Source organism: Indicator indicator, chromosome 21 (assembly GCF_027791375.1).
Source record: "Indicator indicator isolate 239-I01 chromosome 21, UM_Iind_1.1, whole genome shotgun sequence".
NCBI classification, from domain to species: Eukaryota; Metazoa; Chordata; class Aves; order Piciformes; family Indicatoridae; genus Indicator; species Indicator indicator.
In genome coordinates, this window is record NC_072030.1 from 7,477,353 (window position 1) to 7,549,441 (window position 72,089).

The 72,089-nt window shown below is 39.3% G+C and overlaps 2 protein-coding genes across 2 annotated transcripts in view; one reads left to right on the forward strand and one right to left on the reverse strand.

Annotated features, from left to right (window-relative positions):
* Positions 1-2,493: 2,493 nt before the first annotated feature.
* Positions 2,494-58,666, forward strand: KIAA1549L (KIAA1549 like). The gene is made up of 20 exons (XM_054390587.1): positions 2,494-2,824; positions 5,651-6,265; positions 7,620-7,732; positions 9,235-9,454; positions 10,308-10,441; positions 11,771-11,933; positions 14,599-14,658; positions 16,183-16,334; positions 17,809-17,980; positions 20,599-20,762; positions 26,274-26,464; positions 29,669-29,796; positions 39,455-39,633; positions 40,575-40,789; positions 45,920-46,049; positions 49,958-50,305; positions 53,288-53,385; positions 54,509-54,654; positions 54,942-55,093; positions 58,385-58,666. Exons 1-20 carry the CDS (start codon positions 2,614-2,616, stop codon positions 58,664-58,666), a joined length of 3,873 nt encoding a protein of 1,290 aa, XP_054246562.1. The 5' UTR covers positions 2,494-2,613.
* Positions 58,667-70,435: 11,769 nt separating this feature from the next.
* Positions 70,436-72,089, reverse strand: part of C21H11orf91 (chromosome 21 C11orf91 homolog) — a 2,183-nt gene continuing 529 nt past the window's right edge. Inside the window, exon 2 of the mRNA XM_054390749.1 lies at positions 70,436-70,506. Coding sequence (XP_054246724.1) covers positions 70,436-70,506 — 71 coding nt within the window. The remainder of the gene's footprint in view (positions 70,507-72,089) is intronic.

Genomic DNA, 72,089 nt, shown 5'->3' on the forward strand with positions numbered 1-72,089 from the left:
AGTATATGGACTTTGGTTTAAACTCCCTGTATTGAGAGGATAACTTTGCCTTTTGCATGTTGCATCCATCAATTCAGTGCTATTTCAGGTTTATGTTGTCTCACTACTCATAAAACCAAAGTGTGAAGAAATTTGTGAGGAGTCGTGCAGACTGTGTATGGATTGATGTAGATAGATTTTGCTGTTCTAGAAAGCAAGAAATTACTGACTTGTTAGCTCCCATTTAGCACTTAGCAAACTCAAGTCCTAGCAGTCCCACATGAAGGATTTGTGCTCACTTTTCAGTATGGCCTTTCAGTTCAGAGGTAAAACAAGACAGCTGGAAGTTTAGCAGATGAAGAAATGTTGACTTCAGCAGCTGAGATGGCCTCACAGAAATTTAAACTGCATGTTGCTTAAGGCCTGATTTTGCAAAGCACATCTTTTAGTTCTTAATTTCAAGCATATGCTACAATCCATTCTAGTTGAGCACGATACAGGTCTTATTTCCTACCTTCTGTTAAAAAGCCACCTGACTGTAACAGGGAAGAAAAAGCAACCAAAGCACAGTCTAAATCACAGTGTGCTTCCCAACATATGGTAGAACATGTAGAGTATCACACATTGGGCCACATCAGCCATTTCATCCCCCAATGACATAGCAGCAGCTATGCTGCAAATACGAAAGCCATTACGTTTCTGCTGCAAACCTCTCCTGGTGGGGATCAGGTTCCCTGGGGAAATCTGCAGTCTCCTGTCCAGCTTGCTGATCTTCTGGTGCAGTTTGATAAAGGCTGATTGGGCTTTCCATTAGCCTGTTTATCTCCTCTTGCTATAGGTTGCCCTGTGTGTGTCTACCTTTGCTTTTCTCTAAAATGTTGGTGTGCAAGTTAGTTTGTATTAGGTGAAAGGTCTGGGGACTTTTTTTGGTTGCTAGGAAGGCACAGCTCTGTTCTGTTATCCATCCTAGAGCTGGCTGCTCCCCTTAAAAAAAGCCCTGCTTTTGGATTCTATATTCATACTTCCGTTTCAGTGGGAGAAAGATAATAATGACCATTCTTCATCATGACTTAAGAAAGTCTTTAAATACAGGGATAAAAGGGGAAATCATTAGTCTGCTCGTGGTCTTTTTTTTTAATTATTTTTTTGTGTGTGACAATGCTGTACTGAACATAATTCCAACATATTCCTGTTGAATGCACACAGGAGCCTGAAGGAGCTAATCTAAGTGTCTGCTTTGGCCTGTACGTATGGATGATGGGCAGTGTAGCACAAGGATATCAAAAGAAACTTTGCTTTAAATAGGTGCAGCGTGACCCACTTTCCTTTATTGCACTGTCTGGTGTTCTGCTGCTGGTTCCTGTCGATGTGGGCTGCTCACCTTTATGCCATTTGCTCTGTTGACCCTTGAGTTCATTGGTGGCTGGTACTAATGTCCAGCCCATTGTGTAATCGTGTATCTCAGGGTTTGCCTCTGCTAACTTTTCCATGCCATTACACTGGAGGTATTCATAGGAGTATGGAGGAGGTTAGCATCCTCTGCCTGCTCCAGATATACTGCATCTGGAGGGCAGGGGTTAGCTATGTATTGTGCTTCTATTTAGCTATGCAAGGGGACACAGCTTGGTGTGGTAGCAAGTGCCAGTACTGAGTTTTGACCTATTATCTTGTTGGAGGGGAAGGGAAAAAAAAAACCCCTTAAATTTTACTCTTGAGTGAATCTTAATCTTTAAATTAGTAAGAATGTGAGAGTTCCCATGCTACAATTTTAGAATAACTGTAATCATTTGAGGAAAATAAAGCCTAGGGACATCGTGGTGTTGAATGTAGAATAAACCAGTGTTTGAAATGGTGCATTGCACATCTGCACATATCAAAAAGTTTAATTTCCTAATTTGTCTTGGATCTTGCCCTCCTTCCATCATGCTCATCCCTGTTTTATTTTCTTCCTTTTGTGTCTATAATTGCATGCATTATTAGAACTGGCAAGAAGAGCACCTCCAGATGCATCCTACAGGAACTGAGCCAATGCTGACTCTATTCCCATGTCAGACTGCATGCCAAGTCAGTGAAGCTTGGTTGTCAGAATCTATTCCCTTTCTATGCTGCTCCTAAACCCATCTTCTTACATAATATTTTGACCAGGGTGACTGATGATAACCTCAAGAACTGTCCTAAGCTTCAGAAAATGTCTTTTAGTACGTTGAACCATCCTAGTTAAAAGCATGTTTTGAAATAGTATGGTTTAGGAAGCTTTTCTTATTCTTCTGTCAGCTGAAATGACTTTATAATCTGCTGAGGACTTTATAATCTGCCACATTGTACCTTTTACTGGTTTTGGGGTTCTTTCAGCATTCCCTGGATCTTTATCCTCTTTGAATAAAAAAAAAAAAAAAGTTAACTAATTTTACTGAACAAAGCAACACATTGTGTATTGTGATTTGTCACAATGAGACAACAACTCCTCGTCCTTCTGGGAAAGAATGCACTCATTTTATTCATTACTTTACAGGTATCAGGCAACAGCCTATCAATGTTGCTCCATCTGCAGGATATTTTCCTAACTGGAGATCTATACTATCACCAACACAGCCTTCCTCAGAAGCTAAGACTTCTTCAATAGCTGACATTTCTATGGAACAAACTTTGGAGAATGCGAACTTGCTTCAAATGATTAAAACAGCACTGACTGGCACACGTACCAGGACTTTGGATGAAACTCATCTATTGCCCACTCTTTATCAAGGCAGTGGAAACAGTGCATCTCAGGAACCTGCTGAAGTTTCAGCTGAGTCACCTCTAAGGTCATCATCTCAAGATGCAGATGAAACAGCTGCTGTATCAGGTTTGCCTGTACTTGGTAGGTTTGCCACATTGTCCACTACACCATCAGTGAAACATCTGAGTACAGTTGTGCCATTCCAGCTAATACCATTAGAAACACCTTTCATTTCAAAGGAAAGCACATCAGGATCAGACATGCTTGCTGCTGTTCCATCACCATCATTCTCTTCATTGGTAATTCAGTCACCTCATACCATTAACTTTTCTAAACCAGCTGTACTGCCCATCAAAGTGCCTTTGTCTGCAGATCCTGAAGGTTTCTTCAGCACAGATTCAGCCAGCTCACAGGTTAGTGAAAGCAGACCTAGCCCTCTGAACATGGTCACTGTAGTACATCCCAGTGCAGTGAATCACAGCAAGGGTCCCGAGTTGTTCATGGGTACCATTCCTGTCCGTTTCTTTGGACTGACAACAGTGCATTACACAGGGAAAAGGTCTCCTTTTGTGTCTCTGTACTCTGGTACATCAATGTCAAAAACATCTCAGTCTTCCCTGTCAGTAACTCCCAGAAGCCAGTCATGGTTTCCTAATGAGAGTATGTACAATGTGTCTTCTACTGGAGTAAAACCAACCAGCCAGCCATTTAAGGCAGTGCTGCCTGACAGAAACAGTCATAACACTCTTCTGTCATCACCAGTTTTTCAGGTTAAAGCAGAGGTTCCTACATCAGTCTTCCATTCTGTGGGTACTCCACATCTAATACCCCAAATGAGTCATCCTCAGTCTTCAACAGCACTGACTAATTGTGCTACAAGTTGTACCAGTGTGCCTTTTGTGTCATCAGCTTCTGAGAGCCTGGCTGAGGTCTCCAGCTCAACAGAGAGCATGGCTTCCCTTTCACTGCCAAAATCACTTATTCCAGATGCAAAGCACACTCACAATGCAGTGCTGCCAGAACAAGCATTTAGGAGTAAAACAGATTTTCTGTCTAGAAATGCAAAGCACCCCTTTTCAACAAGCACAAGGTCTCCCTTCCTAACAGAGCCAAATGACACCTTTATTAGGATAGGACACACAAACAGTCCCAGTGCAGCAGCAGCTGAAGAGGATATTTTGCAAATCCCTTTGACTGTTTCCTCTCAATACTTGGTGGGGGCTCTGAATCAAACTTTTGCAGAAGACCTGACTGATGGACCTAATCATGTGAACCCCACTCAGTTGCCAATTGCTTCTGCAGAAACTCTCCCAACCTCTGATGGCATTCCTGTGGCAAGATCAGCAAAACTGCCTTTCAGAAGAGGTGTGACAGCAAGCATATCTATGAACTTTCATGCTAGTAGTGTTTTGCCTTATAAAGCTCAGCTTTCCAAAGTTTCTCCAGATATCCAAATCAATAGCATCCCCAGAAGATCAAAGATACTAGCCACTGTTTTGAAAACAGCCACACCTAGTCCTGATCTAGCTGCAGTTCCCTCAGTTACTTCCAATACAGGCCTTTCAAAACCTGAATCTGCTACCACAAATACATCTGCTACTAGTATCTTTGTGACTGCACATCTTTCACCTGGAGGTGCAGAAAGCCCAGATGTAACTGCAAATGAAGACAGAAATAGGAGGGTATCCACTGTTGTGATCCCGCATGCAGAATATTCATCTCCTAGACCTTTACATCATTTAACCTCTGATCAGACTTTGCATTCACTTGATGGGAAGCCACTTGCTTCTGTCATGCCTCTAGTGTGGGGTCTGCTGCCACCAGTCATTTCCATGACAACGGTGATGGACAGGCACAGCTCCAGCTTTTCTGGGAATTTGGATGCAGACTCTGAAAGCAATTTAGACCCTGTCAAGCCTCCTGAAGTTGCAACTTTGGCTTCTACATGGACTGATACAGAGCTGCTGCCTTCAGCTGGCATTACTATTCCTTCGGTAAATGCTTCAGTCAAAACATCAGTAAGAGAAGTCCTTCCAAGTACTTTTCCATTGGAAACTGAGTACCATGCACCACACTCAGTAGTTTTAAGTCTGCAAAAGAAAATTAATACAAATAAGCAACCACTTCTCACCACCCCTTCAGCAAACCATACATATGCAAACTCTAGTCAGAACGTTTCAGATTCACACTTGGCTGGAACAAAGATGAATAGTTTTCCAAAATTTGATGCAGATGCGTTTGCACTGAAAACATCTCCTGTTCAGCATTCATCCCTTGCTACCACTCTGACAGTGCCAGACCCCCTGCAAAAAAAGCATGGAAGCACAGCTGAAAACATTGCTAATTTCTATACTAATGGAGACATTAATAGCAGTACACAGTATGAAGCACCTCTTCATTTCCATGTGCCTTCTGTTAATGATACAGGTGCTTTCCCTCGCTCTCTAGAATCACAAACAACTGGTGCTGGAAAGATTACATTACTGACAAAAACCTTAGGCACATCACCAGCGCTGCCTTTTCATCTCAACAACAACTTGACAGTTGCAGCCAGCAATGAAAGCATCTACAGTGTACGGCCAACTGAGTCCCCCTCTCCTGTCACCACCAAGCCTTCTAGTTCAAGGCTCTTCCAGAGTTTTGTTACAGAAGATGACACCGGTTCTGGGAATTGGCCAGAATTTGCAGATAACCAATTAGAGTCCTCTGGTTATTTGCTTATGGCTGACAAGAATCCAGCTATATTTAGTGAGGAGGAGTGGGACACAAGTGCTACAAAACATAGCCTAGTTCCCAGTAATATATCTAATAAAGATACTGAGGGCATCCCATTGCAAACCCCTACCACCAGTGCTCTGCAGTCAGTCATCATAACTTCTGTCCATGCATCACCAACACAGCTAACTTCTCCTTTTTTAACAACAACCAACTTTACCCATTCTGTCATTACAGTGTTATCTGACGTATCTTCTGGTGCAATACCTACGGTAGGAACTTCAGAAGCAAAACCACTAACAAGAAAAACATCTCCAGCTTCACCAGTGCCAGCTTCTTCCTTCTTTTTTCTAGGCACTGAAAACACGTCTTTGCCATCTGTGATGGCTTTAAGCACACCCATACTGACACTAATGAAAAATAACACTGCCACAAAACTGGCACCAGACATAAGCTCAGTAGGAACACATACAGAGTTTCCTTTTGCAACAAGAAACACAACTGCATCACCTGTGGACATGACAGCTATGCTCATAACCCCTAAAAGCAGCACAGTCACTTCTTCTACGCTTGCACCCACAGCACACATACCAAGGCAGATAGAAACAACAGCCACTGACACTCAGAAGTTCCCAAGCTCAGAAATGACCAAAACGTCAACCCCGTACCCACTGACAATTACAGCAGCTTTGACATCTATTACAGCATCAGCGAAAACAACTAGGCTAAGCCCTGCTCCCGTGGAAAGCACCTCTGCTCCTCCCGAAACCACGGCAGCAGCCGCTTTCGCTAACATGACAGCAGCCCCTCCCCTGGACTGCCGGCTCTCCAGGAACCTTATGGTTAAAACAGGTACGTAGGGTTGCTGAATTTGCTGGGAGGACCTTGCTTGTCTAGGGGGGGCAACTGGTGACGAGTGGGAAATGCACTCAAGTGTCAAGGAACATGGGAACTTTGCTGATTAATCTGGGGACAAGGCTGCTGCACTGACAAACCAGACAAGTAAAAGCAGGGGTGCTAGAGAGCAATGACATTGTCTTCATTCCAAGCTCGGATGTTGTAGTGAGTATGTCAAGTGAAATGGTGAGATCAGGTGCTCTGAGGTTCAGTGAGTCAATGCAGGGATCTAGTAAGACCACCTATGTGGAGGGACAAGCCCGTTTGACATGGCCTTTCCTTTGCATCAAGGAGTCTGTGTCACTAAAAAGGCATTGCAGCAATCTGCCTGTCTTTGGCTGTTTACATACGAGTACTTTATTCTGCTTTTCTATGAGCACCTAATTCTGTCATTAAAGATTCATTTGAAAATAATGCTTAGTATTTAGAGTTGTAGGTTTCAAAAGGGGAGGATTTGGAGCTTCCTCTGTGACCAGTCCCACTTCTGGCTCTAGCTATTCTTTTCAGAGACAGCTTTTCCTTAGCTATGAGCGCTCTAAGCTAAAGGGGTCTGGAAAGGTCTCTTACCCAGGCTTCATATGGACTCCATATGGTAGCAGAGCACAGCTTCAGGAGATGTGTCTGTCTTGGAGATACCAGCAAAGAAAAACAGCTACATAAATGGGTTTATAACCTTGTATAGACCTGAATGATCTGAAATGAGCAGCCTTTGGACCTATTATGTGTTTAGCGGCTTCTAAATACATCAGTATCACAATGGGTACAACGACTGTTTCTAAAGACAAAAATAGTTTGTATACAGTATGCAACATAAACATTTTGCAAATTCTAAGAAAAAAAGTGAATGATAATGTTGATAAAGAAACCATATGGACACTTCTTCAGTGGAAAAGAGTTGTAACAGTGGAGTAACAAATTTGATTATTTTAGTCTGGCCATGAAGTTGTGAAGCGCATGTCCTTTATGTAGGGCTGCCTGTGCAGCACCAGCTCAGTTCTGTGGGGATGTCTGTACACTCTCAGTGGAGTGGTGTCATATCTCACTCAGAACTGCAGCTTGGCAAGACTTGTTCTTGCTATAGATGTTTTATGTGTTAGACCTTGCTCTGGAAGTGATGGGCTATTGTCATGGGATGAATAGGGAACTTGGGATACCACTGAGCCCCTGCAGCTCTTGCTGCCTTTGGAGATGCTGCAAATGATAACTGCTTTCATGGTCTCCACCCAGCTAGCCCAATGTGAAAACTGAAAAAAGCAGACAGTAGCATTGTGAAGTCTCAAACCAATATGTAGCTCTTGTTGCTCCACAGTTCTGTTTCTGACCACAAGGAGGATGCTGATTGGCAATCTCTTCAAGGAGAGCGTGAGAAAAGGACTCAACCAAGTGCTGAGACAAGCTTTCAACCAAAACGTCAGTGCACAGGTAAGCATGCTTGGCTTGCCTGCATGATCTCGCCAAATGCTCTCCCACCCAGAGAACTGCAGCTGACTGCAGCTCCAGTGGTGTCTCTGAATGCAGGGGGATCATGCAGAGGAGCACTGAGCTTTTCCTATGGAAAGCAGGCAAAGGCAACACCCACTCTGGGCTCTAAAAATATAACTGTTCCCAAGCTTTTACTGCTTTATCTGATGCAGTCGAAGGGAGAAAACGAAAATTCTTCTTGATTTTCTGGGCAACAGCTGTTGACAGCAGTTTGCTCCAGCTGAGGAATGACTCGGTTTACAGTCAGCCAAGTGCTCAATCTGGATCAATTGTGAGAGTAGGGTTGGTAAACAGGGTATCACTGCTGTCAATCTGCTCCCTGGTATGAAAACCTGGTGCCTGACAAGTGCAATTCCACAGGGACCAAAATCTTGAGCAGAGAGAGAGCAAGCTTTGTTGAAAATAAATGAGGGAGATGTGTCCATCACATTGCAGCTAAGTTGCACAAACCACCGTGTTGCTGTGTGTAAGTGCAGACTTCAGTGGGTTGCTGGGGCACTCTTCTCTGCCACACTGAGATTCAGCACAAACCCCTGCCTAATGCTGATATGAGTTATACTCACCAAGCCACTGGGAACAAAAAAGTAATTTTACTCAAAACAGAGGGAATCAGATTGACTTCTGTCCCTATAGTCTATTGCTGAAAGTTTGGATGGTGTTAGTTGATTTGGGAGTTGTGTATTACTGAGTCTCAGCAGCAGCAATGAAAACTGTCACAGAATTGCTCTCCCACCTTCTTGTAAATCTGAGAGAAGCATTTTCTAACAGAAGAAACCAGCTAAAATATAGTGTGGTAGACCAGTTCCAGATCTTAAACTTTTTGTAAAATACAAGATTTTGAGGTAAAGATCAACTTACGTTTTGGCTCACAGTGTGTTTATTGTGGTTTGTCATTTCTACTTGTATAGAATCATACAGTGATTTGGTTAGAAGGGACCTTTAAAGATTATCTAGTCCAACCCCATATCTTAGTCACGTGAGAGAGTATAGAAAAAATAGTATAAAAGAGGTAGCTGAGGTTGAAGACTCAAATATTGGAAACTTTCAAAAATTTGTCTCCAAACCTGCAGTGATAGACACATGCACAAAGTCAGCAAGCTTCAAGAATGAGGTAGGAGCTGGGTGTTCTCAGGATTCTCTGGATTTTGACGTTGATGAGTAAAATGTCTCAGTACATACACATGAATGAAGCCCCAGTCTACATTAGAGGGATGTGAGCTGTGGTAGCTGTACTGCGTTTTGCTTCAATTTAGAGCAAATTTCACATAGGCTCAGTCTAAAGCTCCCTGCTAATACTGTCTGATATGACACTAACAGTTCCTGTTGGGTTTATAGGGGATTACAGAAGAAAACCCTCCAAGAGAGCTATATCTGTTTGTGGTTCAACCACAAACAAAATAAAATAAAATTTAAAAAGAAACATTTTCCTGTGTCTTTTTTAGATTGAAATCCTGGAGCAATCAAATAACGTAACAGTTGGCTACTACGTTACGCAAGGGAGACTGGTCTTTATGCCAGCTGCTGTAATTGAAAGGCTGCTTGCATATGGCATTAGCAATGCCACAGCAGACATAAAGCAGCATGTGCCACATCTTCAGTCTGTGGCAGCCCTGGCCCTGCCGTGGAAGCCTCTTCCTGCATACCACTTCCAGCTGAAAACAGGTGAGCGAGGTGCTGCCTGCCTGTGCCCAAGTTGTGTGTGTGTCACAGGGACCATGCCTCTCCTTCTCTGCCGTCCTGCCTCAGATCCCTCCAGTGCAGCAGCAGTACAGTCTCTGCTTTGGTGGTGTTTGTTGCTGTGGCACAAATAGGACAGCTGATGTGTGCATCCCTGGCCTGTGCAGTGGCCTGCTGTCACTGTGGAAATAGTGTTATGATTGGACCCTTGGATTTGACCTAGGTCCCAGCCATCTGATTTAGGGGCACTGTGTAATCCCTCTGTATTGTAGCAAGAATCAGTGCACAGCAGCTGCAGTGCAGTAGAGTAATAGGAGGTACAAGAAGGCAGAATGCTGTAAACCAATATATTCAGCTGTAAAAAGGTTTCTTATATGTGTTTTCACGTTTGCAAACACATACTTACTGCAATTTCCCAGTTAAGTACCCTATTTCTAGCACACACAGAATGAGAATCAATATTATGATTGATTATGTCCTGCAAAAGCAAATATCCTGCAAGATTTAAGAGTATAATTTGTGTTTTAGAATGATTTCACTTACTGCCTGTCTCTGAGTAAGTATATGTACAGTGAACTTGTTTTACCATCCTATAAATCGCTGCAGAAACAGTCTCCATTTGTTTGTAGAGAGAATCAGCTCTAATAATGCAACTTAATTCTTACATTTTGTCTTAATTAAGGCTAGCTTAGTGCGGTGCTTGAATGACATAAACTGATCTTATGTGGCATTATTTTCACCTACTTAATTTGTAAATTGCGCATTTTGCTGTGAGGCATTACAGGAGTTATGCAACCAAGAATATTTTGTCCACATACAAATACCATTTCTTTTCCAGAGCTGCAGTTTGTGGGTCAGACAGACAATATACAGTCATGCAAATTTATTCAGACCATGGAGCAACGGTTACAGAGAGCATTCCAGGATGCTGAAAGAAAAGTCTTAAACACCAGCAACAACTTAACAGTTCAGGTATAAGGTTGTGTGCTTTGCCAGTGCCTATTGTGAGACTCTCTGGGCTATTGTTTGCTGGGTGTATGCTTGTATTTCAATGTAAACTTACTTCTATAGTGGCATTATGCTTCCATCTGAAATAAGATTGTTTCAGGTTTTGCAGGAAAACTTACAAATGCATGATTTATAGAAGACTGCTACCGTTACTTTAATGAAATTGAGTTTTGCTTTTTGCAGTTAAATCATTTCAGTGAAATTCAAATATAGATAAATATATTAAAATATTCTTCCAAATCTCTATTTTTACTGAATATGTTATTTTGAGATATTAGCTGCTTTCAGTGAGGCTATTCAGGTGTAGAGATAGTGACATGCATAGCTGTTTGTAAGATCCGGACTAATGGAATGCATTTCTTTCTTTTTTTTGTGTGCATTTCAGTTCCATACTTGCAGACCTAAATTCACTGTTAAGGGCCTGGATTTTGCTGACTTTTATAAAATGGGCCAACACTCTTATGCTTTGTGCCATGCTTCAGGAATAAAGAAATTGTCCTCTCTGTGATATCATGATATGCATGTTAGTCTGACCTTGAACTCTTCTGATGCTTTTGTTGTACTATGTTTTTACTCAGTGATCCAAATCATAAAAATGGTGAATTTAAGTAATATTCATGAAAGCTAAGTGCTGTTGGCCCTACCTAAAAAAAGTAGCCAAAAACAACCACTCTTGTCCTAGGGCATGATTTTTCTGAGCAAATGATTTTTTTCAAATGCTTCTCTCATTCCTGCATAAAACTGGTGTTTGAGGATCTGATCCAGTACTTGTGAAACAGAATTGGTCCTTAAATGCAGTCATCAGATTTGGGCTCAGGAAGAGACTAGCTGGTAATTGTATGTTGCTAGGAATGGAAGAGACATCACAGCCCTTTATTTTTTATGGAAAAGATACAGGCCTAGATAACTGGACTAGGAAGGCAGCAAAGAGAGCAAGGCATACAGGCCTCTGCTTCAGTGTTGGGGGTTTTTTTGTTGGTTTTTTTTTGTGGTGTTTTGTTTTGTTTTTAGATAAGCATCTTTCCCCTCATTTTAAATTTCCTGGTAAAAACAAGGAAAAGTATGTTCAGTCCTCACTCCACCTTTCTGCCTACTGCTGTCCTCCAGTGTCCTACATGTACTAAAGTAGGAATTTAAAGTATCACACAAAGTTTTGCACAGCCATGTTGAGTAAGCTGTGTCTAATCCATTGTTCAAGTTAATATTCCCCAGTTTATTTACACTAGTTTGGCTGGAATTTATTTTAACTGAGCTGACCCACAACTGCACATTTTTTCTTTACCTCTGTTTCAGATTTTGAACACCTCCAATGTCTCCCAAGCTGTCACTCTCTTTTATGTAGTGAACAATCGAAGCACAACTTTAAATGGCACTGTCTCCAGCAACCTTCTTAATCAGCTGTCTGCTGAGCTGGTGGGTTTCTACCTAACCTACCCACCCCTCACCATTGCAGAATGTAAGTATACTCTTCCTAGCACACAGCTTCTTAAGATTAGTCAGTGTTGAGCTTCTTTGCAAGCACCATAAGCTTTCTTACCAAGCTCACAGATAGTAGGTGTTTTTGCTGACTACTTTCTAAACTACTTTTATGTTTAAAAAAAAACCAACAAAACAACAAATGAGGGAAAGTTTGACGGGGGAGTTTCTAGGTCCAGCATTTACTCCAGCTGCTGCAAACACTAGTAGATAATTAAGAAAAACATACATATGCTGTCTTTAACAAAAAAACAAATAAATGCCTGTGCCAGGTCCCAAACAAAAGAAAAATGCATAATATCCCAAATTCTCCATTTCAGGATAAATTTACACAGCACATGAAGTTCATCTTCAGCATAACTCATTGCTTTGGTGGGAGACTCAGTTCTCAGTGTTTGCTCCAGTGGAAGGGCCCCAGGGGTAGCATGCTCTGAGGGTGTGTTTAGGCTGTGGGTGAGGTCTGTCTATACATCTTCATTAAAAATCTTGCTGGTGTATTTGCTGAACTTCATCCTCAGTTTAAAATGTGTTCTAAGCACTTTAGCATCAATAACTGCTTGCATTTCAGTTGTTATGAAGAGCCAGCAGTACAGAGAGTGAGCATGTTGTATGCCTGGGCAGCCTACATGCCCTCTGACTCTGCACAAATAAAGGGACATGACATTTGATTATGGGCATTTCTGTTTATTCTGTTTGTTCAACCTGGTATGTGAACCTAAGCTCAATATAGGGACAGGTTATCTGCTCACTGGTGGAGATCAGTGTTCTCTGGAAGTGAGAGGAGACAGGAATGTGCTGGGTATGTTAATGTACTCTGGTTAAGGAAATTCTCACTGTGTGTAAATCTTCAGGAGATGCCTGTTAAATTTGAAATAAGGTTTTCAAATACCAGTAAAGATCTAGTTAAGCTTCTGGTAGCTATCAAACTCACTGGTAAGGCTAAACGTGATGGAGTAGCTTGTAATTTTTTCATTTCACAAGTGTTGGAACAATTGATGACATAAGGGAAGAGCCAAGTAGGTTTTTATGATATGAACACTGGACTGAGTTAATTCATAGCTTTAGGTAAAATTATTGAGGTGCTTGTTCATTTTCTGGGGAGATGGAGGGAGAATGTTGACAAATAGTATGCTTGGACACCTAGGAAGGGGATTTAGGGCAGGGCCTGTCCTCTTCCTTTGGTGACTGGTGGTTGAGACTGTTCAAAGAGTGCTCTGTGTTCAGGACTTGTGTTCATAAGGCATCCAGGAGCACAAGGAAAAAGCCTAAGGAAATTTTGATGGTGGCTGCACTCTGGTCAAGTGCTTGGCCTCTGGAATAGGCCTGTGCATATGGGAAGGATCGGGATGCTTCTCACAAAGGCAATACAGGTGCCTTGGTAGGTGGAAGCTGGGACAGCCATTTGTCATAGACCGAGTGTCTTGTGGTATTGCAGCTCTGTGCTGATCCCTGCACACGATGAACCAATCCAGTAGTCTTTAGCTAGTGTTCCTTTAACAGCTCACAGCTTATTTCATTTTGGAGCTTTATTCCCAGTGCAGCAGATACATTGCAAACTCATTGACTTAATATGCACGTGGTGTTTATGGCTTCATACTGATAGCATGTCTTGTGAAAATACTTTGAAAAGTGTTTGATGCTTATTCAGGTGGCAGTGTAGTTGTTTCAGTTTATCAAACAAATACTGCAGCTATTCTCAGTGTGTTATTTCCCAGTAGACTCTGGCAGCTCCTCCAGAGCCTTGGCAGTCTGTGGTGGAAATGCACAGCTCAGGACCCGCCATGAATCCCTCAAAAGCTGTTACTGCATGTAATCAGATCCTTTACAATGTTTACTATTTCAAACCACTTTGGAGTTTAAAAATCAAGGTAACTCAATAGCAGTGTATCAACATGCAAGGCATAGGTATTTTCTGAATTAAGTTCCAAGTATTAATGTTCTCCACGTTGCATTCATCTATTGAATCAAAATATTGCGTCGTATAATGAATTAGCAGCATATTGAACTTTACAGCCAAATGCACTTTGGAAATGGCAAAGCTAACAAAAGGCATCAGACCAGCAAACATCAGTTTCTCACAGATGTAAACACATATGGTTGTCATACCTTAAATGGTATTAATAGACACACACTCTCAGGTATGTTCATTTGTTATTCTCATTTGTAATTCTTCTGGAACTGCACTCCGTGACTGGTGAAATCTAATCCTGGTTTAATGTTAATACTATTTTTGGTTAGAACTGTGGACTGGGTTAAGTAAGGATGAAATCATGGTATCACCATGGAGTGCCATCTCGTTTTCCCCAGGGAGAAAGCAGCAGAAATATATATAACATTGGCACATGCATATTAACTGTCGTTTTCAGTAATGGGCAATCCTGGGCTATGCCTCAGAGAGTGTAACAGCCAATATTCTGGCAACAGCAGAGACATGTTCTACTTTGTAGGGCAGCAGTTGCACTGTTTACACTTGATGTCCTTTTTCAGACAGAAGAGAAATTGTAACCCAGAAAATTATGCCTCTAGACTCCTTCCTGGGCCATAGTTCAGTTTTTTTTATCACTTTCTGGTTAACCAGTTTTGGGAACATATAATGAGTCGAATGCTGGAATGTTATGATGTAATTTCAACTTTTATTTTTAAAGCTTTGGAGTATCCAAACCTTGATGTCTCAGAGTCAACAAGAGACTACTGGGTGATAACAGGTACTTTTTAATTTTCTTCCCTCCTTCATACACTTCAGATAATTTTTAGTGCTCCTTTATGTAAAAACAGTGGTGCAGTAATTTTACTCCAAAATAAGTGGCTGCCAACTGAACCGTCCTGTTGCATTCAACTGAGCAAATATATTTACAGTTTCTCAGGGGCATAACTGTGATTTATCAGCTTGAGCAGAGACTTCTCCTGCATTCCATACTGCCTCAGAATTTACACCACTTTGACTTAAGCGCTTCAGGAGTGCAGCATTATCTTCTCAGAGTTCTAAAACATAAATAGACTTTTTTATTTTTCTTTTTTTCCCTGGGACTTGGATTTACATCTGAAATCAAAAGAGGCTTGTAGAGACAACCCAGGAAGAAAGGTGATCTGTTAAAACAAGGAGCTTGTTGTGATTTCCTGACCGAGTCCAGGAATTTCAGTATCTTTCACCTGAAGCATTAAGCACAACTTTGTGGAGAAAAAGAAGGTGCAGACAATACTATTAGGCTTCAAAATACTTGTTTTTTCATTGGTATTGCATTCACAATGCTTTTGACTTTTGAAGTGATGACTGGGAAAGAAAGAGACCCTTTCCCCCAGACATCTTTGCCTTTATAATACCAAGAATACCAAGGCCTTTCTAATTGGTGTGTCTGTATCTGGTATTGTTTAATGCTCAGGAGAGCAAGAGAAAAAGACCCTGAAACAGATTAAATTCTATACTCTGCGTCCAGAAGCCAGTGTGATTTGGCACCTGTTCCATCGATTCATAATTTTGAGATAAATTTTTGCAGAGATGATGATCTTCTGAAGAGTGGTACAACTCTTCCCCATTTGGACCCTGTGAGCCTGATACTCCATTTTTGCCTTTGTGCACTTACTGCAGTGGAGTATTATGATTATTACAATGGAACACGTTTTTTTAAAAAAATCATGGTGGTCCCAAAAGATTTTTGAAATAATATTGAAAAATCATACATATGTATGAATTAAATTACCATGGCATACCACTTTTTTTAACTTTATGTAAATTCAGTGTCTTTTTAATTGTACACGCATTTATACATAGAAAAACATCATTCAGTTGTCAGTGCTCTCAAGCATGATACTTTCTTTCAAACAAATTTTGTTTGTATAAATTTGTAACTTCAGATTTCAAAACTGCTGGATGAAAACCTGGTTTAGTTAACAGGAGCATCTGGCAATAAGCATAAAACCAGGTGACTCTCAAATAGGTTTTAAGTTCTTACACTGAAGATCATAGATTTTGGTGAATTGAAGGCTTCAAGTTTTTGGAGGATTTTATTTTATTCTCTGACACACTGCTGACACTATCAGAGAAGAGCAGTGAAGGCTCTGAAACAGGAGCTCATTATATCCTCATAGGATTTTCTGAGGGGGTGTAACAGTGTCCAGCTCTTTTTCTTCTAATCTAGGTAGAGCATCTCTGTTCTAAAATACTCTACAGGCCACATGCTTTCTCTGTCCATGGAAGATGTGCTGTATGTTATTTTTCTGTATTCCCACAGTTATTCAAGGAGTTGATATTGCATTACTTGGACTGAACAACCAGAGCTTTGCAAGATTAATGGAGCAGCGTTTGGCCCCACTGTTTATGATGTCCCATCAGCAAGGAAGACGATTCAAACGTGCCACTACTGTGGGCAGCTACACTGTGCAGGTGACCAACACAGCATCACTTGCACCTAGATATATGTTGAAAAAAGAGCTTTGTTTGCATGTGTCCTGCCTCAATTTGTGTAAAAAACCCACCCAACCAAAAAAACCCAACCAACCAACCAAAAACCCCCCAAAAGTTTAATTGGGTTGAGATTTTTCTGCCTTTTCTCACGAATAGCAAAGCAGCAAGTGCTGAATGGCTGACATGACTAATGGTGGTGTTTTTCTCCAGTGTGCTATGTTTGCATGCCTGTCATCTTCTAGAAATTGTCATTGGTTAACCACTGCTAATAAATATTTTCTCTTTGGTTGCTATGAGGATTGGTACAAAGTACCTATTTTTAGTGTAAAGTCTTGTATTCAGCACAATGAAGGGTTTCAGGCTTTTGTTCAGTAAAAAAAGTTTCCCAGGTCTTCATTTCCTAGGTAACTCAATAAAACTAAAAATTGTTTTTGTTGGAAAAAAAAATACATGAAGCAATATTTATACAGATTTAGTCATCAAATCATGTGGCTACAGATCACATTATGAAGTAGAGATTTCCATCCCAAATAATTTACTAATTATCTTTCTCTTATTTAGCAACATTTCCCATTAACTATTTTGAAATGATCATATTTAGTTTTCTCACTAGTTTAGCCACCTGGTGCTAGTTGTGGGGGATTCAAAGAGCATCAGTCTTCAAAATGACAAGTATTGCTTTTCAATTACATGATGTTTTTCAAGAGTTGTTGTTGTAAGTAAAAAAAATCGCTGCTTCTCATTTGCCCAAAATTCTGTGCTTTCCCACTGACAGAATCTAAAAGAAGGAACGTGTTTTTACTTGCCAAAAATGTGAACCTTTGGAAAATGACATGCTAACACATAATGTCCATAACATAATGGAGAGGAATCACAAAACTTCCCTTTTCTCTCATTATTAGAGATGTTTGGCACTTCCTCCACTCTCAGGAAAGATAGAATTCCAACATGAAAATTCTGCTGCTGTTATGCAGAATAAAATAGAAATAGCATGGTTCTCTTTATTGTGAGCTTAGGATCAAAACCAATGAGTATAGGAGTAACATGTGAGGAAATTTTTCAACTGCAACATGCTAGTAAAATATAATTTCCAGTATTAGGACAGATTTTAAGAACTCCCTCTTTAGAGAGGACCGCAATGTCCAAACATTTGATCCTTTCCTCCTTTTTACTTCACTCTCTTCTTAGTATAGGGTTTTACCTTAGGGTTCTGATTAAAATTTTTTAAGAAGGCAGACAGTCCTCACCAATTTGAACAGCCTAGGCTATGAAAGGGAGAAGCTCTGATCCTGTGAGAATACTTGGATGGATTTTATGCTTATATGGGATCTTAAAGGAGTTCCTTGTGTGAATTGCCTTCAAATAGCTCCTGGCAGCTCTTGCAGTGATGTGATACAAACACATTTTATTTCTCTTTCTCACATTTTCTTTGTTATTTTGTTTTTCCTGAAAGATGGTAAAAATCCAACGTATTCCAGGACCCAAGGAGCCAGCTGAACTGACTTACTATACTTTATACAATGGGAAACCCTTGCTGGGCACTGCAGCTGCCAAAATTTTGAGCACCGTTGACTCCCAGCGGATGGCCTTGACACTGGGTTATGTTATTCAAGTTCAAGCTGATCGTAAGAGTTCTTTTTAAAATTCTCTGGTTTAGTCCTTTGTTTTTGTGGGTTTTGTTTATTTGTTTGGTTTTATTTATTTATTTGTGGAAACACCTGTGTAGGTATGAGGAGCCTTCATTGATCACACAGAAGTTGGGCTGGTCTTTTTCCTGTGGAAAACTGACTAATCTTTTATCATAGTAAATCAGAGTTTTACTAAATAACTAACTTATTTAGCCAACCACTGCAAAATCTACTGTACAACTAATATTAAACACATTTAGTTCTATGAACTGAACAACTTAATGTTGGGGTTTTTTTTTTGTGTGTAATAACAGCTTAATGTGTGAATTGATGCTTTTTTAGCTAACTGAAATTCTCCACATTGCCAAGGTCATCAATCCAGATGTCATTAAAATTGTATAGTGGACTGCAGCACTGGATCTCCTTAGTGGCTGAACAGTATATAAATTGGAAATCCCTGGTGCCATTATTTCTTCCTGAAGGAGACCTAATATTGAAATAATTGTGTGTAATGGTGATAGGAAAAGAAGAGACCACTGTAAGTGATGTGTCATCCAGAGGCATGTGATTGAGGTAGACTGAAGTGTGATATAATTTCCAGAGAATACACCATATACTGTACCTGATCCTTGATTTGATCATTGTCTGTTACTGAAACCAGGATGTCCATTCCTGCTTCCATAAAGTCTAGTATTTATTTTCTACATTACTTTTTGTTTTCCATGAGAGTATTTCTTTACCATCTTTTTTTAGTAAGGCAGCTGTAGGGAATCCATAGCAGAATCATAGCCCTTTGTTCAATGTTGTGATTTATTTGGATATTTAGGTAATTGTGACATCTGCTGCTTATCATCTAACTTTGTGCTTCCATGGTCTGATAAGTCAGCCTTGTTCATCTGTAGGTTTTCATACAAGTTAAATATGCACAAAGTACCATATGAAGAGAATATACAGGAATTGAAATTATGACCCCAGGTAACTGAGATTCTGAAGCTAGAGCATTCGAAATGAGGGAGGCAGTTATATCTTTATACCTTATTATGAAAAAAAAAGAATCCATTTCTTTCATTTTAGATATGGTATTTGCAGTCTGTCTTTGTACTCCCAAAGAAAATACTTTGTGTGCACTTCGTTTTTACTCATTATAATTTCTATTATAGCAGAATGAAAAGTTCTGTACCAAAAAAGCAGTAAAAAAAAGACATCTACCCTCAGGACCTCATAGTCTGGTTAGACAAGATAGATGAATAACAAAAAGTATGGATGTTCCTGTTTTATAAGTGAGTTACAGCAAAAATAAAATGCTTGCTTCAAGATCCACTGAAGTCTTACTGCATTGAACGAACTGTGGATTGACATACTAAAGGTCACATTGGAAGCTGGTAACTGAATTAAAGATGTAAACCAGGATTCCTAAATATCTATCCTGTTAGGATAAGATCATTGTTTCCTTTCCATTGCCTAGAAAGAAGTATAGATTTTCAACAATTGTTTGCTGCTCCTACAGTAGTAATCTATAATTGAAGTTACTGCTATCTGATAGAATTCATATTCAGTTTCCTTTCCCACAACCCCAAACTAAATGTCAAAGTTGATAATTCAGAATTATGCAGGTCTCTTGAAAAGTGAACCTTGAAAGGCTTCAAGCTCCCATTTTGGGAAGTCCTTAAGCAGGCGGTAACTGTCGCACTGCACACAAGATATGTACCTGATGGTGCTATTTCTGCATCACTCTATGAGCAGAATGTTGCAGATCTACAAAGAAAATAGGCTCAAGCTTCACATGGATGCATTTGAAGTTTGAATCTGTAAGATGCTGAGTGCCTCTGACAGCTAATAAGGTCAATGACATTTGAAAGCACTAGTCCCCTAGGAAATAGGGAAGGCTGCTTTCCACTGGTGTTCTCACAATTGCCTGTCCATGTCAGCAACCAGTGGCACAGGAAAATAACTAGAGATAGCATGATGAAATACACCCCTTTCACTGATACCATTATTAATGTATCTGCAAGTAGCTCTTTCCAAACCTCATCATTTTCCCTCCTTCAGAAATGATGGATTCATTTTGGCCTTAACTATGATAAAGTATTTCTAGAGCACAAGAGAAGAATTTTCTTATTGCCTGTTGGTATCAGCAAGAGCTGTTAGCGTGCTTAGCTTCCCTGTTTTTCAAAAAGCAGTGCCAGTTTGCTGTTGCTGAGTCTTTGAGCCCAGGTATGGACTCCATGTTTATACTTCTAACACACATGCTACCTTACTCTGAGCTGGTTTTCTGTTTGAAAAATAATTAAGGATGTATTGCTTACACTTTTTGTTGTTGTTTATTCTGTAAATGAACCATTGGAGTGATGCCTAATATGGCATCTAACTTGACTTTGGGGGTTGATGGCTGCTTTTGCAGCAGCTGGCTGTAAATAAAAGAAGAGATCCCAGGGATTTGTGAACTGAACAGTGGTGCTGATTTTTTTTACTTAGGGAATACAAAAGTATAGCTGGATTGCTCACAATCATTTTGTATTTATTTTATGGGGACTGTTGAAGACTGTTTTGGAAGCAGTTTAAATCATGTGTGTGCACAATGAAGCTTATAAATGTTGATTTGCAATTTCCTGTAGCCGTGGTGAAGAACCCCCCAAACAACCTGTGGATCATTGCAGCGGTGCTGGCTCCCATTGCTGTGGTTACAGTTATCATTATTATCATCACAGCAGTTCTCTGCAGAAAGAACAAGAATGACTTCAAACCAGACACCATGATGAACCTGCCTCAGAGAGCTAAAGTGAGTGAACAACGTCTAAATCCAGGATGTCCGTGTGCTTTCTGAGGTTTTAGCTGTGTTTCTCTGCTAGATGTAATTGAAGGATGTTTGGGATTGAGATGGTTGTTAGTCATGAGTTGAATCTTTGCACTTCTCTGCAGTTACCCTTCTGTTTTACTTGGGAGTCATTAACTTCCAGCTTGCCCCCTGCTGCGTAAGTAGCAGTGATGGAGTAACTTACACAGCGATGTAAGGCTCTGAGCTATTGGTGCATAGTGAGCAGGGCAGAAATGGAATATTGTGCTTAGGCCTGAGCAGCAGCATGTATCGTGTGGGACCTCAATCCCACACACATCACCTGAGTTACTCCTACCTACTGGAGGTAGCAATGGGAAGGTCTGGGCTTTGGCAGCAGATCAGATCTAGTCCTAACCAGAAGTTTTCCACCGAACTGCTAATCCAGAAAATACATTTTTATTTGATTTTTTTTCCCAGAAAATTTCTTCCACTGCTAGATATTTTGATCTTTCTAATTTATTTGTGGATATTGGTTGAGTTCAAACAATTGTTTTCCTTAAAATTACTAACCCATATCCATTAGAAGTTGTATTTTTCCAGATCAAATGTGTTTCCAGTTTGATTTGCTGTCTCTAACAGAAAATGTCATAGAATACTGATTTGGTTCCATAATGAAAAAAAGTCTGCCTGCTCAATCCTGTCCTTAAGTGGCTCATAAATAGGGCCACCTGAAGGTAGGATGTTTTAGCCTGTGATATGTAAGTTATACTTTGCTCTTCTATCTGGCTTTGCAATTCTCCATTGGCATGGTTTTTTTCTTTGGTTTCTTAATGCTACAGACAGCAGGATTATTGTGATTTCAGCTCACTTGCTTCTGCTGAAAAATGTGGATTGGAGGGAGAGTGGAAAGAAGGCATGATGCATATGACAGATCTTTTTTCCTCATCCTAGGTTAGTTGCAGATGGGTGCAGCTGATGCCAGTTGGAAAAAAGACATTTGTATCAAAAATGATGTGAAAATGACATTTCCATTTTCGTTCCGGTGTGCTCATCCTGTTTATCCAGTGTTATCAGACTAGTGCTATGGCTAGATCTGTGAAACAAGCAATATCACAAACACAAGCAAAAATTAATACCACTGCAGTGATATCATATAACGTCCCACTGAAACCTCTAAAATGCAAATCATGCTTTATTTGGGGCTGCTGCAAATACTATGCACGGCTCAATTTTTCTTATATGTAATCTTAGTCTCAGCTGAAGGACAAAATGAGACTAAATGTTTAAGTTGTTTTGACCTAGCCATCATTATGGGATGCTTTACAGCTGAAAAAGTTGCTATTAAAAAAAAAAAAACATTGCTGGTTGAAGCCACAGCACAGAAAAAAATGTGAAAGTGTTTTAATTTTTTAATCCATAGTTGTAATTCCAAAAGAATGAGAAAACTGGATTTTTACTTTTCCTGAGAATTCAGTTTTAATCAGGCTATAAAATACTGGGTTTGGTTAAAACATATTTAGTCAGGTTGCAGCTGCATCAGCAGTCAATGTTATCAGACAGGAATTGCATCTGCAGAACAAAATAATTGGTGCTGAGCTCCCAGCATCCACACTACACTTGGTTCAGGAGATGTTCCTGCAGCTGGAGTGCAGGAGGTCCACTTGTAGAGCACATTTCCCCATTCTGGAATATGTTGATATAGAAAGTCATGCATTTCAAAATAAAAGGTCGGTGGCTTCCTGTTTAGTTTCACAATGGTGACTCTATCAAAAAGGTTTGGCCAAGTCTATTTTTGAGTGTAGGCCATGGAAGATAAATTCTGCAGTGAGATTGGCAGTGGACTGTTTTTGTCATTCCTGATTTCAGCATCTGTACTTAAAATAAGGCTAATAAGGCTGTATTTTGGGAAAATGATGAAATAAGGTCATTTGAAAAGAACAGTTTTAGTTTATTCTTTTAATTCCAGTATTAGGGATATCAGGAACAGTAGTAATTAGATGAATTCCAATTGCCACATTTCATGTAGTATGGCAATAGAAGCAGCTGATGAGCCCATATCAGTACCACACTGAAAATGGATATGTTATATCTCATGGCTTAGAAAAGTACCTGAGACTGCTTGATTAATGCTGAAGCCACAGCAGACTGATTTTTAGTTAAAGAAGCAGCTTCAATGTTTTGCTTCTGTGCCTTGGACTTGCTGTTAAATCACTGGAGGAGTTTTGTGTTACCTTTTGAATATCCAGCAAACTGTATAGAGAGGAAAAGAGAGCATTATGGGATACCCACAGCCTTGGATTTCAGACGGTTTTGTTTACAGTGGTGCCATCTTATGTGCTTGGATTCCAAAAGTCCTGTTCCAAGGGGACTGGCAGCGCGGAGCTGCCTGTTCGTTGCTGCAGTCCTTTGCTGCTGGGAACAGCGGAGGCTGCAGGTCTGTGCAGAGCAGAGCTGCCTGCTACGTCTCTCCAGAAGCTCCGTCCCGTGAAGTGGGATAGGATGCACGAATGCAGCTCTGAGGGGTAATGAAATGTTTAGCCTTAAATATCCTTCTGTGCGGGGAATGTCATGTAACTGAACAGCAGCATTGCTGCCTGTGCCTGGTAATTAAGGAAGGACTCTTTTCTTGTAGCAGACTGAAGGTTAAGTAAATGAAGTTTAAAAAATGACCTCTTATATGTAATGCAGTTTATAGTGGCTGCCTTAGGAATTGTGTTGCTGTTCTGCATTGCCTTAGCAGTCAGGGACATCTGGACTAAGTTGCAGGGAAAAGGAACTACTACCATTCTTTTTAATTGGTTTTCCAGATGGAAAGAAGCGTAAATTCCAATCAGTGAAATTCTGATGGGAATTAATTTTGATCTTCTTTCAATGCTGTTTTTATTTTGAGCAATTGTTTTTGCTTTGAGGCTTTGGATAGTTGTTAACTTTTCCCTCCCTGGCTTTCTAATTCACAGCACATTTGTTTCAAGGTTGTAATCTGATTTGTCGCCTTTCCTTTCTTTTTGAGCATGAAAGAATAAGCTTGCAGGTAAACAGATAAGATCTGCAATCTGAGACCCACAAGCAAAAGTAAATACTGCATGACATGAGAAAGCAACCACTATCAATTTGATAAAGGGCATGGTAAAAAAGATCAGAAAAACTGTCTGTGTGCAGGGGAGGGCCTAATCATGCCTTTCCCTCTCTTCCCCCCCCCCCCCCCCTTTTTTTTTCCCTAAATATCAATGGTTTTTTAAATGATCATTATAAGGAAAAAAAAGTCCCAGAAACAATTCCCTATATTCAGTCTGCCCTTTGCCCAGGCAATGTAATGTGATGGGCTTGTAATTAATTTGTTATTCCAAAAGCAATATTTAAATCCCAGCCCTTCAGTCTTTCTCACTATTTTTGCCATACTGGATATCTACTCTTGCAGTGCTTCAGCAGTGCCTGATTGTGATTTAGTCTTGCCAGTTCCCTTCAGGGGTGGTAAAGCCATCTGCTCCTGTGGGCTTTTACAGAACAGGGTTCCAAGATCAAATTTTATTTAACACAATATGTCCACTGATGAGGATGGCTTTTTCAGCTCTTCCTTTATTGCAGTTTGAGACTAGACATGGTGGTAAGTAGAACTCAGATTAAAATAATCCTTCATCTTCTTCCTTTGTCCGATCTGCAGAGTTCTTTAGTAATTCCCGTGTTCTGCTGCTTCTGGTTTGGTTTTGTTATTTTTTTTTAAATATAAAGTATAAGTTGTAACTTCTGCTCTTTCAAAGGCAGGGAGGGAGAAATAACTGACTTAGCTCTTCTGCTACCTTTTTGCAGAATATCTAGGAGGGTCTTGACTGACAGTTAATATTGGTAATAAGGTTAAAAACATTATTTTGTTCAAAAACAATCTAGAATGCTGTGCAATAGTTCTTCTTAGCTGTCCTTCACTCAGCTTCTGCTTCCCCTTTCATCATTCCTTCCCTTTTTTTCATTTCCTCCCTTAAGCTAATTTGGTGGCTGCTTTGGTGGTACCCTGCCTTCAAAGGGGGAAAACAGAAGGCACTGTCAGGGGCAATGCTGTCATGACTTGCCATGAGGTGCTGATGGTGAATTGACATTTCTCTGATACATTGCAAGTTCCATTGTGGCACTGTACAGAGATGTTTGCTCTCCCAAATCAGCATTAGCCCAGTGAGTGCCTCCTTAGTGCACTGGAGGTACTATTCAGAGGAATACTGATGTAGGTCATTAGAAATCATCAGCCTCAGCTCAAACAGGAGACTGGGAATGAGGTGCAGATACCCATAACGAAAAAGCATGTTTTGTTTTAAAAAATAGAAAACAGCTCCATTATTTTCAGACTGCAATCACCTATGATGTTTATTTGTGTTTAAGCTATAGCCCAGATTTAATAAGGCACAGAACAAGAGAAAATGTTTTTTTTCAGAGCTGATCCTTTTTCGGTATGATCAGCAATTTTTTTATCCAGCTGATAAAATATTCAATGTCAATGTGAGAGGAACCTGAGAGACACTATTCAGTTAACTGTTTGATTCTGATGTGTTTGTCAAAGGAGGGTTGAAATCACCAGTGTTCACCTTTTGAAGTGTTTTATGGTACTTTTTTAGTATTCTGCCAATAGTCTTTGTACTTCAAGAAGAGTATGCTTGCAGTCTTTGATAAATTCATTCAATTTAGTATGGCAAGAATATTGTGTTCCATTTTTTTTCCCAAATGTAATCAGGAATTTATCTGAGTAATTTCTTTTTCTATTTTTTTTTCTTTTCTATTTTTGCAATAAAAAGTGCAATTTGGAAAGTTAAGGTTTGCTTAAATGCTTTAATTTTTCCATTAAGAGAATCTACCTTTTGGTGGCTGCTTTGCCCAGAAGGCATGTATACATTCTACTTGTTCCTTGCAGAGGCAGCAGGGAAAGCCTGGCTGGGCTTTGGGGTGGGAGAGGCTGGGCACAGGGCCCTCAGCTGCCTTGCTGCTAGGCTCTTGCAAATCCTGCTTCCTGAGAGAAACAAGTGAATTCAATAACAACCTTCCCAGTAGGCAACTGGCAAGGCAGAAGAAATATAATTTCACTAATGTGAAAGAGATCCTTTTGTGAAACTTTATGTGCCTTTTTTGCTTTGTCTTGATTTTGGCATCAATTACTCCCACCCTCTTAGGAAGCACAAAGGTTTTTGTCAGAGAAAGTTTTCTGTTTTCTGTATGGTCTTATTCTTCTCCCTCGTGTTTTTTTCCTCTGTACACTCATTATTCCACTGTCTGTTAAAGGAGTTTCCGGGGGTGTTACAGCAGGGTAAAGAAAGGTTAGCCAAGATCAGTTTTATACTAACTAATCATGTTTAAAAACAATAAATTGGACATTCTTATGGCAATCTACGTATTTTCACATTTCTGTTCTGTCACATAATTAAAGAAGTTAAGGGGTGTTGGAAAAACTTATAATGAAGTGGGAATTTTATGTTAAGGTATGATGCATGCTGGAAATGTATGTTTTCTACTCCTCCCCAACTTTTTTTTTTGCAGCCAGTACAAGGCTTTGACTATGCCAAGCAACACTTAGGTCAGCAGGGAGCTGAAGATGAGGTTCTCCCTGTAACTCAGGAGACTGTCGTACTTCCACTTCCCGTTAGAGATGCTCCTTCCTCTCAGGAGAGAGAAGCTACTCAGGATGGGAGCACCATCAAAACTGCCAAATCCAATGGAACAAGGAAAAGGTATGGACCAGCAAGTTTCTGCAGAGGAGTGGAATAAGGTTTTACTTCCTGTCTACCCTTAATCGTCATCAGAATAGCTGAAGGTCTTTATTTCTTCTCTCGGTCACCTTAGACAAGGAGAGCAGATTATCCCTTTATCCCAGCTGTTTTGCATGCTTCAAGTCCATTTTCCCTTGACCTGCTCTACTTGAAATTAACTTAGAGTAGATGGTTATCAGCTTTTTATTGCTGAAGAATGATACCGAAAGGAAGAGAGGAAAATAAAATTGTGAGCTAAAGAGCCTACAGACTAGAGGTAACAGTTGTTGTCTAGTTCACTGGCATTACACAGTCCTTGCCTTTTGAAGGGACTTGATAACTTAAAATAGTAGTATCTGCCTAGTGCAGAGAAATCCTATAGAACATCAGATCTTCACAGCTGAGTCACCTCATCTTGTATTTGCCAATGCACAATGGTGTTTGCCTCTCTGGAGTAGTGGAAAAGCGTAGAAAACTTGGCAAAATATTGCGGTATCCATCAGCATCAGGCCACACAGCACAGGGCTGGAGGACCTGGTGCTGCTGACCTTCCCATTAGTTGTAAGATGAGGTTTTCCTTACAAAAAGTGGAAGCAGAAGGATACTAAGCTGGTATCTGGTATGGCAAACGTCTGTGGTTGTATAGTAAACCACCTGGAATATGGAGAGAGCTGTCTGCAAGGAGCACCAATTGAGAAGAGCATGCCAGCTGAGAACTCACCTGGTTCCTGTGACTGCTTCACTGGATTTGGATGTAAACTGTTATTCTGCCCTTTAATGTCAGTGGTGTGTTGATCGTACCATAAATCACTCTAACCATGGCAGTCCATGTGAACCAAACAGCAATTGTTACTTTTGAATTCTTCTGTTCTCTGATGAAATGACAAATGGAAGACGACTGTGACACCAGCTGTGGTTGCTGGTGCTGGACCTTTACAGGTTAAGTAATTACTGAAACTGTTCTGTAAAATGTTTCGAAGCCTCTCTATTGCCTTGTGTAAATACAGACACAAAATGTAAACCAGCACTACTAATTAGTCCTCTAACAAAAGTGATTAATCACTTTGCTCTGTCCTTTGAATGAGCACAGAAAACCTCCTCTCCTTAACCTGCAGAATTTTAAACAAACTTTGTTAAGTAAACTTAATCCAGGAATTCACAGGGAAGTTATTGTCATTATAAAATATGTTGAACCTCGGTGCCTTTCTAAGCAAATAACCAAGATCTAGTCTAACCTGCTTCAGAGTGATGACTTGAGTAAGTGAGAACATACAGAATTTCAGACTTTTTCCATTCCCAGGAGCTGTGTCTGTGGATGGAATATAATACTTGCTGAGGATGAAGAAATATTTCTTGACCTTTATGTGTTTGCTCTTTCATCCAGGCTCCTTTGCAGCCTGGAAAGGTCCATTTAAATCAGACTGCCATGAAATGCCTGGTAACTGATCAGAATAGCTTCTGTGATATTACCTCTGAAGGAAATTTCACAGCTAATAATACAATGGCCACTTAAAAAGAATGAATATTCAGATTAGTGGCAACAGAAATCACCATGCAAGCTGTCTGTGTTCACTTCTCTTCCTTGTTCCCAAGTGGAGCAAATTTTCTTCAGGTGTTGGTCTGTCCCTGGATGAATATTTTTCCTGAAATATATTAGTGGCGACAAGAGAGGTTTATAGGGTAGAAATGCTACTTTTCAAGAAAATTAATTCTCAGTAGAAATTCACAAGAAAATTCTGAGGGTGGGCTGAGCTGGGTTATGTGCGGAGTTCTCCTAAAGCTCTGTAGCTGCAAAGAGCCTGTCTCAAATTTGATATATTTCCACCTAGGCTGCCTTTAAAAGAGAGTCCCTAAGAATTACTTTTTTCATACTTGTCCCTTCCTGTCCTGTCCTTGAGCACAGTAAATGCTCACTGCTTACACCAGATAGGGCACTCAGAACTAGAGGTAAATGAGTGTTTCAAGCTGGCAGTCTAGTGTTGACAATAATTTACAGGGTGGTATTTATAGTTGGTTTGCTTTAATGCCATTTTCTGGACATAAAGCCATTATGACAGCAATAGAACTTGAATTGACTTTTTTTCAGTGTAAATGAAAGTCCTTGTTATTAAGTCAATTTTTCTTTGCATTATCCTGTTGTTGGCTGTGACAACTCAGTGACAGATCAGAGAGGTGCATGAGGACCTCTGTGAGTCATAGAATCATAGAATCAACCAGGTTGGAAGAGACTTCCAAGATCATGCAGTCTAACCTATCACCTAGCCCTATCCAATCAACTAGACCATGGCACTAAGTGCCTCATCCAGTCTTCTTTTGAACATCTCCAATCCTGCATATAGTTTTCCCCATTGTGGCAATTTTCATGTGTAGGAACAATATGACACCTTGTCTAGGTGTGGAGTAATATCTGATTTAATATTTTCTACTTTGGCCTGCTTTTCCCAATTTGTGCATTACGATTTGAGTAATTTGCCCACCCTGAAAGGAAGAGAATTTCTGCTGAAAGCTTGCTCTCAGTGCAGTTCTGATGTTCATTTCTGTTCTTGTTCCTTGTTGGGGCTGAATGCTCAAAGTGGTTCTGCTCTACCCTACCTCCTCACCCTCTGCAGGGACCAGTTTCAGGGAAAGGATACAAAACAGCTCAGTAAAGGAAGCATTTTTCTCAGGAGCTTTAGTAAAAAATGGTACTGACTAAGCCATGTTATGTGGAAAAAAGAATTTTCAATGTGTGTGTATGTGTAAAGTGTGGGAATTTTACATTGTGGCTGACAGAACAGTTGAGCATAAATGCAGGCTAAATAACAAAGGGATTAGTTTAGCTATATATATATATATAAACAAAAGGCTGCTTTATTTTAGCTGCATAAATGACACTGAATTGATAACAGAATTTTTCTGTCCTCTGCAGTACTGTTTCTGTCATTGTGGGGGCTGTGCATGAGAAGTGTTTACTTTTGATGCCACTAAGACGCTCATCAGCCCTGAGCTAATGGAGAAGTTGTTTTCTCCTGCGTTGCTCTGCTCCTGCCTTTACTGTTTTTCTGGGTGCAGTTTATGTTCTGTCTCCTTTTGGTATAAAATCAAACTTGAAAACTCAGTGATGCAAACTGTGCAAATGAAATAACCTTGAAATGAGGTTTATAAAGAAGAACTTACATCCTCCCTTGTTGCTATGGTTACTTGCAGCCGGTCCCCAAGTCAGAATGGTTCCATCCTCAGCAATGGGTCAGGAAAGCCCAGCTCCAGCCGGAGCTCCCTCCAGAAAGTAATGGCACCGCAAAAAGTGGCGAAGGATGAAGGAAGGAAGAGAAACGGTGAGAAGTGGTTCTTGCTGAACCTTCAGCAGTACTTAGGCCGTTTCTGTTTGGAGCTGTTTTGGTTTATGGGGTTTTTTTGTTTTCGCCTTTACCACTCTGTTTCTCACCGTCATCTGAACCAGTATGGTGTTTGCTCTGTGTGGGGCTTTGCAAGTTTTATTTATTTTGCTTTTTTTTTTCCTTTTTCTTTTTTTCTCTTTTGCTTTTTTCTCTTTTCCTTTTTCTTTTCCTTCTTTTTCTTTTTCTTTTTCTTTTTCTTTTTCTTTTTCTTTTTCTTTTTCTTTTTCTTTTTCTTTTTCTTTTTCTTTTTCTTTTTCTTTTTCTTTTTCTTTTTCTTTTTCTTTTTCTTTTTCTTTTTCTTTTTCTTTTTCTTTTTCTTTTTCTTTTTCTTTTTCTTTTTCTTTTTCTTTTCCTTTTCCTTTTCCTTTTCCTTTTTCTTTTTTCTTTTACTTTTTCTTTTTCTTTCTCTTTTTCTCTTTTCCTTTTCCCTTTCATTTTTCTTTTTGTCTTTAAACCCCAATAATAGCAAAGATGTGATGCTACTTAGTAGGTGGACAGGTTGTACAGCTTTTTTTCCTAAGGTATTAGTTTCCATTACTGTTGTTGCTAAGCTGGCCCAGATCTGATGAAGAGATTTAACTGGGTAAAAAAGAATTTGATAAAGTGAGATCTTCAGAGCTTTAACTTCCGATCTCTTACCATCTTTCTCATACCTTTTTGTTGTTATTAACAGTCAGCTTTTCCTGATGCACCTTGGATGTTACACCGTGTTTTTCCAATGTCCTTGGTTGATGGTGGTGACCTTGTGACTTGAGTTATATCAGGAACATCTGATGAGAGATTTTCTTTTGTGTCTCTCTGCTTATTTCTCCTGAGTTATAGTTTTGCTTCCACAGCTGTATTTTCCATAGGAATAGAAATACTGTGGCTGAACCAAGTGATCACTTCCTTTTAAAAGGAGGGAATTGAACTGGATGTGATCACATCAGTTGCTGTCAAGAACATAAGTTCATCATTCTTCTTTTAAAAATGTGTGGATAGAAGGACGCAGATAAAGAGAGAATCTTAATGTAGATCTTTTCTCCTTTCTCCAATAAGTCATCTGAATAACTTTTGTGGAGCATTCTAATGGAAACCCTGGTATCATATCATATTATCTCTTGATGATAATTACGCCTAATGCTTAAGTGCCACACAAAGGCTTTGCTGCTTTAGCAGGAATACAGCATGATGCATAGACAGGTACAAAGCACCAGAGAAGGCCTCTGCTCCATGCAGAAAAATCATACTGAGAATTTGTGTCCTCTGCTCTTTCCATTCATGTACCAGGGAGCATTGCACCTTGTGGGGACTGTATGATTGATGTAAGTGCAGTACTCTGTATTTAAATCAGCTTCACTAAGGTTTATCACACAGAGAACTGCATTTGTTAATTTGTTATGTGTTTGTCACCAGTACTGCTTTCTTCTGACAGACTTGTCACTTCCCTGATCACTCCAGACCTGTAATGATAAGTATTCTGACTGGTCTTTCTCAAAGAGGTCTGTTGGTTTCTTTCTCCTTTCATAGACAGCATAACAATATTTCCATAGTTCAATGTTTCAGGGGTCATAATTATTTTCTCAGCCATTCAAGTGTAGCTCATTTTACGAGACAACAATATTTATGGCTTTCAGAGCTAAAAGCTGTAATTTATACTGTTGGTTTTTTCCTTCTCTACCCAGGAACCCTCTTCAAATACAGTGTCAAGTGATATTTACATGTGTAGGCAAAATAATTGAGTGAAAGTGGTTTTTGGTTTGTTTCATTGGGCTTTAAATCTTTAAAGAAAATTGATAAGAACTTACAGTTATTTGTTAAAGGATTGACTAACACCTAACATCCATTCTTGTGATCTGAACTGCTTAAAGAAACGTATCAATGCACTATAATGGAATACTGATCCTTTATTTCAAATCTTAAAATCATTATAATTTCAGCTTCTGGCCCGTTTAAAAACTACTAGTACAGAGTTTACACAAAATATGAAACAGGCAGGCTGTTTCTGTCTGAGTGTTCTGACTTTGAAGGAACCTGTGCTTGAAACACCTTAGCTGCAGAGCTCTCCTGATAGAGACTTCAACTGCTTTTAGAGGAATTTCTTTCTTTCGCTCAGCTGCTGTGGCCCTACAAAGTTTCCAGGCACAGATATGGAGAGGGATAAATACATTGTTCCCTGGTAAAGAGACAGGGACTGTTTCACTGTGGGCATATCTTTTAGATATGTTTAGGAGAGTTTCCTGAAATGACAATGTCAGAACAACTTCTGAGAAGGAAGATGTTGTCACAGGAGATGAAATGGCCTGCCCCTTACCACAGCTGGTACCATATTTATTCTCATATCTATCTGCAGATATGTTTTTGACTTACATGATCCCAAATATCTATTGAAATTAAAAAATAAAAATCAAAGCACTCATTACTGTTCATTGTGGAGCTCACACTTTGTTCCCGGTGCTATGATTACAAACACTGTTGTCATCTCGTATTTTGTTCTTTTTTTCAGGGTTTTATCTTTATCCAGGGTGATTAGCATCAACAGAATATGTTGGCTGTTCTTCCTTCCAGTTTAAGAAAGAAGCTGCTTTTCTCCTACTTGTTTGTCTGAAGCTGCTGCAGCTCTCTAGCTTGGTTGTAGGCTGACAACTCTGACGCGCATGTCAGCAAAAGCAGCAGCATGTTTTCTTCTTTGAAAAACAGCATCTTAAAACTGGAATGAATCCCTTGATGGTCACATGTTTGATTTGGGGACTCCAAGTTAGAATGGCTCATTAGTTGCCATAGTTACAGACCAATTTTAGATTCTATTTCTTGCTGACATTTAGTTACACAGAAAAATGACAGCACTGGTTGTTACCTCAGTAGATAAACTCTATGTGGCTTATATCAGAATTGACTCCAAACGGAGCGTGTCAGGGCTGAGAGTGTACAATGTGAAACCAGCACAGACTGACAGGCTTGGCTTAAGGACCTAATGGTTTGGAGGATCAGGAGAACCTTCCAATTGAGCCTTATTTCTAAGGAAAATATGAAATATCTTTTTGTATTACAATGTGATAAAACATTGTAATACAATTTTTTTTCCCTTCTGTTTTTCTTGGGAAACAGTGGTATTTATTAGAAAGTTTGCTTTCTAAAAGTTGATGAACTGAAATTCCATTTATTTGAGCACTTAAAAAAAAAAAATCACATATATTAGAGGACTGTAAGATAAATGAATCAGCCAACAGAGATATTGGCAGTTTCCGAGATGGGTTTGTAAGAGAGCGTGGACGGAGCAACAGGATATTAGCACTTTCACCTATTGCTTTATCAGGCCAAACATCATTCAGGGAGAAGCAAAAAGCTGAACTCACAAGAACTATGGCAGCCTACAGTAAATCCTTTCCTTTCACCATCTCCTCACAAAATGAAGCCAGTAAAAGTTCCATAACTTGTTTTTCCAGTCTTTAAAGTGCTTGATCTTGCAGCCTTCCCCTTAGCATCTTCAGGAGGGCATGACTGTTTCTTTGTTTAGAGAAACCCAAAAACTTCACTTGTGCTTCATCAAGAACTGCTAGCAATGACTCCACACCTTTTGGGCTGAGAACTTATGTAGTTGAGCCAAGTTTTGTACTGGAAACTCATCATCACAAAAGGTCACACATCACAGTTAGAGATGCACAAGCAGCATTCCCAAAGAGCCAAACTTCTGTGTGCAAAAAACCTTCCTTTCCTTCTCCTAGGAATCCCAGCTGCAAAACCTATGGTCATCTTCCAAGGATTTGAACTTTGTCTTTAAAAACAGATGTGACAGTTGTTAAGTCAAGGGCATCACTCCTTTTTAAAATACCAGTCTCTAAGACTATCAATTTCTCTGTCCAGGAGGAAGCTGGCATATACATTTCTAATTCTCTTTTCTTTCTGTTCTTTGTGGAGATCTCTGAAAAATGGATGTCTGCAGGGACAAAAAGTACTAGGGAGGAAATCTTGGCTGTGTTACTGGCTTAGCTAAAATCAAAGGGATTTTCGGGTGTAATTCAGCCAGGCTATAATACACTGCCTCCTTTATTCTACAGAAGTGTGGGCCACCAGCTTTCACAGTGTCCAGTGTGGTAGCTCAGCATCTGAGCCAGCTTTTCTGAATTTGAGCAGTTGTCTGTAGTGACTCAAATGAAAATGTAATATGGAACAGCAATTGAATCTAGTAGCAGTCTGCTTCGACAGAGTTAGCTGGAGCATCGGGTGTATCCCAGCAAACATCCAGCAGCCTTCATCTGACCTTTCTGTGCTGGGTGGGGTGAAGTACAAATTAGGGTGGAAAGGTGGGGATCTCAATCTAACTCTTCACCCCTTCACAGTAAAAACTCCTAGGCTTCCTGGAGTAATTTCCTGACATTTGACAAAATCCATTTGCTCAGCTGGAATCTCTGTGCTGGCACCAGTTACTATTGTCCTGGAGCCTCCCACAAGCATAAAACACTGATTTCTGCACACACCCCTCCCCCCCCTAATATTTCTTCAAAATGTTTGCAATTTTTCCATTACCTTTTCTTTTGTTGTTGTTGTCTGTGTTGTTTTAAATATAGAGAGCACTGTGACCCTGCAAGCATCCTGCTAGTGACAGTGACCCCTTTCTTTTTTTCAGATGTAGCCAGTGCCATTTCCTGCTGCTCTCTCCACTTGGTTTCCAAGAAGCAGCCAAAGGGTTGTAGCCTTTTCTGTGAACTGCTGACCCATGTTTCTAAATCTCTTCACACTCCTACAAAAGCAAAAGGTGTCAGTGCTCCAGTCTCTTTTCTTGGAGAGAGTGTGGGAGAAAAACATCCCCTCCAAGCTGTCCATACCACATGAGTTGGGCTGCCCATGTGCTGTGTTCACAGACATGGTAGAATTTACATAGAAAACTGGAAAATACATTTTTGGCCTGCCTTTTTTTTTTTTTTTGAGCCAGACTTTTTGATTGCTTTTTTCATGGCAAGAAAATACCTTATCCTGTGTTGCTAAGGTGCTTGTTGGAGCAGAACTCCAAAGGAACTGAGATCTGCAGGTGGCTGTGCAATTAAGTATTTCTTAATTTATTTCTGCCTTCCCCTCCGGATGAGCTTTATTCTGTCACTTAATTGAGTCTGATAGTAGTTTTCCTCCAAGCAACAGTGCAAAGAGTATGTAGATGTTCATGCCACAAGATCCAGTGGTAGTGTGGATAGTTGTCAGCATCAAAGAAGTCATATTTAGAGTTTTGTGAAAACAGAAGGGTTTTGTGTGAAAACAGAAAATTATTTCTGCAAAGGTTTTTAAAGCTCAGAGAGCACTGCTTTCTTGAAGAGCACTATGTTCACATGCCTTTCCTATCTTCTTTCTATAGTCATCATCCTTGTCAGTTAAATAATTGTTTTTTAATTATTAAACATGCCCAGGATGGTGTTACAGAAGTGCCAACCAAGAAAAGAGTCTGATGGACTCTGTACAAACGTTATGAAATACTTGGTCTCTCTTTGAAAGACTTTGATAAATAGACGAGGCAGATGATGATGTAACCACGGGGAAAAATGTCTTTGCTTCTGCTTGTAAAGACAAGAAATGTTCATAGAAAGTGAATGAAACAAGTAGCTGATAGAAGAGTAGGCATCTCATGTACACAGTTTCATAAAAACTGTCAATGTCAGTTTAGAGATCTCCAGTGACCTCAGGTAACTCCTATTTCAGGATGCCAAGCAAATCAGGGACTGCAACACCTCAGACACCTGGCCTGGCATTTAGCAGACTTTGCATATGAGAAAATAATATCCTAGAGGAATCACGAGCTTCTTCCATTGGTCTGTAAGCTGTCTGCTTCTCTGAAAATATATTTGTGCTTTTCATGAAGGGCTTAGAGTTGTACTGTCGTACTGCTGGGTGTATTTTGGAAAGGAAGGGTGTGCACTCAAGCTTTTCTGTTGTACTGCAGTATCTTGTAGAGAGCTATTTCAGTCCTGAATAAGTTCAGATGCTGTTGTTGTTTTACTTGTATTTACTTTACAGGCTGATAAACTCTTTGAGAAGCATCTGCTTCTTTATTGCTAAGGGTTCTTTTTCATACCTTTCTGGAGAAAGTCAGCTGAGAAACAAAATGATTTAGATGATGTGCAAAAATTCTAATTATATATATATATATATATGCACACACACACATACGTATTCTCGGAACCAAAAATTACTTCCCCATTAGGAATTTACATTCAGGAGCTAGGATTTCTGTTTGAAATACTGATAGAGAGGCTCTTTCCTAAGGAGATAGTGTTTATTTTGCTCTTTGTCAAAATGTAGCTTTATATTATAGGTGTGGTTACAGTGTTTGCATTCCATTCATACAAAATACATCTTTGGAAATTTGTAATGCTTCGTGGAAAGACCTAAGAAAAGGCAGAGCACATCTACCTGGTTGGGAGTGTTTCCAGGTTTTGGCTTTAGGAGTTTTTCCTGATCAATACCATTCTTTTCCTGATGACTTCCCAAACTGGACAAACAGTTACTTCTCAGCAGGACAGCACGTATCTTTGTTTCTACTGTTTTGCTGTAAGGCTGCTTCATCCTCAGGTAACTTAAATTTCCTTATGTTTTTTTACAACTCAATATTTCAGTCCTTTTCTGCCTTCTAACAAACATTTATCTGTGAGAGAGGAGGAAAGGCAAGGTGGAACGAATAGGGACCCTCATATTAAAATCTTAAAATGACAAAAATAAAACTTTCAAAAAATTTTACTATAAATTAGTAAGTAGATAAGGCCAGAATAGTCCACCTGGCTAACAGTTTCCTCATGGTTCAGATCCGCAGCTCCAGAGCCCCTTTCCCTCAGCCAGGGGACTGCTGGCACGAGTGTGTAGCTCCACCTGCTGGCATTGCCAGCTGGAAACAGTGCTGGCTGTGCCCAAACTGGAGCATAGCAGCCCTGCCGCAGCTCTAACCTAGCAAATCCGATATAGTGATTGCTGCAGTGATGTGGAGACAAAGCTTCGATGGTGGTCCTGCTCTTCAAAACACCAGTGCTACACTGATCTTCACTGAAACTGGCTCTCAACATGAGTGAACACTCCAGGACTCCAACCCTCTCTGAGCTCCCTTTGGTTATGAATGCTTGCTGTAAATCTCTCAAAAGGGGAGGATGGGGCTAAGATAAACATTCCCATAGTACTTGCTTATGGTTTGCTGCCAGTGCCAGTAACTGCCCATCACAGACTCATTATTACTCTTTGGTGAAAAGAAGGGCAATAAAAAAAAGCTGCTTTTATATTATAAATGCCAATTAATGAACAAATGCTAATCTAATGTGGAATATACTCCCAGTTTCTAGTCCCATTTGGCTATTATTTTCATGCCAATCTTACTGCAGTAGATGCAGGAGATGTGCTCACCGATGAGAAGGCTGATCCTGAGGGTGCTCTTCGGTGTTAACATACCACATCAGAAGTAGCTGTTTCCTGTGGTTCCTGATTCTCTTTACCCTTTATTTTTCTTTCCTTTAGTGAGTCTGAGCCAGAGGAATTCTGTTTAATTAAGTAAAACTCTTGGTTTCTGATCTTAAAATGAGGTTTGAGGAACGCATCTAGCTAGCCATGCTCTCTGTGGGTGGCTGGAGATTGCTGCTGAGATCTCAGCAAGCACAGTCCTGAGACACCAGAGTAGAAATATATCTGCACATCTTAGTGCTTTCTCCGTGAAGTAGGGTACACATAGGACACTTGGAAAGAATTCTTTTTTGCAGGTTGATGCTTCACTGGGCTTTTTGGGCATATCTACCTTGGGCAGATGCTGAGATAGGCAGTTCAGGAGAAGGGATTCTGCAACTTCTTGGTACTTAGACTGCTGATGATATACTACCCAGACTCACCTAAGTTATGATCATCATGAGAGACCATCTGTGTTGATGAAATTCAGACAACCTTTTTCTCTCTTAGAGACAGCTTTGTCACAAAGGAGATACCTTGTTAGTGTAGTACAGAAGTTTCAGCAGTGAATTACAGACAAGGCACCAGAACATATCTGGTGACTTACATGAGGCCTGAACTGATTCAAGATGCCCTCAGGAAAGAACATCAATGCTTCAGTTTTATGCTTATTATAAAGTAAATGCCTTTGTGTTCAAGAACAGTGTGTGACAGGCAAGTATATCTTCCTTCATCTAATTTTGCTGGTGTGGTGTCCAGGCATCATGGTCCTCAGTGGAAGTTTGGCAGTTAATTTCAGTGAGCCAGGCTTATGATCTGCATGGTCCAGTGAGCATACAAATTCAGAGTGTTTGAACAGCCCCGGGAGGGATGAGAGGATTTCAGACCTACTAAAGACACTGTTGTATTTGGACAGTTCCATGAAGCCAGTGGGACAATATTTAATGACAGTGATTTAACAGATATATTTCTCAAAAGCTCAAGTAGTGTCAACTCCAGTCCACACCAAGTACAGACAAAGGTAATGCGCTCACTCAGTGGGTTCATATTTTATGTTACCAATGTCAAATAATTTTTTATCAAAATCTTTGGCTGTTTGAACTGCTGTGTTTATACAAGTCCATTGTGCAGTGATTAAATATTAAACCAGAGTGTATTTTCAGAGGAAATAAATTTAGAACATACCACTTTGTTCTTTAGCAGAGGATCTCTGCTCCTGTCAGTTAGGATATGGAGCAAACATTCTTCTCTCTAATTGCATAATTATTCAAAAATATTTGCAAGGATGTCTTTGTGGAATTTGTGCTCATGTTTTAGAGTCATTCTTTTATTTCAAAATAAGGATAAAAGACTTAAGATTCAAAAGCTGACAAGGTGATGCAGTTTTACAAACAAAATTTGGAGGAGAAAAGGCCCAAATGTATGAGAGAGTTATCCGTTTATATAGAAATCAAAACCTAAAAATTCTTCATCATACATTCAATTTTAAGGATTTTCAGAAGCCTTCTCTCATTTCTTAAGCAATGCTAATGGTTTAACTTGCAGCTACCTGAGGTACTGCTTTGCAAAGCAGAAAAAAATAACATAAACTTGGACACCATCGGTTTCTTAAGCATCTTTTAACACACACACACACACACACACACACACACACACACACACACTCACACGCACGCACGCGTACAGTGTAATGCTTTCATTTTACCAGATGGCATTTTTTAGCATTAGTAACTTTTGCTGAAATCAGTAGCAAAATTTTTCAGATTTTGAGAATGCCTGTGGCCCTTGCAGTGTAAGACAAAAACTCAGCTGAACTGTGTTAGATCAGGTGTAACTTCTGGTGCCTTGACATGTAGAGATGTGTGTGTCTGTATGCGTGCATGTAATGTCTTTTCCATGTCTTTTTTCATTTGACTTTGTCATTTCACACAATTTTCTGTGTCATTCTTTTTGTCTTTTTTTTTTCCCCATCTTGATAGTGAAGATTGGAAAGCAACATTCTTAAAGGGAGTGCCAAATAATTCTTTGAGTAGATAATGTTATCTGTACTATAAGGGGATTTTTTTCCAATGTCAAAGTCTCCTAGGTCTACTCCTTGAGTGTACTGAAACACATCATTAATCTAAAAGCATGGGCTCACTGAATTTCACCTTGAACATGCAGCAAAAATGTCCGTGTCTTTATGCTGAATAAGTGTGATGTGCTTTAGTGCCCCTAAGTGATGAAGAGGAAGGAGGCATTCTCTTTGATAATGTTGCCAAGTCTGCCGTTGACCCCTTCGACACCTCTTCTGGATCCGTGCAGCTGATCGCCATCAAACCTGTGGCACTGCCTGCTGTTCATGCTGCATCAGATAGGAGCCAGGAGTCTGCTATCATTAATGGAGAGGTAAGAACTGTCTGACAATGTCTACAGCTGTTTCTTTGGCTGCATCCACAGGTGGAAGAGGACTGGTAGGAGCTTTTCACCGTGGTACCGTATAAAGTTCCATTAGCATGGTGGGCTCAGGTCTAAGAATTTAAGATCTGCTCTTTCACAATGCACTGTGAATACATGAAACCTTGGAAAAAAGAAAACTTTCTATGTTCCTACTTCCCCAGCATCCTTCTGTCATAATTATCTTAACAAAATGAGTAATGACAGCAGAGAACAGAATAAGATCTTTGTCTACATGAATTCTGTGGCTGAGCATGGAAATGTGTATAGATCATCTGAGTGCCAGACTGATCTTATTCAGAACAAGAAGCAATGCAGCAGGGCCATGGCTTTACTCTGTCTGCACTCTAGCCTGTTCCTGGAGGGTACATTTGTTTCCTGGGAACAAAGTGGGATAGCACAAGTGTCTGCTTCAGGTGCTTGCCAAAAGCCATGCTTTGGTTCCAAGACTTGCATGATATCTCCCTGGAATTCTTCCCCAGCCATGAGAGACTTGTTGAAGGTTTTGCGTAGTCAGGGGTGATGTCTCTGTGCTTAACAGGGCCCTATAAAAATTTTCATTGGTGAGTTCTCCTCATGGTGCCCAAAAAACAAGCATGTTGTTAGGTCACAACAGTTGGCTAACATCATGAGTGTTTTTCTTCAGTGGGTGTATCTGAGTCACTGTTGTAATGGTACAGAGTTTTTTAGGCTAAAATTATTTAACCATCTGCCAAGCCGTAAAAATGCAGCGACTCTGTTCACTTGCAGCTCCTCACTGCTTACAGATGGCACGGTGTAGTACAAAATTCGTCCTGTAGAATGACAGCTGCAGTGCATCAAACGCACTCTGACAATATCATTTGGAAATAGCCAGCCCAGCACCATCCTTTAACCATCTTTCTGATGTTTAGGTGAACAAGGCTTTAAAGCAGAAGTCCGATATAGAACATTACCGCAACAAGCTGCGTTTGAAAGCCAAGAGGAAGGGGTACTATGATTTCCCACAGGTTGATAACAAGGGACTGACAGACCGAAAAAGGATGTATGAAAAAAATCAGAAAGAACTTGACCACATTTTGGATCCAGATGCAGATGTCTCATCTCCGTTCGCTGAGCCTAAGAACAGGTGAGACATTTTATGTGCAGTTATTCATCTGGGAGGAAAGTTGATGTCCAGGGGTTGTAGAGAATCAAAGGGGCTTTTTTTTTAGTGAGCCAACTCTTTGGTTTATGGTCAACTGGTCCCTTTTACTTTATGAAGAGAATTCATGTAACCCATGATTATTTATGTATCATCTGATAAAACTGCAATGTGGTGGAAAAAAAAAATAGGAAGACAGAAAATTAAGGAAAAGCACTGTTGTAAGTTCTTGCAATCTTCCAAGTAAGGTAAATAGAAAAAGAGGGTTTTTTTGATGATACTGAGAGTGGACTTAAGCCAGGAATTTAGCATCTGAATTAGTTCATTTCCAAAATTCAGTGGTGTTACTATTTTGCCTCTATTTTTATCTGAATATAACTATTGCAGTAGGCATAAGATAACACAACCAGTACGTGATCCATGTGTTTTATCAAGTCCTGCAGGGATGGTGTCTGTGATCTTGTGTGCATACCTGTGTTTGGTGATCTTCCTGTGCCTTTAACAGAGAAACTCAGAATTTGCTTATCTGTGACGTGAAGCTGGCATATTGTGTTACAGTACTAACGTTTGATTAACACTTTGCTGTCTCTTGAGGATGGTACACCAGGAATATTCATCTCCTCATTTTAGAAATGAGGAAGGAGTGTACATGGTGATTCTGCCTTAGTCCACTGTGGATGGGTGGTCCTGCTCTGTTGCTCTGTGAAACACAAATTGGCACACTGACAAGAGCAGATCATACCAGTCCTTCCCCAGAAATGGCAGAGTATGCAGATTCCTCTTCCTTTAGGGACAGTGAAAGTATGAAGGATCTCTCATACCATGAGGGCTTTGTTTTTTACTGTAATCAGGGACCATCAGCAGATGATTCATGGGAGAAAAAGAGATGCTGAAGTCCATTTCCTCTGGAAATAGCTCTCTTACTTAGAGATGAAGTCTTGCATCCCATCTCCTGGGAAGTTCAGACCAAAGTTTTCCTAGGAGTATTTGGTCAGGTACTGGAATAGGCTGCTCAGTGAAGTGTAGAATCATTGTCCCTGGACGTGTTCAACAAACATGTAGACATGGCGGCCTGGGACATGGATAAACGGCCATGGTGGTGTTGGGTTGATGGTTGGACTTGATGATCTTAGAGGTCTTTTCCAACCAAAACCAGTCTATGATTCTATAATTACAATCAAAGCATCAGTGGTGACAGTCTACACACAGTTCAACTTCAGCAATTAACTTGGGGCACAGGGATGAAAAAGACTGAAATGGGAAATATAAAGGTAATGTTGCCTCAGAACATGGCAAAAGCTGTAATCAAATGAACTTCTATAGGTCTAGAGTTAAGTGACTGAGAAATACTGTAACTGATGGGCCGTTTTCCAGGGTTGCACTGGTCAATGAAGACAAGTGATACTGACTTAACTGTATGTTATGTCCTTGCTGGAGGGTCTGGGGCATCATTTCCTTGTGCAGTTTTTCAGTGAGGGAGGAATAAATTGCTCCAAATGCACTGAGAAGATACTGAACCTGCAGTACACAGGAGTCTGTCCCGAAGTTATAGATGGAACAGTAGGAACATTGGTATGAACGTGCTATACATATAGTGAAGGACTGAAGCATTACTTTGGATGTTTATTAAGTGTCACATGGCATGTAGGAAATGTTTAAAACATTACACATGAAGCTTTAATGCTAACCATCTGCTTTTTGTTAGATATGCTGATGTTTGTTTGGTCAGCTGCCAGTGTGCTGAAAAGTCCCAGAATACGTTTTTTTCCTGTGTGTTTTCTAATGTGTTGTGTAAACCTGTCATCATCTATTTGAGATGGTGATCACTGACATGATATATAAACTGCTTGGAGGCAGGTATACAATGATCTCATGGTGTGGCTGAACCAAGCAAGTCTGACTCCTGGATTTACTTTTTAGATATACTGTCTATATGCCTATATAAGAAGAGAGAAGAACCATTTCTGATGCACTTTGTGTAAAGACACAAAGTATTTAATTGAGAAGAGAAGACTGAGAGGGGATCTGATCAATGTCTATAAATATCAGAGGGGTGGGTGTCAAGTGGAGGGGGCCAGGCTCTTTTCAGTGATGTGAAGTAGTAAGAGAAGGAACAATGGATACAAACTTGAACATAGAAGGTTTCACCTCAGCATGAGGAGAAACTTCTTTATAGTGAGGGTGATGGAGCACTGGAGCAGGCTGCCCAGGGAGTTTGTGGAGTCTCCTTCCCTGAAGACTTTCAAAACCTGCCTGAGTGCATTCCTTTGTGGACTACCCTAGGTGAGGCTGCTTTTGGCAGGGGGGTTGGACCTGATGATCTCTGTGGGTCCCTTCCAACCTCTAATCCATGATTCTGTGTTTCTGTAATCTTCACAGATGCTGCAGATGTCTGCCAAAGAGCTGATTCCAAAGTCTATGCTGAAATTTTCATGCTAAGACCTGGAACTGAACATGAAATGCTGCAACACACATGACAGCATAATTTTCTTCATTATTCTAATGAAGAAAAGATTTATTTCTAATTTCTGCTTTGTTTATATCATTATAGTTACAGCAATTAAAACCTAAAACATTGCATTATTTTTTAAAATTTACATGACATCACTTAGAAGTGGGTCAAAGATTTGAAAGTTTCTAGGAAAAAAGTCTGTTCCCCTCTTTTTCTGTTTTGTATGTATTGCATTAATGAAATCGCATATTACAGTATTTCCAATATGCATCAGAAAATAGAGATGCAGCTGATTAGATTACTCAAGATCACCTCTACATATTTGTTTTGTTTTAAATTGTATTTAAAAGTGATTTACAAAACATTGTTACTAACAATGTTCAGGAACAAACAGCTTTTTGCACTTAGTACCTTGGAGCCTTCTGTACCATAAAATTCATGTTTTAAGATGTTCCAGTGGTGTTCCCAGAAGGCACTTGCTAACCCATTTGAATGCCAGTTGTTAGCATTCATACCTCCTTTCTCATTAGCAAAACTTTCTTAAATGAGCTAATTGGTAATCTCAAGGCAATTTTAAAGAGCCTGCTGATGATACGCACTATTCTGGGATTTTCTTTAATAGTTTGTAATCAGGTCAAGAATCTGCATGTATTAGAGAGGCTGTGTATTTGAATCCCTCAGAAAATATATCACAACTGCACCACGTAAGTGTTTATGGACCTACTGTAAAACAGGTATGAAATTTTAGAGACCTTTAATGTAGGGACATAAAGATTGTCACATCTGATTAGCCTGAGTGTAACCTAGTTCCCTGTGTTTGCTGGTAATACTGACAGTCCTGGAAGAAACAAGACAAGGTACTTTAATTTATTCAGTATTATTTTTGTAGGGCAAATTTATTCCAAAACTTTTGCTTGTCTTCTGCTTTGGCAGTGCTTTTGGGACTTTCAAACATGCATATAGAGATTTGTGATTAAACATCACACAGAAGTTTTCAAAAGTTGCCTTAAAATGTATTTGCCTGAGTACTTAGTTTAATCAGAAGTGTGAAATTGTTTTTGGTTTTTTTGTCCTACCTTTTAATCCTGAGCAAAATAATGCTGTGGACCCATATCATTGCTATAACTTGAGTAAGTACTAGCTACTCAAGACAGCCATGGGAAAACAAGGAACAAATGTGCATTTCCAGTCAGTCTTGAGAACTGCTGGCTCCAAGTGCCGGAGGAAGGGACAGTACATCCTGGCAGGTGGATGGCTGTCTGTCTGCCCTACTGAAGAAGCAAATCACTTCAAAATCTGTGTTGTTATACCTTTGCACTATCTCTTACTATTGGCTGCTGAGCATAGCGACCAGGGCTGCTCCAGTAGGCCCCAGCTTGTTTTGGGGTTCCATGTGGTAGCACAATGCAAGTATTCAGGTGCAAATCTACTGTGCAAATGGAGACTGAAAGTGTGAACTCGGACGTAACAGTGCAGCTTCTCTTACTTCACTATGAACATTGTCAGGTCCCCTGTGCAAAACAAGCACACAGACGTGTTAGACAACCCGATCCACTTTTAATGTTTTCAGTGGAATAAGTGCACAAAGCAGAAAAGCACCACGACTAGGTAAAGCTAATTTCATATTCAGCTCTCACAACAGTGTAATGACTGTGTTGATAAACGAAGTTGTCATGCCATTATTTGATCCACTACTGGTCTAAGAGGGAGAAGATCTTCTCTGGGATATGCAAAAAAATTACTAATGGCCAGATACACTGAGAACATCATCTCCAGAACTTTTCTGGTTTATATGTAGCCTTTTTAAAGGATGCAGCTTAATGAAGCATGAAGTTCCTATATCACGATTTGGCAACCACTCCTGAAGAGTTCATGTGCAGAAATATTCTGTGTCTCAGAGAGGAATGCTATATTTACTTTTGTATGACCAGTAACAAGGGAAGAAATGGCTGTGTTGGAAAGATTACAGGATGTTTTGGGTATTGGGTTATATGATGTCTTCTAGTCTTTTTGCTTCCCCCTTGTTTCTGAGCGTGCAGTGTTGGAAGCTCAGTGCCTAGGGATGCCTTTGCCCAGTGCTGCTCAGAGCCATGCTGGAAGTGGTCTAAGTATACATCTCTCTGATAAACTTGTGGCCAGTTACCAAACTGGCTATTTAAAAACAGCATCTTGCAAGCAGTTCCCTCCCACTCCCATCTCTCTTCCCATTCACTTTGCTGGGTGTTTGTTTCAGTGGAGCGTTATTCACTTCTCTCTCATTTCTCAGGATCAGGAACCAAAATTTCTGCTCCCTGTCTGAGTATGTGTGAGCTCCTATTATTTTTTGATAATGCCTATTTATTTTCTGTGCATTTGAATCATATCAGCTGAGGTTAAAAGGGCTTAAAAGGGATGTTTTCCTGGGCCACATTTCATTTGATGAGGTCCCACACACGATATTCATGTTTTTTATGTTGCTTTATTTTCTCTAACAGCAAACAGAATTAACGAACTCTTAATAATGTTACTGATTTCTAGCATGTCCATATACATAGCAAGAATACCCTATAATGATGTGGCATTTTTATGAACCTCACCAATTTAGAATTAAGGTAAGCACTGAATAGTGCTGCCTGCCATTTTTCTGTTTTCATGTCACCGTTTTCTTGTTTCATTCTTTCTAGGCAACCAATGAAGAACTCAGTATACAGAAGCAGGCAGTCTTTGAACAGTCCTAGCCCAGGAGAAACAGAGATGGATCTTCTTGTGACTCGAGAAAGACCTAGGCGTGGAATCCGTAACAGTGGATATGATGTAAGTTTATCAGATATATGCAGTGAAATTTGATCAACAAAGTAATAATTTACTCCTAAACACAGGAAACTATTGATAAGCTACAAGCCAGAGTGCCACTGGGTATTTAATGTTACAGTTCTCTATGTGCACTCAGCATCCTGACAAAAGCTCAGGAGCACGGACCTTTTCACCTGCTTTATAGTAGTACATAATTTTACAGTCTGAAATGCAAACAAAAGATTTGCCCTGAAACTGATTATTTGCCAAAGTAGTGCATTTTGAATTTAGATACTTCTAAGTATGAGAAGGACTAACTTGATACTGAGCCTTTTTTCACTGCAATTTAAATCCTCTGTTCATTCTGTATCCCTTGATGTTGCTGTTTTGATTCAGAAGAACAAACAACCATTTTCTGGGAATTTCACTTGAGTCCAGATGTCAATGTGTTATGGAAGTCCCCTAGGAGCAGGTATTTTCTTTTAACTACATAAGAACTGGGAGAGTTTTGCATAGGAAAATGTCAAAAACAGCCAGAGGAGCTGCTGGTTTATGGTTCAAGGAACTCATGCAGCCAAAACAAGGCAGATGCAGTCTGAAGATACATTGAATGCAAGCTGACACTGTGTGCATCCAGAATGAGGACAATAATAGGCTAATATAGAATATTTCAGTCCTTCATCACATGTACAAAATGCTTTAGCTCAGCCATCCCTGAAGATCAGTCCCTAGAAAAGGTCTAAACCATTGTGTAAAATAAGGGAGTTCATCTGGTGGTTGTTCATCCTGTAAACTCTGTAGATGAGAAGCATTATGTGTGGAGCTTAGTTGTCAACTCTTGGCTGCCAGGGGTGTGGTGGCAAGGTGAAGGAATGTACCAGGGCCAGGGAAAGTGCCAAGGTCAGGGCATGTATTCAGGGAGGTTTAAACCTTTCACAGAATTTTTTGAGCTGTGTTGTAGGTGTCAGATTTCTTAAATGATTTTCTGCACTTAGACACTTCCTATCAGGTTGCATGAGTCATGTTGTGCCCCGTGTAAGTGGGATGAGTGCTTTACTGCTTTCTGAGGCATTAGACTACATCTCTGTAGGGTGGAAAAATAAAAGTATAACCTGTTGAAATAAGTTTTATATTTTGCAAAAAAAGAAGATTCCCTCCCATAAATGTTTCCTTTAATTTTGGAGCTTTCTTAGATAAAAACAGCAGACCAGCCTTCTCTCAGTATCTTGAAGATCATGCTTTTCAAGAAAGCAAGGTGTTTTTTTTTTAATATGCTAATAAAAGATATTTTTTCATAGATGATATTTGCCTGAAATGAATATTGAAAACATTCTGGGAGCAGACATGACCTCCTACTATTAGTTCAGAATTAATAAGTAGCTAACAGATTTTAAATATATACTTTAATATATTGCATATATACATATATATATTTTTTTTTTTTTTTAATTGTTCAAAACCTTGAAAGTAGATCAATGAGCTTATGCAGATTCTGGAAAGTTCTAAGAGTAATGGTAAACTCTGTGCTTATCATACAGAAGTTTGCTTTTGCCTGTCTTTTAATGTTGCAGTTGGGTGAGCTGTCTGTGACAGCCTTTTTTACCAGTAAGTTACATAAAATTCTTTTTGCCCAATGTGCTGCAGATTGACTGCAGTGCACCTCTTTTAACTCTGAACACATTGCCTGTCTGAAAGCAGAAAAATGCCAGGGGAAAATGGGACAGGATATTGAAATTTAGTTCCCAAGCCTCAGTCTGCAGCGTGGGCTGGTTTCCCTCACTCCTGTTTGAGGTTCCTCAGAGCTGTGCTGAGCTTCTGATAGGCTTGGTCTCCCAGGATACCCATGGGCATGCACTTATATTTATGCATGGAATTCATATGGATCTCACCAGTGGTGTACCTAAAACACTTCTGTAAATCTAATCTCTGAAAATCGGTGAAAAGGGGCTGGTTTGTATGCTAAATCCTGTGTCCTTTTCTTTATCTAGCTAACATCTGGTACAATTTTTTGACATCCACTTTGTCATTCTAAAGGTTCCAGCCTTCTTGGACTCGAGCTAACCTCTTTTTGCCAGTATGTTATTTACCAGCAATCCTACTAAACAGTAGTGAAATTCATGCTTTATGAGCAGTTCCAAATAATTAAACTCATGAATCAAATAGCTTGTATTATCTTCAGGTCATGAGATTTTTTTTACAGATTAACAAATTGTCTTTTTTTCCCTTTTTTTCCCTTATCTGTTACAAGTATGCACAGATTATGTGTTGAGGTTTATCTTTCCAACAATGGTAAATGGGTGTTTTGTTGTCGAGAATGGGATTTATTTCAGCCCTGGATACTAATAGGTCTCTTGTGGGGTTCCATTCACTTACACTTTTACAGGCATGAGGAAATGGAAGAATCATGGTTAATAATTTGCTTGAACTTATACAAGCTAATTATACCATTGATGATATTGTCAGGCTTCTAAAATTTATCTTCTTTCTTTCTTTTTTTTTTTTACTCTGACAACACAAATGGCAGTGGAATCAAAATGCAGGAATAAGGGAAACTAGCTGAAGATTTCCTGCAAAGTTACTCAGTTTTGATAACTGTGCAGTTAAATTGTTCCTTCCTCAATCTGATGTATGTACCACTGAGGAAGCCTGAAGTTGGGTTTGTGGTTTTCAATTTGGAAGTATAATTATAACTACGTAAATTATGGTTAAATTCTAATATGCAAATGATTAATTATTGGTTTAATTTTCCTTTTTTATTGCTGCATTTTCATTGAGTACAAAATATAGCTGTACTTAAAATGGCTAAAAGAGAAAACAAATTAGAGCTTTTATTGAAATTTATTAACAGTTTTTAGGCCAACCATATAACACTTCTGGGTGACTGATAACAGAAAGTCAGTTTGATATTCTCCTTTGCAAATAAAGAAATATGTACCATGTTTGTCCTGTAGTATATATGACCACACATAGCTTGCAGAAGGTTAGGGGCACAGTTGCTTATCTAGTCAGGTACAGAAAAGCACTATTACATGGGAAAAAGATGAATGCCTCTCTAGGAGCTACAGAGCATTCAAATAAATTATCAGAATAGTGCTGGAATTTTTTAGCAATACCTGCATTTTACTGATATTTAAAGAGTTATAAGAAATCAGTTGCTTTTTCAGGTTTCTTAAAATGTATTTTTAAAACCCATAGGCTGTAAGACTGTTCTCACAGAACATTGACAAAGTTAGGTATTTCACTGTCATCTCCTTACAATAATGATGGTATTTTTCTGCCTCAGTGTTACAGACAAAAAATCAGGAGGGTGATTTCTGTTTGTACTTATCTGTACAGAAGGAATTACCCTAGGAGTAACCCTTGAAATTAAGTTGCATGAGTACTATCTGCTCACTTCATTCACTATTCCCACATTATTTTTGGATACATTTCTGTGTAAGTACTGTTCAGTGGCTAGGTAAGACAAATGAGCTAGGAAAATTGTTAGTGGTACTCACTGGGCTAGAAAATTCAGGAAACTCTGAACTCTTAACGTGTAAGAATGGACAAAAGAATTTCAGTCTCTATCTGTAACAAGTGGTCCTTCATAGTGGTGGTTCTGTTTAGGGAGTCATACTCCTCCTGGCACACTTGTACTCCCATTGATACTAACAGCTAAGAAAATAATTTAAACATTAATTCTAATTGTTTTTAAGTGAATCATTGACAGTGTCCCTGGCAGTTTTGATAGCAAGCACTGTAGGATATAGAAGGCTGTTGTACTCTCCTGCCTCATATCACTCCTTTCTAATATTTGTCATGTGTCTATATTGTCACAATTCCTGCCTTTGTATACATTACATCTGTGTTTGAGAGTGTTTTGTGTGAAGCAGCACAAATACTGTCTTGTAAAGCTTTTTACATATACATGCTTTTATTCCATCCAACAGACTGAGCCTGAAATTATAGAAGAAACAAATGTTGACCGTGTCAATGAGCCTCGGAGTTACGTCAGGTCCCGTCAGGCCAAAGGCCACTCGGAGACCTCAACTTTAAGTTCTCAGCCCTCCATTGATGAGGTCCGACAGCAGATGCATATGCTCTTGGAAGAGGCTTTCAGCCTGGCCTCTGCAGGCCACGGAGGACAGAGCAGGCAGGAGGCGTACAGCTCAGCACCGCACCTGCCCTACTCGGAGGTTGTGACCAGTGCTCCTGGTACCATGACCCGAACTAGAGGGGGGGTACAGTGGGTACCCACATACAGACCAGAAATGTATCAGTACAGTTTACCAAGACCAGTAAGTGAAACTTCTCTTTAGTATACTGTAATATCATAAAGATAATTCTACTCCGAGACACGGTTTTTTTAAAGCAGTAGCCCCATTTACATGCTTAAAACCAGATGTAAAGCCATAATTACAGCAAATAAGCTTGGGTAGTGGGCTGTATATATGTATGTATGTATGTATGCATGCTTACCCATACCCACCTCTTGCAAGAAGATTCAGTGTCTTACTTTAGCAACAAGGTTGTCTTGTCTAAATTGTGCTTGAAAGAATAGGCTGAACTAAACTCCAGGCTTCTCAACAAATCAAGAACTTGTTTGCAGATTTCCTCCTATTCACTGAGTGCATGCTAGGAAGTAACCTGGTTCTGCAGAACAACCCTGTAGGCAGCTGGGTATGAAACACTCAAGACTTCTGCATGAGGTCCATCACTGAGGAGCATCATCTCACAAGAGTGAACCAAGTTAATCAGAGTGACCTGAAATATGGGCTATTACTGACAATCTTGCAGTTATAGCTGTTAACTTGGGACTCTAGAGGTGGCTTAATTCCACAGGTTTCTTGGTTGACCTTATGTAAGTCACTCTTGATTCCTTCATTTCCTAGCCTCAAATTGTGGCTAACATGTCTTTACCTCACAGAAGCAATAAATGAATTAAGAACTTAAATCCATGGGTGGAAATTGTTAATGGAATTTTGTAGTTATCTAGAGAGCAGTCACAGTAGCACAGTGCACACCTTCAGCATGTGAAACTGCCCTTGAATTCCCACAGACAGGATTGTATACATCAACAACATATTTTACTTCTGTCAGGTACAAACTTAAACCAGAGGTGATTGCTTACAGAGAAATATCCCATCTGTGAATGTCACTGTGTGAAGTTGTTAATTTTAAGGCTTTTTTGGTCAGAAACAAATACTTTTTTTTTTTTTTTGAAAGAAAGCATTTCAAACTGAGTCCCTTACTCTGGCTAGAACATTAGGATAATGCAGACAAATGTCCTTAGTTCAAAATAAATATTACTGTAGCTTGCTTCCATGACAATAAAAAAATAACATTAAAGGATGCATATCCACTAACACACAGGAGAAACCCCAAATCTACCTCTGTGTCTCTGTCTACCCTGTTATGCTCAAACAGTATCTGGAGTCACATTCTGAAACATTAGCCCATGTGCTGTTCCTTTAAAATAGTGAAGAAAAAGAGAATTTTATACTTGGTACAAATACATGCAGAGAGCAAGATGTGGGATGAAAGGCTTGTGGAACCAGAAGGAAGTGTTCAGCTCAGCCATCGAGAGTGCTGCCAGATTTTCAGATACAGAAGAGGCATTGCAGACCATTTCAAGTCCAGTGCTATTAGGAGAAATCTAACTGAGGTTTTCCTTCATGCATGTAGCATTTGTTTTTTCTATTCAGTTCTATTAAGACTCAGAATTTCCAACTGCTGTCTAGGAAATGTACCACTGGATTTTTAGATTAGTTTCTTTTTTTCCCATCTAATTATGGAAATACTTTAAATACCAATGTAACATGGTGAAAGTAAATATTAGGAGACTTTGTAGGTGGCATGAAACAAAAAATAATTTTCACAGATGTGCTTTTGAGGTATTCAACCCTGTTTTAAATGGGATGGCAGTGAGAGGCAGGAGAAAGATGCTTGGTCTTTTGCTTTTTCCCTTAGAGACACTTACATCAAAAGTCAGTATTTGATAAGTTACCTTTTCTCTGTGTTAACCTAGATTTAAGAAAGAAGGTATTGGAACACTGTCTAAATGTGTGAATGTAAAGATGGTTACTGAAAGATAGCGGGTTTTGATATTTAGAGTGGGATTTGTATTGCCAAATTCAAACATAAATGTAGGTGTTAAGTCTGAGCTAATCATGTAAATCCTGTAGGCTCTTTCCACAGGCAGGAGATAGAGAATGACTAATCCCATGGTAATGGGCCTTTAGCTTTCTCTGCTGTTTGTGGAAGTGAGCTTCTCTGGCTGAAGCAGATATTTCATGTTTAGAGAGATAAAGTCCTACCACTGGACTTCAGATTTTAATTTTTTTTTCCCAAACAGTCTATGTTTTGATACTGGACAACCTTCTCATAATTTGTTATTGGCTATTGCTATCATCTGATCTTTAATCCTGGGCACTGTTCTGAAGCATCGTCTATGAAATCATAATTTACAAAAAACAACTCCACAGTGTCAATGAAGCACTGGAGAGTTACCATCCCTCTGTCTTTAAGTATATTTGACAAAATGATGACCTCTGTTCTGTAACAGTACAAAGAATTTAGAAATGTTGTGTGATGGAATTTCTTGGATGCCATGGGTTTCATGCTCATGATTACTTCTCCTTTACATATATTAGTGATGAGATCCAGAATCACTATGGGCAAGTTGTTTAATTTTGACTTAGTGGGTTGATCCTGTGTTCCTCTGAATTACTTTGCTTTTTCAGAACTGTCTGAGATCTTTGTTAATGCTTTAGAAAGTTACAGAGGTTGGGTTTTTTTGCGAAGGATGTTCTTTTCATCTTTTCAAGGCTGAAAGGAAGAGGCTGAAATATGCATGGCTCACAGGCAGCTTCACTAGATGCTGCTCTGAGGATGTTTTCTGAATCTTTAAAATACTTTACTTCTGGAGGAAGCTAAGATACTGAGATCTTTTTCCTGTGGGTCCAAAGCAGCTGTTGGGTCTCACATAATCATTAACAGATCTGCTTTGCTAGCGAGGTTCCAAATGTCACAGAGACTGCATTTAATGCACTTTATTTTAATTAGAATCCATCTTGGCTTTGAATGCATTTGTTTGTGTTTACTTCCATATCCTGAAATCTCTCAAGCACTGTAAATTCTCAGATTACTATTGATGCCACAAAAAATTAACTTCCTGTTAACCAGCACATGAAGTAGTTATTCAGTTTCTGATGTAATTTTAGTTTTTAATTTGACTGAGACCTATTGGTGTTCCAGAAAAGTATTTTTCTCCTTTACAGGCTTACAGATTTTCTCAACTCCCTGAGATGGTAATGGGTTCTCCTCCTCCTCCTGTCCCTCCCAGAACAGGTCCTGTGGCTGTTGCTTCTCTCAGGAGGTATTTATCTGCTGTTTAATTTTGGGTATGATCTCGAAAGACCACTGATATAATAAGAACCAGGGCAAACCCTGAAGGGGCACTTAAAAGCTGCTTACAAGGCACTTAGAAAGATATATTCATGAAATTAGAAACATGTTTGTTTTATTTCATTTTAATAGGAAGAGGAAAGGAATAACAATGAATTTTCTCTTCTGTGAGCCAGTCAGTTTCAATAGAATTAGGAAATCTAGGCTCCAATTTCTTTTAAAACAGACATTGCCTCAACTGGCATAATGGCATATGGTATTACAGATCTGTGGTAGGTAATTCCCACTCTCATTCTCCCTGCTTTTATCCACTGTAAGATCTTGCAACAGGATAGGGATGAATTGTAAGATGTTTCTCAGTGCCCTGGGTGCAGGGATTTCTGCCTAGCTTTCAGATATCTCATACCTGCATTTCTGAAGCCAAGGACACGCAAAAGCCTAATTTTAGGCCTTATCTTAGTGCATACATTTTGCATCTTCCTCACGGTTTGGTACTCTATAAAAATGCCTTAGGTCCTGCGTGGTGCCAACTGCAATTGGAGGCACTGCAGGCCTGCTCAGAGTGGCGATGGAGCAGCAAAGCCACAGGATATGGACAATGTCTGTTGATATATTCTTGCTCATCCATCACATTTTAGCTCTAAAGCAACTGGGATGCACCATTTCAAAAGATGTTAGTACTTTCCAAGTGCAGTCAATGTTACTTACTGTAACAGTCTGCTACTATATGACACCACATCACATATATGTAGTAATACAGGGTTGTCTTCTGTTGATGAACTGTGGTAAAGCTCTGGGTTTTGTGTTGCATGCTACAGGCATTTGAGGCAGCAAGCAAAGGCTCTATGCAATGGTAATAACATGCCTTGGCAAACTAGAAACTAAGATAAAGAAGTTTTTCTCAGACTTCTCCAATAGAGTTCTTTAGTTACTCTCCCAACTTCTGTCATACCAGGCCAAAATCAGATAGTTGATTCCTATCTGGCTTGCTGTAGTGTAGCTGATGGGCAGTTATGTGGCTGTGTATCTCATCTGTCAGTCAGAATGATAAAAGTTTCTGGGTTTTTTTTTTTTATTTATTTCTTCATGCACAGGTCTACATCAGATATTGGCAGCAAAGTGAGAATACCTGAGTCTAGTGGGGCAGATCAGGCCCAGCATCATGATCAAGCATCTTTCGCACCTGGTTCGAGAGCTCCAATGTCTGTTGGTCCACTTGATCAATCAGCTTTTCACTCAGGTGAAAAAAATATTACAGGCCCAACATGCAGCCTTGACAACCTCACAATTTATTTTGCATAAAGTGAATGTATGTGATATAGCAAATAGAGGTGATTATTTGGAGAAAGACTATTAAGTGTTTTTTTCTGGTGCAACTGAAGGAGCCCTACAAAAGGATTGCTCCTTTGTAAATGCAGCATTAGCTACATTGTAAAATACTATAAAATCTGCCACAATACCAAGAGCTCTTTCTTCATCTCTGCAGTAATGAATTCTATTAATTATATCTACTCTGTTTCTTGATAGGAAATACTGTACCAGCAGTGTTTGCCATACCAGCAGCAAACCGACCTGGCTTCACAGGCTATTTTATCCCAACACCACCCACTGCGTACAGAAACCAAGCCTGGATGCCCTATGCTGGAGAGAATGAATTACCAGGGCAGTGGGCAGACTCAGTAAGCATCTTTGCTTTTATAACTACATGTATTTGCCCTGATTTGCAGAGGAGGGGTTTTAAGCAATGCTGGTGATCAGCAAAGAATTCTTCCTTGATTGGAAATAATCTCTAGTAGTGGAAAATGTGAGGGAGGGCATAGGTACTTCAGCTGTCCATCTCATGAACTGTAAGTATGTTCTTCTGGAGAGTGAAATGATGCGTTAGGTTAGGGACCCATTCCAAGGTGGGTGGTTACATGCTATTCATACCATTTTTGTTTCCCAAGACAGAGGTTAAATATTTGGATATGCACATGGTAGGAGCAGGTGATTCTGCCTCTCATGGTGTCTTTTTACTGTTTGTAAGCTGGGGAAGTGCCTTTTCCTTCTGGCTACTTCTCTCAAGTCAGTCTGGCTCCTGAATTCTAGCTCCCAGCTCTGCCACAGCCTCACTGCAGAGGGTTTCAAGTTCTTCCACAGGCTGCAGTGACAGGTCATAAATTAAATAATTAATTCCACAATCCTCTTCTGGGACAAATGTAATTATTAGCCTAAAGTATACCTACATTCCAAAGAAATTAAGTTGTGACATCCTAAAATGAATTGCAGCAGTTTATCATCTTTAAAACAGTTCCCAAAATTTAGGGATTTTTTTCCCACTTGGAAAAAATGGATCAATTCTACTGCTCAAGCTCACATCTGGTATTTATGCAGAACCAATTCAGCTGAACAAACTGGGAGATGGATTCTATTTCCTTGTGCATATCAGCAACAGACTATTTTAGTGAACTGCAGTTGGAGTCTAATAGTTGACTTTGAGCAGCTAAGCAAGAGACAACACAGTCATATAAATGTTCCTGGAGGCAGCTATTTGTTGCCAAATCTTTATTACTGCTCCTGACACCCACAAGGAAAAAAAATCAGCTTGATAGTCAGATGCAAGTCTGAATTTGTAGGCTGAGCTGTCAAGAAAAAAGAAGTGTGTTCATCTGTAAGTTGAGCACATCTGCTGGTGTGCCCCTGACACCTGGAGGCTATCAATACCATCGTACAGATTACCACAGCTGACCTTTGAAGCACAGAAACCCTTCTTTTCATTGTTTTATTTCTTTCTTCAATTACTTTTTTCATTGTTCTTACCCTACTGATATTTTAAAGGAGGCCTATTCTGCCTGAGCAAACATTTTACACTTGAAGAAAACAAAGTAAAACAGGAAAAGTATTGAAGTATTTTACTTGTCTTCCATTCTTTTTCGCTTTTGTATCCCTACTCCTTGGATGCAGTCCCATGAAAAAAAGAGTCAGATACCCCTTCTCAAAAGGAGAGACTGAAAACAAACTGGACAAAACTGGAACACCGTCTCCAGCTCCCAGTTCTTTCCTCTGGAAGGAGAAGAGTGTAACCCTGTTGTGGGTTTCCCTGTCTTCAGGAAAGAGATGGGAAGTTAGTGGCAGTGGAAATACACAGAGGAATAAAGATGGATGTGAGAAGCTGTCTGAAAAATAACTGTGACAATACAGAATTCAAAGAAAACAGATACTCTTTTTAACTTCCTTCCCCATTGCAGAGCTTTAACACCTTGTTACTCAGACTTTCAGCCCTTCTGTGACTTTTCAGGATAAGAGGAAAAAGTGTACAACCAAAACACTTTTGTTTCTGCAGTGAATTTGCACCTCCTAAAAACTACAAATCTGTCAAGAAATTGCCTTTATTTGAAGATCATTACTAGAGAAACTATGAGCAGTGTTAGCAAGATAGTATGTTCAAAAATCCTGAATAAAACTGCAGAAAATAAAGATCTGAAGTATTATTCAGTTCAAATTTCTGGATGCTTTCCGGCTTATGAGTCTCTAGATTATAGCTTGATCATACTCAGGGTTTTCTTAACAATAGTAAGAACAGAGGCTTAGTGTCTATAATGTGAAAATTGAAAGTCTTTCCGTGCATTTCTATTAGCTGGACTGTAAACAAAGGAACATAGGAAACTGGAGATTTGTCAACAAAGAATTATCTTCTAAGCTCACATTACTGTAATGTACTATTTTCTCAGTTAAAAGGTAAGTATCAAAGCACTAAGTTTTGTGGGAGAAGGGAACTGTATCTGGCAAAGCATTTTCTTTCCAAATTGCTGATGCTGTTTAGTGAAAGCAGTAACCTGGTGGCCTCTAGTGGCACATGGACATGTTGTACTACTGAAATGTTTGTCTTTTGATTAATCTATTGCAAAAGAAATAGATTTAATGAGCACTGTCATATCATGCCTGCTTCTTCTGTTTGTCTTATCACATCATACTGTTACATGTTTGACATTCTCTTCATTGCTTAATGTATATTCAAGATTATATAGAGTGTTGTGTAAATCCTAGGGGCCAGGTTTTCATAGGTTCTTAGAAGCTTGAATTGGCAAGATTTGCAAAAGCATCCAAAAGGGATGTTAAATTCTCATAGAGCAACAACCAGAGCCAAAATGGCATTTAAGCAAAATTCCAGCACTGTCATTCTGAAGCCCTTGGTGAGCTGCCATGTTTCCCAGAAGGTATATACAACAGGCAGATGTTTCATGTCTTGACATTTCAGTCTGCTTGCAGATACCTAAATTCTGAAACTCTGCTTCTGGCATACCCACCAACGCCTTAGCCCTGGTGGGTGGAATTCAGCATCTCACAGTGACTGAAGGACATTATGTTCTAGCAAGTGTAACATGGATCTGAAATCAGTAAAACTACAACAGAGTAAAATTGTGAGTTCCCCATGTAATTCCATTAAATGTGGCCAGAAATCCTGATACTTTTGAGAAGTCAATGTTGAGTTTCCAGGCTGGCATACCTGAGTTTATCCCTCTTCTCTGGATCTAGTGAGTTTTTGTGCAGAGACTTGGCTGACTTGGATTAAACAGTGACTGCAAATCAGCAAACTACTTTTCTCTTCTGGGCTTTTTGGTGTCCTGAAATATAGTGGTACTGTCTAAAACGGAAATGTTTAGGAGGAGTAGTAAGCAGAGGACACGCTTTCAGAAAAGCATTCTCCCTTGCAGCTATGATAAATTAAGACATGCAGTGTTTCCCCTGCTTGGTGTTTTTGATGCCACAGGCTGGGGAGTCGAGTACCGGTTACACTGACATGTGGATAAATGGCATGTGCCAAGACAGACATTTGTAAACGGATGCTTAGGAGTATGGGGTTTACATTCTCTTCATATGGTCCTATCTGTTTACATCCTATTCTGCCCCAGGCAGGTTTGTGTTACCTGCCAGGTGGCACTACAGATCAGTTATTGTGTATAATTGTGTATAATTACAATGCTCTACAGGTGCCACTGCCAGGGTACATCGAGGCTTATCCACGGCCCCGCTACCAACATAGCTCTCCTTCACGACTCCCTCGCCAGTACAGCCAGCAGGCAAGCATGCATCCCAGCCTGGAACAAGCTCCTTTGCCCTCCACCGCAGCTTCTCAGCAGAGCTTGACTGAAAACGACCCATCTGATGCCCCTCTCACCAACATTTCTACTGCTGCCCTCGTAAAGGCAATAAGAGAAGAAGTTGCTAAACTGGCCAAGAAGCAAACTGATATGTTTGAGTTCCAGGTCTAGTTCATTTTGTGCAGAGTATTTGTTTCATGCAACCTAGGGTAGCCAAGAAAGAGACTTCTTTAATTTTCAGTTACGAACATGCTGTGAATTGTGCCAAAGTGATGGCATTTTTCTCTATCTGAAAAGTCAGCACTATGAAGTAACTTAAAGTAGAGCAGCAGGACTCTGAAGATACTTAATACTACTTGCCAGCTAAGGAAATGCTGCCAGGTAACTTTTTAATACAGATAAGATTGTTCATATGCAATTGTCACTTAACTCTCCTATTGCAGTCCATTGTCACTAGAGATGCTGCTGTGTTTGTGCCACACAACGTTTCATTTGCAGGCCGAAAGACAGAGCTGCTGAAAATAAATTCTGCATGTCAAAACTTTGATTAAAGAAAAAAATACCATAGACCATGGTTAGCTAAAGGCCAGAGTAGGTGTGGCAGTTGCTGTGTTAATTCTTTGCTGCAGGACATTGTATAAGGGATGCTGATTTCAGCAATGCGGTCATTCAGCCTTTTCATCCCAGAGGCCGTATTCAAACCAAAAGAATTTGAGATGAGTAGGTAATACAAACAAATGTCCTGTAAATAGCCCTGGTTCTCCTCATCCTATTCACAGTACAAAGAAGTGAAAGAAGAGGCGACTGTGAAGGTGGTGAATGGTATTTTGATAATCAGTGGCTACTTTGTCCCTCAGTGCCACTGATGAGTTATGGAGGAGATTTTTTCAGCGTGAGAGAGTACAATGCATGAAGAGCCAGCAAAGGATATTGGTGCTAGAAGCTTCCAGGAGAAATGAAAAAACGTTATTCACCTTTTCTCTACATTCAGGCTTTTCATTCTGAATGCATGTGAAGCTGGTAAACCTGAGACCTTTGAGCAAGTCTTTCCAACCTGGAATGATAAATACACCTGCTTGGACAAGAAAACCTCTGTTTAACAGTACTTTTTTTTCTCTTTCTTAAAAAATGTTATCTACTAAAAGGATGCCAGAAAGTGCTACCTGAAGCTGCAGTTGATTTTGATTACACTGGAATAGCGAATGCACACCTAGGAAGTTCTGAATGTAGAGGATCTGATTATTATATTAACATGTAAATAAGTAAGGAGTTTCATGGATTAACAAAAATACTAATGTCCCGTGAAAAAGAAAGCATTTACAGAAACTATGCCAACTTTACATTGTGCAAGATAAAGGTCACTAATTGTTAAACTGCATTGTGGTATGAATCTAGTCCCAAAAGAAAATCAAGCCAGTTGAACGGGATAGTAGTTTATCTTTTGCAGTTGTACAAACTTGTTGAAGACCATGAACAATTGTTTTCAGTTCCTTTAGCATTTACTTTTGGGAACTGAAGTTGTTGCAGAATTTGTTGTGTTGGGCATGTTTGATGTCAACTGGAGTTAAAGGTAATGTCCTTCATTTCAGTAAGCTATTTAGTTATCCTCAATTGCTTATGCTATTTTGTCTGATCATTTCATTTCCCTGAGTTTCTTTGGTCTTTACCGAGGTGGGAAAGGGAACTTGGTTTAGCTTTTTGGCCATCAGTAAAATGAGAGGAAGAGAGAGAAGACTACAATAGGGGATAATAATAAGAAATTGATAAAGCACAAACTTTAAAAGCAGAGCTATTTTTTCCCCCAAATGATTATATTATAAACCCTCACTGAGATTGTGGTACATAGTTATCCTAGAATATACAGATATATTCTGCTCGAATATCTTCGATATTGCAGAAGCTTTTGGAATGCTAGCTAATCTTAAAAAAATGTGAAATTTGATTTTTATTATTTGCAAATCAGATATAAATAAAATGTATTTTTGTAATTTCTATGTACATATGTGCTGTATATTTATATGTGACTAGTCTGCTATAGTCAGAAAATTTCCATAAACCAAGAGCAAAAAAAAAAAAAGTGGGAAAAACCCTCTAGTAATTTTAATGATCACAGTATCACAGTATATCAGAGGCTGGAAGGGACCTCAAGAGATCATCGGGTCCAACCCCCCGATCAATATAAACATGCCATGTCTGGAGTACAAATATACATTTGGGTGACTTGGATGTGAAACAACCAAAGAAAATCAGTCTTTCATATAAGTCTTGTAAAGAGATTGCTCTCTCAATTAACTGTCAGCTAAATACTACTAAATGATGCAGTGTAATGCAATACATCTAAATTGTGTTGAATTAATGGCTGCCTAAGAAAATCACACTTCAAAATAACAACTTAAAAATACTGGGCCAAACTCAGTGTGCCATAAAAAGACTAGTTATGGTAGACTTCAGTGAGAACCTCACTGACAGCAAAGCTGAGTTTCTGTTAGGATTCATCTATATGTGCAAGTTTCACTAGAATACCTTGAACAATACTCTGTTTATTTTTCACTTGTTTAAATCACTGCAATGTAAGTACAGACATAATTGAAGAGAGATTTACTTTTATTTAGCCTAAACCAGTTCACAGCTGGTTTAATCTAACTTGGTAAGTGAACTTTAGAGTGAGCTGTGTCAGCCACATTTTGCATCAGCTTTATTACCTCAGTTTTTGAATCTTTCTTCTATTTGGCCCAGTGAAATTTTGCAAGTCCATAGGCCCCTCTATGCAATGTGACTGAAATGTGCTGTGAAATAAATGTCTGTGTTTTAGACTCCAGTTTTGCAGAGTTACCCTGAACCTGCAAGTATGGGACAGCAGCAATCCCATGGATGGGAGTGCTGACACCATACAGGTGGGAAGGGTAATCTTATGATGCATTCCCAAAAGTCACAGGAGGTAGGACCTACAAGATTTAAACAGCATCTTGGAAACACTTGGCTCTGTTTGTACATCTGTACCAATTCTTAAATTTAATCAGTTTAGTAGTTCTATCAGAAAATATGTGAGGGTAAAACCTCAAATATCTTACCTCATGAAGCATGTATCTTGCCATACTGGAATTTGAAAGTATGGAAATTATGTAGATGTACAGAGTTTGAGTGTCTACATGCAAACAAAAGGAATAAATAGAAAAAAAAAACCAACAACAAATCAAAGCATTTAAATAGCCTTCTAGAAAGAAAAAACATTTCAGTAAAGTTAGACAAAGTACTCTTCATACTACTGAGGAAGACCTGTTAGACATTCAAAATTAATTTTGTTTGGTATTGTATTGAGGATGTGCAGTCTATTGAATATTCCCTGAACCATCACTCTGAAGACATTGTGGTGCACTTTTTTTCACAAAGACATCTTCCATTCTTCTTTCATAACGACTTTTTATCCTGTTTGTATTTTTGTTTGTTTGTTTTAAGTACAATGCAAGGACATTCCTGGAAAGAAAAATCATGCTGTAATAATTATACTGTCTGAGCACAAAGCAATGATAAAGTGAAAATACAGTGTACAAATAATTTGTAATATAATAAACATTTTGTATGGCTACAATTACAATTTAGTTTTTCAATACTGCCTTCAAAGAAGAAAGTATATCTGTTTAAAGTTATAACCTCATCAGAATATATTCATGCCACTTTTACTGATCAAAACTTAGTAATTAAGGTTTTTCTACTAAATGCTCCAATTTTCTTTGAACTGATGTTAAATGTTTAGGTGAAAATGGCATTTTCTGTGTACAAAAATGTGGATGTTCTGACCACTATTTGTCTTCAGATTTGTAAATCATAAGTAGAAGCATCTGCAAACAAAATGTGTAAAATTACCTCTTGGTCTGTGCTTGATGACCACTTCCAGTAGGTACACTATGTGTGATGTCTGTTAACGTCAGTAGAACAGTAACTGTAGGAGTGTAAGAGGGCACCCTTTGATGGAAAGACACACTGCCTGAATTTGAGATAAGCTCTAGCACTCAATCTAGAAGTATGAATAGTAGTTGTATCTAGTAATATTATGAGTAGAACTTGATAGAAGTGCATGCAAATCCGATATATAGAACTGAGGATAAGTAGTGATCATTTCTTTTTCAGAATGACTTTGAGAAGGTGACACATGTAAGACGTGAGGTAATGTTAGAGAAAAATGTGATGCAGGTAGAACAAACCCAACATTGGATAGAGTGGCAGAACTGGATAGAGAGGCAGAACTGTCTTGTTTAAGGGATGATACATACAAAGCTACCTAAAGTTTCCATTATATTTCAAGATGTCTGCTTGTTAAAGAATTAGCTACATTTGAATTTTTTTTTCAGTCCTGCATTTCAAATGTAAGAGGTAGCTAAGAGCTTCTAAAGTCTGAGAGATCTTGAAAGCAGCAAGTTTCCTGAGCTAGCAGAAATCACTGTTTTGCTCACCTTGTTCATCTTGTACACAGCTCCCAGTACTGTGTCCAAGCATGCTGTAAATCAGGTCCTGACCTTGCAGTTCTTGTACTTAAACAAATTTCAGTAGATTCCCATACCTCACTGACATGAAATGGAAAGTGTGAGATAATATGAAGGATATTAACAGGTCAGAAGTACCTTAACAGTTTGGAAGCCATGGATCTTTGTTGTGTGTTAACTCATACCTACTAGAAAATGGTTGTTTGGCAGCTGTTCTCAGCAAGGTGCATTCCTTTCATTGCCAGTGATCAACATGTATAAATTAATTAAGTCCTATCCCCAGAGTGCATAGATTCATGCTTCTACTCCTTTGTGTAAGCCATGTGCATTCTCTGCAGCTCCACAGCACAGAGCAACATAAATTAACACAAGTGGTTTCCAGTTACAGAGAGTCATCTCTTGTAATAAAACACCAAGGTGTGTGGCGTCTTTATACATTTTACCACATCATTGTGAGGAGGGGAGGACATACAGTATGTTAGTAGATTAATAACATTAGCCTCTTTTTGGTCTGTGAAGCAATTTTACCAAAGCAGTGGATGTTCAAAGAGAATTAAATTAGCTCAAGCTTGTTTACAATCATGTTCTTTAGACTTGGCACTGCAGACTTTGTAACAGTGCTGTGTGGAATCAGTATGTCAAGTGGTAACTTTCTGTGCTAGACTTTCTTTTCGTCGTTTAACTTTTTGGTCACAACTCCAGAACTGAGTAAGATTTAAATTTTTTTCTTACCAAATAATTCAAAGTTAATTTTTTCTGTTTTAAAGGGTAGGCATACAAAAATGAGGATAAGGGTACTCATTTAGAATAGGGGGTTTGGGGGTGTTTTGGTTTGTTTTGTTTAACTCTTGCCTTTCATAAATAAATAAATAATGCAAACCTCAACTTGTGGAAATGAAATTTATATAGGTTAGAAAATGAATTGCATATTGACTTGCTCTTTAAATAAAGCTTTGAGATGGCCAAGTCATAAAGGCAAACCTGCAGAATCTCTACAGAGAATAACTGCATTGCACATCCTTGATCAAAACCACCTTGCTCTCAATCCAAAAACTGCACCTCTCCTGATTCCTGTTATTTAGGAAATTGTTTTCCTAGGCTGTGTACAGGACATAGGACACAAAGCAGGGATTTTGATGGGCATCTGAGGTAGGTAGACTACCCTATGAAACACATAGGCCCTTTGGGTGGCTCATAATACAGGTGTAAAAGCTTCAGCCACCAAAGGGATATGGCAGGAAGGTAGTATAGCTCCTGATTTTTGAAACTTGAGATGCCTCAAAATCATAAAATGATAAACCCCCTAGGAATTTTTAATATGAATATTAATACTCAAATGTCCAAAAATATTTTTTGGAAACCTACTTGTCCTCATCCATTTCAGGTTTTTTAAGGCATATGGAGGCAGTAATGAAGAGTTAGTTCCCAGATTTTTTTCTATAATGAAGCTCATGGAAGATGATAAATGGGTTTTAAATAATTAAGTAGTCACATGTATAGCAGATGTCTTGAAAATAATTACAAATACCTTAAAGAGGTGTTTCAGGAATGATTTTTTTTTTTTTTGCATTTGTTAGAAATAATTCTTGGTTTAAGAAGTGCCTGACTTTCTGTGTATTTCCATACTTGATTCATTCCCAAGGAGTAGCTTGAAACTATATTAAATTCTGTAAATAATTTTGTAACTTTTTAAATACACATTTACATACTAGGTAATAATGGGTCCAAAGGGTTATAGATCATACAGAAAGTTGATTCCACTGAGTACAATATTTAGGGAGAAGGTGAATTTTCCTTCCAAAGTATGTCCCACTTTGCTGCAGATGAGTGCATTTCTCTGCTTTGTAAACCAGGGTCTAAGCACCATAACACACAATGGGATCTGTTAAAATCTTGTATATCTGACAAGGAGCACTGATTTTTGTACCCTCCAGTGCCTGTGTATATTATTTTTTTTTTAAACTATGAAACCAGAAATTTTTATGTCCTTAGCTCTGCCTTTTTGCAAGGATTTTAGGTCCTGCATCATCCACAAATGTAACCAACAAATACCTTGAGATGTGGTGCAGCAGATTAGAGTAGCCTATGCCAAGGATTCACCAGGATCTAAAAGGCAAGAGGCTGTAGTAGAAGAATAGGTGGGAAACCTTCTATTTCACCAGTGGGTAGACACACATGATTATGAATTGATTATTATGGTAGATCAGAGTCTTGAAGTTAACTGGTTGGAATTAATTTTATGTATTTAGTTAGCTTTTGATTTCTTCATTTGTTAAAACAGAGCAAAAATAGCAACATTAACAATGTATTCTATTTTACAGTTATAAACATGGGAGTTCTGAATGTAAGTAAATGTGAAGTTTCATCTTTGTCCTTGCCTTTATCTTTGTTTGCCTTTTATCTACTTTCAACCCTGTTAACAGAAAGAAGCCAAACCACTTTATCATCCACAAAATTGATTTTAGTATTTCCTTCTATAACGAAGAGACTTGGAGATGCTTTTTTTGTTTCATGTTGGTGTTGGGTTCTTCAAAATGTATTGAAGGTCATATTTTACAGAAAAAATCACAGTGAGTCTTAGCGAGGCTTGAATTTTGGTTTAGGTTTTAGCAACCCGGCAGAAATAGCTCAGACTCAACAAAAGGTCTCTTCTGGGCAGTCATTAGGGTTTCATTAGAAAGGTCATGTGTACAGTGCAGATATTTCTGTGTCCTTTTGAGTTTTTATTTTAATTTACTCTCTGTCTTGCCATTGCTGTCCATTCTGAATTTGTCTTTGACATAGGTGCACTCTTCAGCTCACTGATATACTGCTTGTGTGATATAAGTAGTAACCAACATATGATACAACTTTTAATTAGCTATGGGACTGCATGGCTTTGGCCTATGTTCTGCTTTGTTATACTTACAGATACCATATTGGTACTAAGGCAAAATGTGAAAATACAGACAATGTCTTCCACTGATGCTATTGGCAAAACACCTGCTCATTTCCAGAAGAGCAGGACTGATCCAGTATTCTCTCAGTGAACCATCACAAGTGGCTCTCTTCTAAAATTGTGCAAAGAGATGAAGGATGCTATCTGGCTGCAGGTAGCTGGAAGTTAGAAGGTTGTGGTCAGTTGACCCTTATTCAGAGTTTTGATTTGGTCCTGGACAAGGTGCTTAATCTGCCTGTGTTTCAGTGTCCCTCAGTGTCACCCAGCAAGGTGAAGGAACTACCTCTCCTCATGCTCCCGGTGAAAGGCTGAATTAACTGGTAGTGTTAGAGGCACTGAAACCCTGGAATGTAAGTGCTGTGAATGGGACTGGAACTTCAGTACCAAGCACTGTTTATTATTTTATGGGGGCTTGGTAATTGTTCATGACTATAAATTACCTGTTCCTCTGTTAGCATTTAAATATATGTCAGTTTACAAGGAAAAAAACCCAGCACCTCCTGATACTTCATTTAGGAAGCCCTTCCAATAACAGCTTCTACACATTTTTATAGAGACATTAGATCAATATTTTGTTTCACTTCCCATGCAACAGATCTCACTTTCTGATGAAATGAACTTTTCTTACATCTTTAAATTATGAAAAAAGACTGGCTCTGCATGATTACAAATATCCACATCTTTTTTCACAGCTTGATTCAATTAAACCACAATGGCTGTGTCTATGAAAGTTGCTCGAAATCTGTGTTTCAGCTGTAAACAGGAAAATTAGTTTTCTAAAGCCAGGTAGAGCTGCAAAATTAAGAGTGATTTGTAAAGCAAAGCCTATGGATTAAACAAAATAATTAATTAACATTTTATACTATGCAATCAGAAAGGAAATCTCCAAGAACAGATTCCTTTTGCAATTAAAAATGTAAACCCATGATAACGGTAGAAAAGGAGACATTTTAAATGTTCTGGGTCATTGCCAAATGGCTGTGGTTTTACTCCAAACCATAGGGTGATTCTAGAAATGAAGTTATAAGTACATAGAATAGTTTTTCATGTGAGTGGCTATAGCTTAGTTGAAGTTGTACGTTTTTTCTTGGCAATTTTGCACTTTAAATAAAATATGTTGCTACTTACTGCTTGTTCCTTCAATATCCTTTTCTTTAGATCAGCTGCTTCAAAGCATGAGCATATTTTTACCTTTGGAGCTGCCAGGCTGCTGAACTGTGTAGGGATCTCATTGCTCATTCTTTCAAAGCAGAACCTGGCAAAGGAGAGGAAAGGATTTTTAAGAAATCTGCAAGTTAAACCCATGTATTCCAGCAGTGTCATTCCCTCTAAAGAAAGACATGAGCCTGCCTTACAGATGGGAGCAGAGCAGTAACCAGCAAGACTGTGGGTTCTGAGAACATCTTGTGACACTGTTTCCTTTGTGAATTTCTGTGCTCACCTTAACATCCTCTATGCCTTCCTCTATTCAGCCAGTTACTGTGGATTTTATTGGTATTTACTGAGGCCTAAGTTTCCTGCTGAAGTCTGAAGTGAAGTGGAAATAAAGGAAAATGCAGGTATGTGCTTTTGACAGTACTGCTTTTGTGTAATTTGTGGTGCAGGAAATTTAGAATAACATTCATTTTATTACAAGGAACACATCTAATCTTTCCTCCCTCTCTTTGTAGTTTCAGAGAAAAAAAAAAAAAGAGGCAGGCCATTCCCAAAATAGAGGATAAGCAAACTTCTTAGTGTACATATCACTACAAAGGTTCTGGGCAGACAGTATATTTAAGATGCAGTTGTATATATAGTTAAGTTGTTGCCTCAGGGGGTTGTTCCAGCTTTTCTCAAGATATACCAAAGTCTTGGGCTATTTTGCAGATTTACGTTTTTAGTTTTCAATATGAAACAACTGACTGGTGTTACAAATAATTACACTTCCCTAAAAAGGCCAAATGCACTGCTTATCAGCTGATCCTGATTAGCACCTCTTATGGCACCTCTTTCAATATCTAGGTATCAGACCACTTCCTAACAAAAGAGGACATATTTCCTAGAGTGTAGCGCTGTTTTTGATTTCCTTACTTTAGGCTGGATATTAGCTTTCAATTTTCAGGACAAGTGAATCTATCATGTACAGCATTCTCTGCTGAAAACAGAAAAATAATTTTATGATAGCTTATTGCTTTTGGATTTCCTCTGTAATCTGTCCCTGAGCTAATTAAGGCAGTGTTACTTGAAGATTAATTTATATTTTAATGATCCATTGTAAGAAGAAGAGTATCTATTTGGAGAATTTTAATGTAGTAAACTCTAAAATAAGGCAATCTGAAATTTGATGGACCAGATTATTTAAAGCTAAAATGCATTCTTGTTTCCAAATGGCTTTGTATCTATTTTTTCCCATCATAAAGCAGCCAAAGCTGCTTCAGGGTTCAGAATTGAAAGACTTGAAAGCACTCCTTGGGGAGCATAAGTATTGCTGTAGGTGTGGACATGGCTCGTTCAGCAAGACAGCCATCATTGCTCAGCCCTCAGCTGGGCAGAGAAGATATGACACTGCTTTTTTTGAGAAGGCTTCTTTGTTAGGAACTGGAAATGAGAGCAACCTATTGATGGTTTGAGATCTCTACCCATGAATCAAAATCATGGCCTCGTGTTTCCTTCTTGAACGCAATAGGGATACATTTGTTGAGTCACAAGGCAGCTATATGAAGTGACAAGGTGAGCCTCAAAAGTATTTTTAACCAAGCGAAGAGGGAGGATGTCTGAACTCAAGTGAATGATGGGTTTGGAGTCTGAAAGGGGAGCTCACAGTATCTACCACTGACCTACGTACACCTGAGCCAGTATGTGGGCAGCTGTCAGAGCCTCAGGCCCACCATCAGGCTGCAGGGGCCCTGGCCAGTCTCCTCCAGGACCCCTCCATTGCCTGCTTTCTGCCCCAGAGCCTCTGGAGCTTGCTTAAGATGAGGCCCTGCCTGGTCTGGGTTACAGGAGTTCCTGCAAGGGAACTTCATGGTTTTAGGGATGCCTTGGTGAGACCTTTCATGGGCCTATGTTACAAGTAGGCATGATGTCAGTCCTGCCCCTGGGCTTTCTGCACAGCCCCAGGGCTGGTCCCTCACCTTGCCCTGTCACACAGGGCAAACCCTGGCCTTACCACACTCCCCCTGGCCCCGCTCAGGCACTGTTTCTTTTTAAAGCATATTGAGCAGCAGATGGATCCATGAGCTGCTGTATTGGCAGACATCCAGCTAACAACAGCATTTGTGGAGGGTAAGATTCTGTTTAAGATCTCCTAGTTGCTCTGATAAAATGGGATTATAATAGTTTGCTGATTGACAAATGAGAATTATAAACCAGATACTTTTTTTAATATAAACTCTGTCTGGAAAGATTAAGATAGTAAAAGAGTGAATGTCATAATAAGCAGCAATAGGAAATAAAATTTTGATATGGTGTCGGGCAAAAATGCTTCACAGTTGAGCAACTTCAACAGAGTTTTCAAAAACAGATTAAAATGCTGCTCTTAAAAAAGAAAACACAAATGCTGCTTGCCAAAATATGATAGCTTCAGGGTCAATAACTTTATTACTTCATGCTGCCATCTGCTGCTCTTGAATTGGAACAGGAAAAAGTAATTGGTATCTTTTTATCAGTCTGATGAACCTATTTACTACTTTGCTAGGTTATTCTCAATAATCTATGTGTCATTGGTATCTTTATCAGTCTGGTGAACCTATTTACTGCTTTGCTAGGTTATTCTCAATAATATATGTGGCATTACTTTTTCAGTGGTAGATGTTCTCCAGATCTTCAATCTGTCATCATTGCCTCAGTCCATTTTTCCCTCATGAAAGGATATGCCTTCCAAAGATGTTGTCACTCCATAAACGGCTACTATACTGCACTATTAGTCCTAAAATAATAGTAAAATGTTTGTTGAAAGTCAATGATATATGACTATTCTGTTAAAAACTAACTGAAGCTGTAACTTCTGTAATCTTGTGGTACACTAAATCCAATAAAACAACACTATGTGATTCCTTGTAACAAAGATTTTTATACTAAGGTGAGAGTAGTTTTCTAAGACTTGCTTAGATGCATAGGACTTTTGACCACATCTATTTACTCTCAGCTGCTCTTAATGTAATTACAATTAAAACAAAAAGAGCTTGTATTTTGTACTGAAATTACTGTTTCCCTGCTATGTGTATCTTGAACATCATCAAAAGGCTGCTAGGAATCCTAACATCAGCATTGTTAATTTTGTAGTGGTTTTGAGGAAAATATTATCCATCCTGTTTCCCTACAATAATTGGGAAAAAAAATGTTAAAATGCGTATTAGTAGCAGTAACTAGTACTAGGCAAATAATAGACAAAAAAGTCAGCAAGAAAATATACTGTATTTTTTAATTTGTAAGAGAATAGCCTATAATAAGTAGAAAAATAACAGCAAAGATCCATTAAAATACTTTATAGTGACAGAGGGACTGAATATCCAGCTGAAATAACCCTCATTGTGTGGGTGGCTATTTCTTCAGCTTCTGTCTTGCTTTCATGCATTTTATCCTTTCTTCTCTCAGTGCCTTCAGAATTTTATCTAAACAGAAACATGATTTGTCATTAATTTTGAAACGAATACTTTATAACAGGTTTGAGAAAAATCAACTAATCAACTAATCAACATCATCAATAATATTGCTTAATATACTAAGCAAATTAGTAATATTCCTTACAATTTGTCTAGCAAATATCTGAAAGCGGAAGTTTCTCATATGTATTGAAAATAATAGGTACTAAAATGGAAAAATATATGTATTGCTGTAACAAAGGGGGGGGGAGGGGGAAAGCCCTGTTAATTTCCTGTTCTGAAAAGCGAATGTGTGCCAACTACCTATCAGAATGTATTTGAAATCTTCCTTTGAATGTGTGTCTATCTGATGGTCGTTTGTTCTGTGTTCTTGTGACCTTTGCACTCGTGAAAATTTCCTGACTGGCAGCCTGTGGCCTTGAAGGAAATGGTAAGCATCCCATCCTTACAATTGTTGGCCTCCCTATTGGAACTCTCAGCAATTAATATCTGCTGAACTATTTTATTTCCTGGTTTTCCTTCATGGCCAGCAAGTTTTAAAATTTAAACACCAACGTTAGTTAACTATTTTTTTCTTTTCCTGCATCTCCAACTACCTGCAGTCATCAGTGGCTTTATATTTTACATTAATGCTGATTTACAACCACTGGATCTCATTCACAGTGGATATATTTTGCATGTACAGAGAAGTGTCTTAAATGCCTTTTGCTAAAACTTAATGTCTTTGGGGATTTTTGTTCATTTGTACAAAAGTAACCACATCTATAATTCTTGTGCTCCTTTAACCTGTGCCATCAGCCTGTGACTGGGGTAGGTGACACCAGCTTTGCTCCCTGCACCCCATGAATCACAGAATGTTAGGAGTTGGAAGAGACCTCAAAAGATTATCTAGTCCAACCCCTCTGCCAGAGCAGGACCACCCAGGGCAGGTCACACAGGAATGCATCCAGGCTGGTTTTGAATGTCTCTAGAGAAGGAGACTCTACAATCTCTCTGGGCAATTCCAGTGTTCTGTCACCCTCACAGTGAAAGTTTTTCTTTATGTTCATGTGGAACCTCCTTTGCTCCAGCTCGCACCTGTTGCCCCTTGTCCTATCACTGGACATCCCTGAGCAGAGCCTGGCTTCATCTTCCCAACACTTGCCCTTCACATCTTTATCAAACATGAATGAGATCAGTCCTCAGTGTGCTCTTCTCCAAGTTAACAAAAGGGACCCAGCTCCCTCAGCCTTTCCTCCTAAGGGAGATGGTCCGCTCCCTTCAGCTTCTTTGTGGCTCTGCACTCAACTCTTTCAAACAGTTCCCCTGGGGTCCTTCTCAAACTGAGGGGTCCAGAACTGGACTCAATATTCCAGATACGGCCTCACCAGGGCAGAGGGGGAAGGAGAATCTCTCTCGACCTACAAGCCACAGCCCTTCTATTCCACCCCAGGATGCCGTTGGCCTTCTTGGCCGGGCACATTGCTGGCTCATCGCCATTCTGTCCACCAGAACGCCCAGGTCCCTTTCTCCAGTGCGGCTCTCCAACAGGTCAGTGCAGGGCACGAAACCTGGAGAACCTGACCCTTGGTCCCCTTGGCTGGCTTATGGCG

Excerpts from the sequence above, each read along its gene's own strand:
- KIAA1549L (XM_054390587.1), top strand. The coding sequence starts at position 2,614 with ATGGAACAAACTTTGGAGAATGCGAACTTGCTTCAAATGATTAAAACA. Across the intron at positions 2,825-5,650 it reads TGAAACAGCTGCTGTATCAG|TGTTATCTGACGTATCTTCT; the intron begins GTTTGCCTGTAC and ends CTGTCATTACAG. Across the intron at positions 10,442-11,770 it reads GCAACAACTTAACAGTTCAG|ATTTTGAACACCTCCAATGT; the intron begins GTATAAGGTTGT and ends CCTCTGTTTCAG.